General features: G+C 39.7%; 4 protein-coding genes across 18 annotated transcripts in view; 1 reads left to right on the plus strand and 3 right to left on the minus strand.

Moving 5' to 3' along the window:
- Positions 1-5,710, plus strand: part of LOC115694039 (chromo domain-containing protein LHP1) — a 6,374-nt gene extending 664 nt beyond the window's left edge. For both annotated transcript variants that reach the window (XM_056317867.1, XM_030621164.2), the window contains exons 3-7: positions 204-229; positions 361-447; positions 734-1,504; positions 5,248-5,308; positions 5,387-5,710. In XM_056317867.1, coding sequence (XP_056173842.1) covers positions 204-229; positions 361-447; positions 734-1,504; positions 5,248-5,308; positions 5,387-5,434 — 993 coding nt within the window. In that variant the 3' untranslated portion in view covers positions 5,435-5,710. The remainder of the gene's footprint in view (positions 1-203; positions 230-360; positions 448-733; positions 1,505-5,247; positions 5,309-5,386) is intronic.
- A 3,295-nt stretch (positions 5,711-9,005) lies between these two features.
- LOC115694029 (protein AGENET DOMAIN (AGD)-CONTAINING P1-like) lies at positions 9,006-10,882 on the minus strand. The gene is made up of 2 exons (XM_030621133.2): positions 10,283-10,882; positions 9,006-9,623 (listed from the first exon to the last, which is right to left on the minus strand). Exons 1-2 carry the CDS (start codon positions 10,826-10,828, stop codon positions 9,150-9,152), a joined length of 1,020 nt encoding a protein of 339 aa, XP_030476993.2. The 5' UTR covers positions 10,829-10,882; the 3' UTR covers positions 9,006-9,149.
- A 3,256-nt stretch (positions 10,883-14,138) lies between these two features.
- Positions 14,139-28,541, minus strand: LOC130134393 (3-hydroxyisobutyryl-CoA hydrolase 1-like). Of its 6 annotated transcripts, none has more exons than XM_056317572.1 (14): positions 28,363-28,541; positions 27,952-28,032; positions 27,330-27,398; positions 26,417-26,480; positions 26,026-26,105; positions 25,813-25,896; positions 24,396-24,480; positions 17,849-17,934; positions 16,552-16,673; positions 16,063-16,123; positions 15,814-15,912; positions 15,049-15,114; positions 14,891-14,932; positions 14,139-14,788 (listed from the first exon to the last, which is right to left on the minus strand). In XM_056317572.1, the coding sequence occupies exons 1-14, from the start codon at positions 28,399-28,401 to the stop codon at positions 14,651-14,653; spliced, it is 1,116 nt and encodes a 371-aa protein (XP_056173547.1). In that variant the 5' UTR covers positions 28,402-28,541; the 3' UTR covers positions 14,139-14,650. The 6 variants fall into 6 exon arrangements, with proteins under 6 accessions (XP_056173547.1, XP_030477014.1, XP_056173551.1 ...); XM_030621154.2 differs by having other exon boundaries at positions 15,013-15,114; positions 28,363-28,539; XM_056317576.1 differs by lacking the exon at positions 15,814-15,912.
- A 1,392-nt stretch (positions 28,542-29,933) lies between these two features.
- Positions 29,934-56,990, minus strand: LOC115694036 (3-hydroxyisobutyryl-CoA hydrolase 1-like). Of its 9 annotated transcripts, none has more exons than XM_056317567.1 (15): positions 56,759-56,990; positions 56,579-56,673; positions 38,460-38,540; positions 37,509-37,577; positions 36,677-36,740; positions 36,303-36,382; positions 36,099-36,182; positions 34,685-34,769; positions 33,309-33,394; positions 32,122-32,243; positions 31,681-31,741; positions 31,419-31,517; positions 30,627-30,728; positions 30,505-30,546; positions 29,934-30,402 (listed from the first exon to the last, which is right to left on the minus strand). In XM_056317567.1, the coding sequence occupies exons 2-15, from the start codon at positions 56,615-56,617 to the stop codon at positions 30,265-30,267; spliced, it is 1,152 nt and encodes a 383-aa protein (XP_056173542.1). In that variant the 5' UTR covers positions 56,618-56,673; positions 56,759-56,990; the 3' UTR covers positions 29,934-30,264. The 9 variants fall into 9 exon arrangements, with proteins under 9 accessions (XP_056173542.1, XP_056173546.1, XP_056173544.1 ...); XM_056317571.1 differs by having other exon boundaries at positions 29,934-30,427; XM_056317569.1 differs by having other exon boundaries at positions 56,837-56,986.
- Between the last annotated feature and the right edge of the window lie 3,958 nt (positions 56,991-60,948).

Genomic DNA, 60,948 nt, shown 5'->3' on the forward strand with positions numbered 1-60,948 from the left:
TACTGTCTTGTCGGTTCTTGGGTCATGGTAAAAGATCAATCTTTACGAGTAATGGCGGTGGGTTTTTCTTTGCAAAGTCGTGAATGGGGCTGTTTGGATTTCTTTTGCCCAAGTGTTTTGTTTAATCGTGTTTTCGTGACACTGATTGTGCTGGTTTTTATGGGACTGATGCTCATTACGATGGATATGTCGCGGACGGGCAGGGGCAAGTTCAGTATCTCATCAAATGGTCAGTGCGCTCGGCTTTGGCTTAGTTACATTATGATTGTACTGCCCGGCAGACTCTTTTTTGTGCTGATTATGTACTCGGTTGCTGAGATCTCATGCCTGATGACTCTGTTGACGTCTTTTGCTTAATAGGCGTGGCTGGCCAGAGACAGCCAATACCTGGGAACCCGTAGAGAATCTCATGTCATGTTCTGATGTTATTGAAGCATTTGAAGAGAGGTAGTCTTCTTGTTTTTTCGCCGAAATATTCATGCTTATTTAAGAAGCTGCTCCAATTGGCACTAATGGCTTTTGAAAGAAAGGATATTCGTATGTGGTATATGATCGTTTCTTTTCATTCTCAATTTATGAAGATGATGAATTTGGAGGAAAGGTTGCATATCTTGCTATCTTTTATCTAGCTACTGAATACCTAAACTTAAATTAAGAAAAACCAATTTTGCATGGATTCCTATATGCCCTTATATTCATAGATATGCTGTGCCTTATGTTTTGGTTTTTGTAGTTTGAGGTCCGGAAAGCAGAGATCTTCTCGTAAGCGCAAACGCAAGTATGGGGCTCCTCATGCCCAAGCCAAAAAAAAGCCACAGAGTCAGCAGCACCGAGCCCCTTCTGCAGCTTATAGTTCGGGGGGTGCTGAGACTAGCTCTATTGATGAGCCTCTTACTTCTTCTGCCCCTAAAATCTTAAGCTTTGCAGATCTTTCTAACCCTACCCAAGCCGTGGGCTCTGGATGTAATGGAGAGATTAACTTGGATATGAATGGATTTGAAACAGACCAGCAAGCGGCTCAAAATGGACTGGCACATGGTCTTCAGCAACCTGTCCAAGGAGAAGAAGAACCTGAGTATGATCCCAAGCTTAGTGAACTTAGGGCGACAGCGTGTTCCAATGGTGTTGATAAGGATAATCTTGCAGTAAATTTCCGAGAATCCAAGGGTTTTGGAAGTACTGGCCCCACAATTGGGGTGCACAAAAGTGATTCACTTGATCCAGGCCAAAGCAATCGCAATACAGGAGCTAAGAGACGAAAATCTGGTTCTGTGAAGAGGTTTAAGCAAGAACCGGCCTCAGGTGGTTCAGCTGCAGAAAATGCCATTTGTAGCTCTGAACAACAGGGTTTTGGAAATCCTGACTTCTCAAGAAATGAATCTAGTCTAATTAAGAGCAGTTCCAACAGTGCTCCTGTTATAACCAAGATTATAAAGCCCATAGGCTTTTCAGCTTCTGTGTCAAACAACATTCAGGATGTGTCAGTAACCTTCATGGTGATGAGGTTTGTACTGAAACTTTCATCTCTCTCTCAGTCCAGTTTACTGTGTAGTGTGGCACTCCCTTGATAGTCGAAGACATTATTTTAGTTGAGTACAAGTATCTGCTTAGTTAAATTAGTTATAAAAAGCAATCTGAAGGATGGTTAGGTTCTATAAACTGATTAAAGATCTGTGTTTGTGATGTTACAAACAATCGTTTTATCATATTTGGTCCATCGTTTAGGCAATTTCTTTTTGCTACTTGAGTGCGGTGCTGACTAGTGTAGGAGTTCTGATGCCTTAAATAGCGGGTCGTACGGTAGAGAATAATGATTCATTTGTTGATTTGAGTCATTCTTCATTAGAATTGATGCTGATGACTTTTTATGTTTCTACACCTGCATCAATGGTGGGATGATGTTATATAGTGCAGATGTTAGCTGCAGGCTTTAAAATTTTATGATAAAAGAGTAGATTTCTATGTTTTGGCTCTGCTTGCAATACCTGAGGATGTTTTAATATTAGCTTCTAAAATTGACTCAAGCATGTTTCATTGGGCTTGTCTCACATTTTATTGTCACCATTCTGTCTTCACAATTCCTGTTTCACTATTTATGTCCTCAGCATGGTACTCAAGTTCGTTTAACCATGCCTCCCATCATGTACTTTTGGTCTTGAGGAGCACATACACATATATGTATTTTAAGTCATTCTCTATAATAGGGAGGGGAATGTCAAACCTCAAATTAGTTGAGTAGGATCCTCAGCATTTGCTTCATCGGCTTTTACCAATTTTTCGCAGCTCTTTGTATTCTTAGTGTTAGTTTTATAGAATTTGTCTCTTATAGTTGGCACTCTACTGCGGCAGTCTCGAATATTATGGACTTGAACGTGCCCAACCTAACAGAGACTTTTACACCTAACTCTTTATTTTAATCATCTTTAATATACGGGTTTGACACTTTGACTTAATACATCTTTGTGCGCCCCCCTGCAGTGTATGCTTGTATCTAATTCCATGTCAGTGTGCTCTGTACGTATTCCCGAAAGTTAGTCTTGGATTTATAAAGGTACCTGTATATCAGAAAATTATAGCAGAATCCTATTAATTAAATATGATAATTAGAGAGACCAGTCACTATACTTAGTGGACATGAGGCACCGAGTCGCCTTAACCAGGTCTTTCCCAAATTGTCTCAGAAATTTAGTTTCATTGAATTTTGTCTATATTATCATCCTAAACCATCCATATGAAGAATTAAACTAGATGGCGTAAACAGGATTTATATAGCCGACTATACTTAGTGGGATAAGGCTTAGTTTGTTGTCTGTCTGTTTGATTGTTGCATCCTTCATCATAATTATCTTTAGACAATTAAAATACCTGAAGAAATTGAACCTGCAATATCTCCTCCTCTTCGACCTTTCTTTTTATGAACATCTGTCCTCTGTGGGAGAAGAGATTACTATCTTCTCGCGACTAGTTCTGTCCACGGAGTCCTTTGACTAGATATTTCTGTTGTCCATGATGAGGTGACATGCCGTTCCAATTTGCATCTTTCAAGGAGAAAACCTCTTCGATAAGTCCAAACCTTGTGTTGGGCCCAACTGATGGAGGAAGTAACTTGTCGCTGTGATTTATTTATTTATTTTTCCTGTGTAGCTTGTCACTGTGATTACTTATGTGTGACGAGCCGAACATCTTTGACTTGGTGCTTCTCCTTTGCTTAGTAAAATGCAAGGTTCATTAGTAGGCCAATGCTGACAAGAAGAGGAAAGTGAGGGCATATTAATAATTAACAAGGTAGTTCTTTTTGCTTGTAAAGTTGATAAGCTGATACAAATGGAGATAGTACGCTGAAACAATTTCATAGTCTTGTCACACCAATCAAACATCTGACTATTTGTAGATTTCAAAACTCTAGTCTTGGATTCTGAAGTGGTTTCACATTATGTAACGCTTGTATATATTCTCGCATGTCAAGGATTTGTTTCTGCTTTTCAACCAGGTTTCTTGGAAAACTTTGTTTTTTCAAATTCTATGCTGAAGTAGATAAAAATGGATGTTCCCGATTCTTGTTCGGTTATAAGAAATATTATGGTGTTGCTGAGAGTAGGTTATGCTAATCTTGTGTTTGCTTGTGTGGGTGTGGATGTGTATGTCTGCGTTTGGGAAGATCTTTGCAATGCCCTTTGGACCTCTATGTGTATGGTGAGATTTAAAGCTGCTACAATTGGATTTTTATTTACTATATCACTAAGAGGTCGTTGTTTTGGGGGCATAAATCTGTGCATGCACGAGAATGTGGGAAAGTTTGGGTGCACGTGCATTTGCGTGCATGTCCATGTGTATGTGCATGTTTGTAATTGCATGTGTTTCATTGTTGGTGCATAGAGGGGTGCTTTTCCATTATATGTGGTTGAGTGTGTGCTGGCACGCTCTCATGTTGTATGCACTAATTAAGTAACAAAAAGATCTATTTGTCACAAGAGGATTATCTATGGACTATTTATCAGAGAGAAAACAAGCAAAGTCTATCTAATGTGAACCAAATGACTAAATGTCCGCCTCTCTTGAGGATTTATACATGAGGTCCTATATATCTGCTGATAATTGTTGGCCACTGATTTTTCTGCTGTTTGTTTATGGCTTAAAACTCCATAAGTGATTCTTTGCATTTTTATAATGTGAAGGACCTATTAAGCTGTTTTGAAAAGTTTTGATCTAGTTCATCTCCATGACTAATTCAAGCCTCAATCTATGGCGATTTAATGGCCTTTCGATGTATAAGTAATTCACTTTTGATTTGCTCCTTTATACTGGAATGTCCTCTTTACTGGCTACTTCCTCTGAATCTTGGACCCATTAGTTATCCTTACTTCCTACTTAATTTTTCAATTATGAGGTTCCGTTACAACCACTCAGCCCAGCCGACTACTGGTATGTGAGAAACTGCAATTTCTATTTTGTCTTCTGCAATGGGAAAATAGTTTGCTTTGCCATTTTACTGGTGTTGCCACCCATTAGTTATTCTTGCTGCCCTTCGATTTATATTTAGTTTTTCATTAAAGGAAGCCTGTGATTCTTCTCTGCATTCTGCTTTTGTTATCTTTTAGACAAGACTGCTGTTTCTTATTGGATTAACTTGTATATATGTCTTCTTATCTCCTGCCACTGGACAGTGTTGAGGAGACTGGTATTGCTTGTTTGCGTAGAAAGAGGGCCATATTTTCCTTCATTCTTGATTGAAGAAACTTCATTCAATCAGTCTTCTAATGGGTGTGTTACAAGTATGGACATCACCTATATTTATTTCCAGTTAAATTTGTGTGTGGGTGACTGCATCTATAACTACAATTCGAAGCTCTGGTTGGAGGAAGTTTCCTAAAGCTGGGAATGGAGGAAAACATAGCCATAAAAAATCTAAAGAGGGTAAACATGGGGATCATTAAGTTTGTGATGTTGGCCATTGTGAGGATATATTGTTGGGTCGAAAGTTGTTTTTCTTGTTCGTCATTGCTTAGTGTTTCAGTTAATGAGCTTATTACACCCTTTGCCCCCAGATGTTAGTTTAAAAACCATTGGCCTGACGAGGTGAAATGAGAGTTCAATTTTGTTGAACTGGAGATTTGTATGTTGTATTTGTGATGTTACATTTGCCTCTTTGTCCGTAAAGGACTAATGCGTTGCTTGCTTCGCATTCATGTTTGGTTTTCTTTACCCTCAACACTCTAATTAATTGAACTTGTTCATTTTACCGTGTAGGTCCGATGGGAAAGAAGTGATGGTCGATAACCGGTTTTTGAAGGAGAATTGCCCTCTTCTGGTATTGCCACTTACTGCATTTGAGTATTACTTCATTTGCTCTCCTGGTGATTGATGATTTCAATGCTTTTGTTTGCAGCTGATCGACTTCTATGAGCAACATCTTCGCTACAGTCCGACGTCATGATTGAGTAGAGCTGTATATGGTGAGTTTTAAGCTATTCAGGCGATGTACATGCGAGGCACTGTGGTGCAGGACAGGCAAAGGTATTTGTAATGAGAAAGACTATTTGCTGTGGAAATTCGACTTGAGTTTGTTGTGAACTTATTTTGTTAGATCCTACTATGTCTCTCTTATTGTCGTTAGCAGAACTGATTGCACTCTGACCATCTCTGTATCATAATCTATAGGAGTCTCAGGATTTAGATGATCTAGTGTCTTAATGACTTGAGCTTTTTACCATTTCGGCTTTGCGATTTCATTTACCCTCTTTCTCTCTCTCTCTCCCTTGTGTCGAGTGCATGCGCATGGTCTGCTGCTGCTACATGGTTGGCCATAGTTGTGCACGTTCATCTGTTTTGATCAACCTTCTATTATTCTATCCTTTCTATTCAGAAGCAACAGTAAACAAATGAACTAAACAAATGCGTGCAAGGATTTGATTCTTCATGGTGTTGAGAATGTGATGCATGCATGTCTCTTAAACAAATCGAACTGCAAAAAACAAACACAATCCTGATCCGGGAGGCGTTGGAATAGGCCAACCAACTTGGTACTTTTCAGAATATGCCCTCCCCGGTTTGCAGTAGGCTTTTTAACTTGCCAATGTTAAAACGCATCTTGTTCAGAGAGAGAGAGAGATCGAGAGAGAGAGAGAGAGAGAGAGAGAGATGAACAATGGAGGGCCATCACCTCTGGTGCCTTCTTTGCTGGTGGGTGCATTTGGGCTGTACCATCAAGGGTCTACCGTGGTTTCCTACCTGAGGCTCGCGGTGGACATCCTGGAGCAGCTGTTCGGAGAGGGCGAGGAAGAAGAAGAAGAAGATGGCGGCGGCGGCGACGACGGTCCGGCTCCTCTGAAAACGATGTTCCTCGCTCTCTTGCTGATTGTCCTCGCGCTCGCGCTGTTAGTGCTCATGCAAGTGGTTGTCATCATCTACAGGCAGTCGCATGCTGCGATTCGGCGGATTGGCAGCCCCAGCCATGTCGTGGAAGGCTTCGGGTGGGGAACTCTGCTTCTTGTCATCCTGTTCATCGCGTTGTGTAATTTGTTGGGAGGCGAGTAGATTTGGAACCTTAAAAGCAATGCCATTATATGTGGTGATGTGTATGAACTTTCGTCTAAAATAGAATTTTCACTTCCTCTCAAACCAGACTTCGAAGAAGAACGATAATTTTTCCAACTTATGTCAAATGTTCCAAGAAATAACCTATTTATTCTCATAATCCCCAGAGAACAACAACAAAGTTTCTTGCTTGCTTCATCTTTTTCTTGCAGCAGAGTTTTATATGTAGATTTTGTTAGGAGTATCACCTCCGCGAAAATGTCTGATGGCACATCGTATAACAACACAGATATGTAAGAGGACAAAAATTCATCAAACAAGAAATTACACATTCACGTTGTGTCGAAACAGGCTCTACTCATGTATGATTAGTCCTCCTTTGAGAACACTTTGACATCTTGTCGTATGATGTTGCTGATATTTCGAGATGACACAAATTAAAATTACCGGCGAATTATTATTGGGTTCACTTCTGGAGTAAATAAAATATTTACACCTTCGTGACTATGGAATAATCTCATTTTCTAAAGTCTTGAAAGCTAGGGTTGAACTACTACTTAAATACTGGTAATTTACATTTGAAAGCTGCAGTAGCTCAAAATTAGGTGAGGCAACTTCCGAAAAGTAGTTGTAATCTTTTAGGTGTAACAATTGATGAGATGTTTGCCAAATTAACCGGTCCCTAAAAATGTTTCATCAAATTGGCACATGCCTTTCTCATGAAGTAATTGTGCACTCTAGTACATCAAATTGTGGTGATTGTAACATCCAAGGGCCAACCTCGATCTCTCCTTGTTCTCCGACGAGTTGAAAGAAACGAATTGGATGCCGAGGTGCACTCAAGTGCTTGGATCAAGTGCCGGCGAGTTGAGATCCGAGGCTCATGCTTGATCTGAGCCCCGAGTCCGGGGCACGGTGAGGACAAGGGATGGAACTTGGAGGAGAGCGGGACGGCGCGAGAGGCCCAGTCGGCAGAGGCAGTGGCTGACAGCGGGGACGGTGGGTGGTGGATTTGGGTTGAGAGTTTGAGCGTGTGGGTTAGGTGAGGCTAGAATTTTCAGGCTTTTACCCAAATTGAAGGATAAATTAGGTCATTTTAGTGACATCGAAACACGTATCTTGTGTTGAAAAAAGAGGCTTTGCTTTCTATCGTGGCCTGAAAAATCAGGCATGTTTTTTGATTTCCTTAATTAAGTAAAAAAAAGATTAATCGCCTCCCAATCACATAAATAAAAAAATCATCTCCAAGGCTTATACAGGTCGTTAGACGTTAGTTCTTGTCGTCGCTGCAACGGAAATCGTAATTTGAAAATCACAAAAAAAATTAGTAAAATCAAGCAACTGCGGAATATGGAATATGGTAACAATTGCCTAATGATGAAAAACCATTCTATAAGAATTTAGAAATCGATAACAATCACTAATGTCACGAGTCGTGAGAATTTGTCATCTATTGAAAACCAAAATATACCTTCAAAATCATACTAACAAATGGTCTGAAAAGGAATTCACACGTCTTCTTTTAATCGGGTATTTCTCTCTTGTAATGTTTCCATCACTTGTCAATCTTATAAAGTGGAAAAAATTAAGAACTTTTACAAATCGCAATAGTGTAAGTTTACATATTGTAATTGACCTTAGGAAAAAAGAAATACATGTAAACTCCATTTCACTACAGATTACCTGCTAATTAGTCTTTCCACTAACCATATTCCCGTGAATGATTAAGGCGGATTAAAATCACTATCAACCCTTGATTCACATAATCTCATTATCATAGTTTTCTTTACTTAATTGGTCTCTAAAACACTTTATGAAACAATTCCACAATATATAAGTCAACATCAGTAGCATCAAACATGCTAGTAATGGAAATATTTAAAAAGTCGAGCAGTATCAGCAAATCGTGCTAAAACAACATTTGAACCGATCAACAGGTGCTGTTTCAGTGGATCTTGTTCAGTGCATTTACATGTTACAGTGCATCAGACACCCGATGATAGAGCAGGTTACTCACCATCCTATACAGTAGCAGCAACACAGTTGCAGGCCGTAATAGTGTAATGCTCAATCACGCCTTCTGAAAATCATAACTCTCTATTAAAATGTTTCACGCATGACCCGAAGAATATGATCAAGAGCTCCTCCTCTTCATTTTGTAAGACACTTACTATTTTCCTAAGTACCGAGAAATTTCAAGAACTGCATACGGTCGGTAGTCTCTTAAATCCCAGACCATGACTTTCACAAGCGGCATACACATTTTCTCCTATCTAAGCATTTAAAGTGACTGTATCTGCCAAAAGCGCAAAGAATGCGAATGAGACTGAATATAGCTTTGATGTGCAGGAGTGTGGCCAGTAAGACTGATGCATATATAGCAGTAACGATATACCTACCTGCAATGCAAGCATTAATCTTCAGTCGAATCGTGGCCATGATAGCCTCATCAAATTGCACTGCAGTAAAGAAACCAAAAAAAGAGGACGTGCTCCAAAACCTTCTTCACAGCATTTATCTACACCTCAGCTCAAGATCCCAAGAGCAAGAGCATAGCCTTAACACATTAGGAGTTTGAAGACCAAGTACATTATATGCAACGACACAAACTGGTCCTACGAGAATCGAGAAGGCATCACCCACTTTCCATCGATCCAATCCTGATGAGGACGAAGCTCCGAGTGGTGAAACTCCATCCTATCTTCAGTGCCCTCAAAATAAACCCGATACCGCATCCCGTCGAGAACCCTCTCAACGATGCCCTCCCACCACCCTTCATTGTACAAGGCATTGACTCTTGCCTTCCGTTCGTAAGGGTCGACCACGAAGGTCTCCGGCGGGTACGGCCTCAGGTGACTCGTGGCGACCTGCTCCCTCAAGTACTCCGAATTATTATCCTCCGCTCTGAGGGTTTGGTACTCGATAAGGAACTGATTTCTCGCTGCCTTGTTGATTATAGTGGCTGCGAACCAAGCACCTTGGAGTCCATCTTCGTCACTTCTCACCTCGACCAGCATTCCCTTGGTGAACACTCCCTTCGCTGTTCGGCAGAAGTCGCCAGATTTCTCTTCCATTGTCGAGGTCACTTCCTGCAATATCCAATAACTGAGATAAGCATGTGAAGTTCTTGGAGACTTCGTCATTTCCGTGCAAACAAGACCATACACAGATTGCAAAGCATGTTACCTATCATCTACAGCATAAAGTCTACGAAATTGCATCTTATATACAATCAACTACGAGAATGGGAAAACATCGCCATTGCGTCGACGTAGGCATTCTTTGCTAATACCTATTCTTCCTCTCTCAATAAATTGAGGATCCACTAATCTCAAGTGGATTGTATGTCTGCACTTCACCGAACAAAAGGATCGCCACTCGCCACTCGCCACTACCTTTCAATTGACATAACAGTGTCACAAGGCATTCGAATTACACAAAGGAATGAGAAAGCCTAAATAGTATATTGAATTAGGCCTTCACAGTCACTAATATATAAATACTTTGAAATCAATCAGAACTTTCAGGGACCATAAGAAACCACAGCAAAGCTAACAAAGTAAGGGGCTTTAGGAAATAAGGGAGAAAAAGCATTCCAATTCATTCGAATTCTGGCAAGAATTTACCGAGATTATCATCTCAAATCTTCATACGCTAATCACGACTAGACAAAGAATTCACTCCCAGTAGCGAGGCTTTCAAGAAACGTAAATTGAAACCGAACTAGAAAACCTAACCGACAACCTACCTCATCGTCGTCGCCATCACCATCTTCCCCCTCGGCTTCGAACGGCGGGACCCAATTCCCGTTGACCCACTCGCGGTGGAGCCGCAGCTCCGCCGCGTCGAACCGGTACTCCTGCTTCACGCACCGGAAGTACACCATGTACCGCGCGCTCTTCAGTTCCTTGGTGATCACGCCCTCCCACCAACCCCCGTTCAAGAACGCGTCCACGACGTCGCCGAGGCGGAGGCACCGGCGGCCGGTTCCGGCGGGCGGCGGGCTCGGCCTCAGGAGGCCGACGGAGACCTCCTCGCGGTAGGGCCTGGAGGAGGGGCGGCGGCCACCGGCGTCGCCGCCGCCGCCGCCGCCGCTGCTCTGGGCGACTAGGGTTTTGTACTCGACCAGGAAGGCGTGGGGGTTGCGGGACGACGGGGCGACGACCCGTCCGGGGAAGAGGGTCCCCCGGAGGCGGTGGATGGGGCTCGTGATCTCCACCTCCGCTCCGGGGCGGAAGCGTGGATGCGCCATGATCTCCCGGGAGGAGCGACGCTTCACGTCCCGCTCATACATACCATGAAAGCAACGTAGAAAGAGAGAGAGAGAGAGAGAGTGACGTAGGGTTTGGTACTGCGATGCCAAGAATGGTATTTTTTTTATGGTATTATTAATAAGGAAACTTGATCTTAAAAAGGAAACGATTTCACATTTCATCCGTGAAGCTTTTACACACGTTAATAAACAGGTGTAACGACGCGTATTGTTATGAACTTTAGTTTAATGTACAATTTGATTTCCGAACTTTTAATTTGTTCAATATAATCCCTGAACTTTAGTCAAATGTACAGTGTGATCCCTGGACTTTTGGCACATGTTCAATTTAGTCCCTGAACTATATGAAAATGTTCAATATTGTCCTAAAGTTCATGGACTAAATTGAATATGTACCAAAAGTTCAGGAACCACACTACACATTTGACTAAAGTTCAGGGATCATATTGAACAAATTGAAAGTTTAGGGACCACATTGCATATTAAGTCGAAGTTCATGAACCATTCGTATAATTTTCCCTAATAAATATATAATATGATTTTAATGAAATTTTTAGGTTTTAACTTAATCCTACAAGATTAAACATGTAGAGGGAGCGATCAGTGAGTACAAAATTAGGGGTTGTGTGAGTGCAAGTTCGTTTGCAATTTGAGCTTTTTCATGATAGGTTAATTCTAAAAGAATAGGGGTTGTGTATAGTGTTGAAAATTATTCTAATGATTGTAGGAGGGAGGTAAAGTAGAGGAGGATGATGACCAGGCAGCTTTCAGGCATGATGTGGCAATAATTTAGGAAATAATTTTGACAGAGATCTATTTTGGGAATTACCCTTCTAAATTTATCCATTTTGGAAAAAAAAGTAAAAAAAAATCGAGATAGTCATGTCTTTTTAGATAGCATAAAATGTCAAAAAATCCTTTTCTAATTGATTAATCAAATTTACTATACCAACATTTAACATGATAATCTAATTGCCATAATCTCTAGGGTTTACCCAAATATTTTTCTGGCGTTTTCTTTCTTTCTTTCTTTCATTTTTCGTTAAAGGGTGTAGTAGTAAAGTAACATTCAAACCCTTTTGATATGATAACAAACGTGCTAACCCACAGAGATTGCCTTAAAAATAATAGAGTACCTTACAACGTCCATGCCAGGAACTTGCCATGTCCATTTGCAAGAAGGTCTCATAAGGTTGCCTCTATGTCCAAACCCCGACCACGAAAGTAGCCAGCACAAGTAGGAGTACTCCCGGCCGTGTCTGGACCGGGCTCGATGAGTTCAATCAGATCAAAGGAGATGCATCTAGGCGAAGAGCTCGGTCTCTGGCGAGATCGGCAAAAAACCCTAGCTTCTCCGACAGGAGTTTGATCGTTGGGGAAGACGGTCTTGCCAACGAACCCGTCCCTGGTGTTCAAAAATGCACTGAGGGTGTAAAGATTAGAGAATGACAAGCACTCTCACATTCTGGTGAATCATGCCCTTTTCCCCTCCCAAACAGTTTGATGCGTTGGAAATAATGTTCAATCCAACCCTGTCTTATGTACGAACTCGACTCCTCTCAATCAATTAGGTTTATCAACTGTCTAATAAATCTATAAAGTTGTCAATCCACTTATTTGAAAGATTACAATGAGATTGAAAATCGAAAAAAAAGAGGGAAAAGCATGTATCCAATTTTATACAGAACTTTCTTTTCTTTAGGTAGCTTGACCTCCTACTTCAAAAAGAGAAAATTAGAGAAGTCTGGTTTGGAAAATAGCTTCGAAAGAGATTTATTTTGGAAAAAAGATCGACTATTTCTCCAAAAAAGCAGAGTTTTTCGCTTAAGAATATAAGTACTGTTGAACACATAATATCTTGTTTTTGCGGATAAGAAGCATCACACTTGGTCCCGTTATATTTCACTTGCATCACGATTCTCCTCTTTACACATGCCCTGGTAACTTGTCAAGAGGTACTTCTCGACATTCCCCGACATAGGTGTGGCCTGGTTCCTGCTAAGACCGGATCCAAGGCGGTTCTAGTGGACTCCGGGTGGGCTGTAATGTCGGCTTTGCATTGGACTCGGGTTGCTCCTACACTGATGGACTCGCCTATGGTTAGAGGTAAGTGTCATCATCACCCAATTTCTCCCATACCCATGTAGGTTGTTCTCGGCCAGGAAGCTTTCGACTTGTGACATAAGGATGTTAATCGATTATGGGATGGTGCGTGATCTGAGAGCACGTTTCCTTATCTTTCTTTCCCGAGGATTGTGAGGTTCATAACGAGGTGAAGAACGATATACTGTGAAGCTCTTTGGGCGAGAATTGAAGAGGACAGGGAGCCAATTATTTTAAATTTTTTTGTCAAAATTGCATTCTTTTGTTTTGCTTTTGTTACACATTTCTTCTTGTACGATTCAAAGATCTTCACAAGATATTAGATGTTGATGTCCAGTTTGTGAGCCATTGAAAACACATCCTACATACCGATCAATTTAGACTTTTCTCCCACGCAACTACTAGCGACATTTTTCACCTCATAATATGATATGCTCTTAATGAGAAATAAGATACTTCATTAATCGATGTAATAACTAACAATTTAATAGATCATTATTAAGTTAATATGATCACCGGAGTAAACCGAGCAACGATACATCATCAAAATCAATTGGACCAAAGAGTAAAACGTGATGCTGTGCAATGTTGGACGTGCAACTTCAACCCATATGAGAATCTGAACAGAAATTGAAGAAGATGCAGGCTTTGCTCATAGGCCAAATTTTGATCTAAATTCCAGCAGACCAAGCCCAGAAAATGCAAATCATGGACCACCGGACTTGAGCCTAGTAACAAATGAAGGGATTAAGGAAATTTGACATAGGAGGGGGTGACCGGAATCTAATTCCGTTGGTGTTATTGATCCCTGAACTATCGCTACTTATCGATCTCGTCATGATTTTGATAGGACTGACTTGAAAGAAAGAAAGGGTATGTAATTGAAGGACCTAATTGTCCAAGAAAAAGAAAGTTGATGGATCAAATTGATTAATTTGCCATAGTTTACGGATCTCATTGCTTTTACCCCCACACGTGAACAAACAGAAAAGCAAATAACCGGGTCTCTATTGGGAAATGGGCTTTGCGAAGATATGATTTGCCCTAAGTAGAGTTAAAGCTGATGCTAAATTGCATCTTTTTACAGCAATGGTAAGTCCAAAGTGATGTGGCCCTCATCAAAACATTCATCTCAAACGATGATCAAGCTAGCTGAGAACGCGATGGCGTCGTCTTAGATGGTTACTTATCCTAATATGAAAGAGGACTTCTATCGGCCAACGGACGGTAAGAAAGTCAATCGAATTCATTTATAAATTACTACAAACTCGCGCAGAAGCATGTATCTGCGAAGCACGCAGTATGCATAATCTCTACTAAGACTCAAAAGTAGAAGGACCAATCTGTGCAGGCATACCCGATGTTTTACATCCAATTTGGTTAGAAGAAACAATCTGTTCAGGCATATCTGATCCTCTACATCTAATTTGCTGACTATGTGGTTTCATTATGTGGTTCTCTTTCTGTCAAGTAGCTAGGACTTCCACTTGTTTCAGGGAGACATTCACTCATTGATGAGAGCAATTGCTCTATTAGATGTACAACCCAACTATCGTCAAGATTTCACGTGTCCATCTCCGACCATTGACCTCATATCATTATGTGTCTAAAGTTCATTGGAGTGATAGCCTTTTCCATAACCCACAAGGACTTATCTTGATTTCTATCTTGCATAGTGCGGCTTAGTCCTTATTGCACCACCTAATTTATTGATAGCGAAAATATCTGCCATACCGAGAATTACAGCTTTGCGATAGCAGATGCAGGCAAATTTGATCTGGCAGGAAGCTTTAGATCCTCCCAGTCTTCATCATCCACCTTCGAGAAATACTTGTCTACCATCTTTTCACTGACAAGCTCCAATCTAGGAGGCTCCCACTACAAATGAGAAGGATGAAAATCATAGTAAAGAAACTCATGACAAGGAAATTAGGAGAATTGACACAATACCGGAAAATGGAAAAAGGACGCATGCTAAACCTTTGGATTCTTATCCTTGTCCAAGAGTAAGGCTCTGCAACCCTGCATTACACGGACAAGTGTCACTTTATCACCTAAATTCAAATGAAACTATACAACAATCATCTAATTAATCACAGAACCTCAACAAAGTCCTTGCTGACTTCGCCTTGCATTACATGGCAAACCATTCTGTATTCTCGTACAAGGCACTGGCCAATTCCTTGTAGTCGACCTTCTCTTATCTGCAATTGCCGGACCAATTCTTAGAAGTTTGACCATTTCACAATTTTTAAACAGGTCACTTGTCTAAGCTAAATTCCCACTCATCTCTACTATCAATGAAGGGAACTGTGCAACTTAATTAACATTAGCAATTAAATGCTCTTTTAGAACAAATTACGTGATTGTACATAATCAAGGCACTTAGACCTTTATAAAACGATAGCAAATGGAATTCTACAATTGCACACTGACTCAAGTTGTCAGTGAGCAGATACTGCACACTGACCTTACTTCTCAGCCCTACTATAAATATTTGCTATAACTTTGTTCATCCATGCTATCACAGGTCTTTAAGTGAATTTGTAAATGACTTCTCTACGTTTTAATCAATACTGGTGGCCATTATCCAGGTCAGAGACACTAATGCACAAGTGTCGTTATAGTCATATGCCTGCACCTCTAAATTTAAATCAAGCACACAGTTGTCATGATATCTATCCCAGTAGGTGATCTGAGGCATAAAGAGAAGAAAAGCAAATCTCGGTTTTCCAGTAGAATAATGATGCCGTTCCCTTTAGCTGACATTCCAACAAGAAGTTGGTTGGCACATCTTAGATGGAAATTATTCGAACATATTTACAATTCACATAATCTATAAATTATCAGTTGTGTCAAAAAATGCACTGCTGATATTTCATCAAAAGATTCAGCAACCTCACCGATCTAAGAGAAATTTTAAGGCTTGTTGGTGATGCTTTCTTCAGTGACTGAAGTGAGGCATGGATCCAATCATCTACCTTATTCGTGGCTTCTCGCTCCTGCAAAAGGGAGATCGAGGAAATGTTGAATCAAAATAATGTGCACAGATCATCACTGACTAATTACCCCATGCATGTACACATGCAGAGGCCCCTTCTCATGAATACAATAAGGACTCCAAATGGAGTACAAAATCACCAACAGCTTACAAGAGCAGATAGAATGTCTTCCACTGTTCTTCGCGAGAAGCACCTATTGATGACATCCGACCTGTCAAAAACAGAACTTAGAAATGATAAATATGACGTTGATTGAGAGAGTGAGTCAGCCGGATTTACCGCTAGCCACTCGAGCTGTCAACATTGCAGGACTTTATACCCTATTTTATCTACTGGTAACATGTGTGTAAAATAGGTGGAAGTCTACACACATGTTATCAGTAGATAAAATAGGGTATAAAGTCCTGCTATGTTGACACATCCTTGGTTCAGAAAAAATGCAATTTTTTCACTTGATTTTCTTTCTTTCTTTCATGTTGTTTTGTTTTCTATATAACCAATTCATCATCTTTCCAAATAAGAAAGTTTTGGAGGTTTCTTGGTATTTTCTAGGATAAGAACATTTGCGCGTGGACTGCTAGACAAAACTACACAGAGAACTCAACAAGAAAATAGAGGAAATGGTAGGTCAAAACTAACCGACGATATGCACTTTGCTCTTTCAACATAGGCAGCTCAGAGTATTGACCAATGACTGCTGAAATTATGGCTTTATCACTAGAATCTACTGTGTGTAGAGCTGCTTCTAGGGATGGCAATTTCTGAACAATGTCAAGAATATACAAAGAGAAATTAGATAACCTTAGGAAATGAGAGCGAAGATGAACATCTGTTGTCCGCACAAGAAACACAAGTCACTCTCATAAATTTAGCATTGGCTTAGCATTCCCAAATTAGCAACAACAATATGACAAAGCGTTTTCACTTCTATCTGAGGTTAATTTCCATGAGCATTCCTTCTTACATATTTCATCTAAGAAACATGAGCAGGCCATCGTTCGACAGGTCTAAACCATCTTAGGTTGAATTTCCCTGGTCTTACCGCTAACAGGTATATACTTGAAGCTTTCTTGAATGTGCATTCACTCCTAACTCTTTCGTTTGGACACATCCACCAAGCAAGCAGTTCTCTCAGCTACACTGTCTAATTACCACATCTAATCTTTTATCAAGCAATATTCACTGATATTCTATGTCACTATAGCTATCGGTATCAATGTGGTCCTGTATTTCCAGCCAACATTAAAGACCAAGACTCCAAGTGCACCTCACCATTAAACAGAGAACCACCGCATCTCAATCCCCTCCCCTTTCTCTGAGGGAAAAAATAAAGGACTTGAAAGCAAAGGAATTCATTTTGTTGTTGTAAAACAATATGAAGAAATAATCCATCTTTCAGCACATCTCATTCCATCTATATGACAAGCTTCATAAACACCTCACCTAAAGAAACAAAAGTAATGTATGTCCCCTTCTATAAGCATAGTTGAAAACTATTCTGTGAGTCCATCAGTCAATAAATATTTATGCTTGTATGAGAGATCAACCATAAGCTATCCATTTTGCACTCCCCAAGACAATCTGCAGTGGTCCAAATTGATTCTTCTCTTGATCTCTATCTCCAACCTTGCCATTTCCCATAAAACATTATTATATGGAGTGATGTCAAGTTCAAGCTCATGTAGTGATGAAAGCTTTCTTTCTACTTTTATTCCACCTTTTCTATAACACTCTTCCGGTAAGCAATCTGACATTTCCCTAGCTCTGAGTAATTAAATGAATCAAAGGGCAAGGCAAGATAGATGCTTTCCCTAATAACCGCTTCTTGTAAAGGTTCTATTGGTCTTCCAAGGTTCGTCTTTTTCCTTTTCTCCCCCTGTAGCTTGTACATCCATCAAGCAATAATCACAGAACTGAAGTAAAAGCAGATGGATACCGCTGAGGGAACAAAGTGAGTTGCAAGGCCACATGCAAGCATCTCGGCTCCATCCACTCTAGCACCAGTAAGACCAAGATACTCCCCTGGCACAGATAACAAAGAAGCATGGTAGAGTTTAATATTTAGACAAGACAATGGGGTAACAAGTGCAACAGAATACCCATAACATGAATACATGTAACTTCCCCAAGAAAGTACGAGAATGTATGAGCTGAAATCTAGTGCGAGACATTTATCTTTATTATTGCAAGATATATGAGCTGAAATTTAGTCCGCAGGAAAAATGCTTCTTGCATGTCAAGATCAGATTCAGTTGCAAACCAGGTGAATCTATTATTTTGATAAAAGGATAAAAGATCAGCGTAATCGACAAAAAATATCAGATTAAAGATGTGCATATTAGATTCTTCTCTCTTCTCAAAACTATATTCAATAACATAGAATCTTAGATCCAAATCTATCAAAATCAACAACGGGGATCTCTTCAATAAGTTCTATTGTACAATTTCTAAATGCTATTAACAATTCAAGTCAATCCATCAACGGTATAATTTATGATTTATAACATCCCGATCCCAAAGCCACAAATGGAGTGGAAGCAGAAGCTCAAAACATCTGAACACCGTCCCACTTGTGTGATTCATCTTTCAGCTTTAAATGGAAAAAAAGAGAAAAAGAATCAATGTGTATCTTCCAGGTGGGAAATTATCCATCTTCTATAAAGAGGGACTGAAATCAAGGTTTTTCCCAAAACACCAGAAAGAATGTTGTTTTCTTCTCATCACCATACAGGTTATAATCAAAGTGTAAAATATGGATGGTCACTGAAGTATGTCAACCCTGCATTTCATTAAGTAGCATCAACTAGCCATATAATCACTATTCTGTATCATTTGTTGCCTCCATCGATCGCAATGTTTGTCATCTCAACACGGTAGCAAATCTGCTACATCTGCAGAATATAAGATGGAAGCCCACCAGCTTATGATATGGTGATTCAAGAACTCAAATGTTTTGGTTGTGTTGGGTTTGTTACTTTAGAGTATTAGCAAGTTGGGGATATTTGTGTAAATGTATTAGGCTTAATCCTAAGCTTATAAATACTCTTTGTTATCTCTGAAATAAACAAGTTACTCTTTTATCATTAACATGGTATCAGAGCCTAAATTAAAAATCTAAACCCAACCCTTCTCACAGTAAACCCTAGCCGCCACCACTGTAGATCTCGCCGGCGACCTACTGTAGCTCCCTCCGGCGACCTCCGACCGGCGTCGCCCAAGGCCGACGACCCTCCGTCCGGCGTCGCCCAGGGCCGGCGACCTTAGATCCGGCGAGATCTAGGTCCAGCGACCTCAGATCCGGCGAGATCTAGGTCCGGCGACCTCAGTCCGGCGTCGCCCAGGGCCGGCGACCCTCCGTCCGTGGTCGCCGACCTCCGGCGACCTCAATCCAGGGTCGCTCAGCTCCGGCGAATCCAAGAATAAGGCTACTGGAACTCATCTAGCTCAGAAATCAGTGTTGTCTGACCATGGTATAACTCGTCTCAGATCTCTCATGTGTTTTGATGTATTGAAACCCAGAAATCGATGTTATCAGGGGAGTTTCTGAGGCCGAGGATTGTGTGGAAGTGATTTGTGGAGTTGAATTTGCTGTTTTTCATTGTGGTTTGTGAAGATGGAGCATTGAATTTGGTGGTACTGGTTCTTTTGGCTGAATGTGATGTTTTGAAGCATCAGTTCTCTGAATTTTGTGTTATGTAGTTGGAGTGACATGTGGGGTTACTGAGATTTGCGGATACTTGCAGAAGTTATATAATAAGTGGGGTGTGTTATTTATTACATACGCGGGTCAAGTTTACAGTGACTAGTGGTTTGTGAGGATGTCTACTGGTTCATCTAATTCACCGTCTATTACTTCGGGGTTGGGCTCCTCTAGTGCTTCTTTGAGTTCAGTACCTTTTGGTTCATATTATAGTATGACTAATCTGCACAATACCTTGGTCAAGTTGGACGGTACCAATTACCCTTCTTGGTCGATGGCTCTTTCGACTTTTATTTATTCTAATCGCCAGTCTAGATGGCTTGAAGAAGAACCACCTGCAGATTCAGCTAGTCTAGATGAATGGAAGTACGTAGATGCTACTTTGCGTACACTTTTATGGGGAAGTATGGCTGAATCTATTCGTCATCTTTTCATGGATTGCACTACAGCTCGTGAGGTATGGACAAAGTGTGCTTTACTGTATTCTGGACAGAATAACATGAGTCGAGTTTGTGACATGTGGGAGGCTTTATTTGAAGCCAAAATTGGTGATGCTAGTTTGGCAGAACATTATGCTCGTTTTGCATCTTTGTATCAGCGCCTCAAGTCTTATTTTCCACCTGCTACCACAGTTACTCAGATGCAGCAACGAGAAGCGGACATGATAACCGTGCTCTTTCTTCGTAGCCTTGGTCCAGATCATAGTGCTCTTCGTCAACAGATTACCTCTCGGAGCACTCTTCCTTCCATTGAAGAAGTGTATTCTCGAGCTGCTCGTTACACTTCCAGTTCCAAGACTTCAGTAATTTCAGATAGTAGTGCTATGGTGGCTCGTGGAGGTCAAGGGACTCGTGGTCGTATTAACGGCCGTGGACAATGGAATTCTGATAGTTCTTACCGTGGTCGTGGTCGTGGTTTTCAAGGCCGAGGTGCCATTCGTGGTGGTGGTAGTAATACTTCTAGAGGAGCACGTGGTGGTGGTCGAGCGAACCGTTTTTGTACTCATTGCCAGCTTTCTGGGCATACTGTTGATTATTGTTATGACCTCCATCCTGAACTGCGGGGTCTACATGCTTCTATTGATACTGAACCTTGGGCTCCTTCCCTTGGATCTTCTTCTGGACAGGGTACAATACAGTTGACTCGTGCAGAATATGATGAGTTGGTCAGAGCACGACAGAGTGAGAGTGGTGCTGTCTCTGGTCCTACTGCTACTTTAGCACAGCGTAATGATCCTACATGTCTATTGTCCAGTACAACTCCTCCTCGTTCTTGGGTTATTGATTCGGGTGCCACTCATCATATGACTGGTGATCCTCGTCTTCTCACATCCACCTCATCTGTTCCTTCTATGTCAGTCACCTTAGCAGATGGTTCTCAATCCAAAGTTACTGGTACAGGTTGTGTATCATTGAGTTCCTCGGTCTCCTTACCTTTTGTTTACCATATTCCACACTTTCCTTACAATCTATTGTCAGTCAGTTCTATTACTCGTGATCTTGATTGCGATATTATCTTTTCTTCGTCTTCGTGTGTTCTTCAGGATCGGAAGACTGGACGCCGAATAGGTGGTGGGAGTGAAGCTGGTGGGTTGTACATCCTGGAACCTGAGATTATAGCTGCTGCTACAACAGTTCAGAATAAAGCCGTGGATGATCCTTATCGATTACATTGTCGTCTTGGTCATCCATCAGCAGACGTACTCCGACGGTTTCCTTTCGTGTCTAGTTCAGGTCTTCAGTTTAATTGTGAAACGTGTCAGTTAGGTAAACACCATCGTGAGTCTTTCTCTCCTCGTATTTTGAGTCGTGCGTCTCATCCATTCGAGTTAATTCACTCCGATGTGTGGGGTCCTAGTCGAGAGTCTTCATTTGGTTTTCGGTATTTTGTCACTTTCATTGATGATTGTACTCGTACAACTTGGTTATATTTAATAAAAGATCGTACTGAAGTTTTTCATTCTTTCCGCCAGTTTTATAATGAAGTACGTACGCAGTATGATTGTTCTATTAAGTGTTTGCGTACTGACAATGCTCGTGAGTACTTTTCTTCATCTACCTTTATTCCGTTTCTCAAATCTCATGGTATTTTACATCAGAGTTCTTGCGCTCACACTCCGCAACAAAATGGAGTTGCTGAACGTAAGAACCGTCATTTGTTGGACGTTGCTCGTTGTCTTCTTCTTCACACTCATATACCTAAATCATTCTGGAGCTATGCTCTACTTACAGCGTGTCATCTTATTAATCGTCTTCCGTCCTCCGTGCTGAAATGAGCTATTCCTTATGCTCTTCTTCATCCTGATCGTCCTTTATGGTCTGTTCGCCCTCGTATCTTTGGATGTGTCTGTTTTGTTCATTCTTTGTCTCTTGGATTAAACAAATTATCACCTCGTGCTGAAAAATGTATATTCGTTGGTTACTCTCGTACTCAAAAGGGATATGTTTGTTATAATCCTACTCGTCGTCGGGAGTATGTTTCTGCTGATGTGACTTTCTTTGAGGATAAAGCATTCTTTGGCGATGATCGTCCTCAAGCACCATTAACCCTGGACCTTCTGCCACCCTCTGCACCTACATCTCAGCCGGAGCCACCGTTTGTTACTTCTGGTGCTGCTCCACCGGATCCAGGCTCACCAGCACCGAACCCTCTTCAGGTCTATACACGTGGTCCTCGTTCTGTTTGGGGTAATACATCTTCACCAGCAAGTATTCCACCACCACCACCAACTTCGGTCCGGGCTTCCGATCCTCTTCCACTGTCTCCTAACAGTTCTCCTATTGCACACCGTACTCGATCTCGGTATTCTCTTTCTAATTTTGTGTCTTATCATAACTTAAGCCCTCAGATGTCTGCCTTTGTGTCATCTCTTGCTTCTGTGTCTGTGCCTAGTAGTGTCCAGGAGGCTTTGGCCCATCCAGGGTGGGCTCGCGCTATGGAGGAGGAGATGGCTGCTTTACATCATAATAAGACTTGGGAGCTCGTTCCCTTGCCGGCTCATAAACAATTGGTAGGTTGTCGCTGGGTCTTTGTTGTCAAACACCATCCAGATGGTACAGTTGAGCGCTTAAAGGCGCGTCTTGTGGCCAAGGGCTATACTCAAACTTATGGTATTGACTATGATGAAACTTTTTCTCCGGTAGCCAAAATTCCTTCTGTTCGTATCATTATTTCCTTGGCTGCTCGGTCTCAGTGGACTCTTCATCAGCTTGATGTAAAAAATGCCTTCCTTCATGGTGATCTTCACGAGGAAGTATATATGGAGCAACCACCTGGGTTTGTTGCTCAGGGGGAGAAGGTGTGCCGATTGCGAAAAGCTCTTTATGGGCTTAAGCAATCTCCTCGTGCTTGGTTTGGCCGGTTCAGTGATGCGGTTATTACTTTTGGCATGCATCGGTGTAGTGTGGATCACTCAGTATTTAGTATGTCATCTTCAAAAGGATGTGTTATTCTTGTTGTTTATGTTGATGATATCATTGTCACAGGCAGCGATGTTGAAGGCATACGACGACTTAAGCAGTTTCTTCAAAAGGAGTTTAACACTAAAGACCTAGGTCGTCTGCGATATTTTCTTGGCATTGAAGTTGCCTATGCCAATGGTAGCATTGCTCTCTCCCAGCGAAAGTATGCTCTTGACATTCTTAAGGAGGTTGGCTTACATGATTCTAAACCTGGTGACACACCTATGGATCCTGGAGTGAGGCTTGACAATGAACAGGGAGAACTTCTTCATGATCCAGAGAAGTATCGTCGGTTAGTAGGCAAGTTAAATTATCTTACCATTACCCGTCCGGATATTTCATTTGCTGTTAGTGTGGTGAGTCAGTTTATGAGCTCTCCTCGTACTAATCATTGGCAAGCTGCTTTACAAATTGTTCGATATTTGAAGAGAGCACCAGGTCAAGGACTTGTGTTCCATAATCAAGGTCATCTTCGTATAGCTGGTTATTCCAACCCTGAATCTTTGGAGGTGACAGGATATTCTGATGCAGATTGGGCTGGTTGCCCTATGGATCGCCGGTCTACTTCGGGATACTGTGTATTTCTTGGTAGTAATCTTGTGTTGTGGAAAAGTAAGAAACAGTCTGTCATTTCCCGATCTAGTGCAGAGGCCGAGTATCGTGCTATGGCTAATATTACCAGTGAACTTCAATGGGTTCGTATGTTGTTAGCTGAGATTGGACTACCTATGACCGGATCATCTATTCTGTGCTGTGATAATCAATCTGCTATTCATATTGCTAGCAATCCAGTGTTTCATGAGCGAACGAAGCATATAGAGGTGGATTGTCATTTTGTTCGAGAATAGGTGAACTGCGAAGACATATGGTTGGTACACACACGTTCTGAAGAGCAACTAGCAGACATTTTCACAAAGCCTCTTCGACGTGGACGAGTTTCATATATTTGTCATAAGTTAGGACTTTTTGATATGTACGCTCCAACTTGAGGGGGAGTGTTGGGTTTATTACTTTAGAGTATTAGCAAGTCGGGGATATTTGTGTAAATGTATTAGGCTTAATCCTAAGCCTATAAATACTCTTTGTTATCTCTGAAATAAACAAGTTACTCTTTTATCATTAACAGGTTGTTGCCTAGGTTTTTCAAGTCATCCTTAGTACAGACTAGCACTAGCAGTAGAATGCTCCTGTTAACAACCACACCTCTAACTAATAAGGATTATAACATACTTCCAGAAGTTAGAAACTTTTAATCTTCAATGAATATTGATTGGTAAAACAGATATGACAATAAAGGGCCATTGTCTATTGTTGGCCATTACCAAAATGTCCCGGGAGCCTTGACAGGAAATATGAGGCACCTGTGTCTGGAAAGAGACCCAGAGCTGTTTCAGGCATAGCAAAAACCTGCAATGGGATTAAGCAAGCAATGCTGATAAAAAACTGCTGGAAATCCTGCTAAGAATGATGTTTAAGGAACAAGAAGCTGGACAATCAACAACCACAATAGCACCCACCAATTGCTTGCTTACATGAAGCACTCAAATTAACACATATCTGCAGTATTGGTTAGATACTCCAGGTTATGTAACCAATTGCATAAAAAGTGGTAAAAGGTACTGGGAAAATAACTCTTTTATGCGTTTTAAGAAATGCCAATAGACATATGCCGTGTCTTATCCATTAAGCAAGCGAAAATTTCATTCTCGTTAAGTGGAGTCAACTGAATGGATCCTTTCAAGTCACTGTTTCAGATAACATATCGGTACATATAAGTGCATGCACAGTAAATTTATGCTAGTCTTGTATTGACTTCTGTGGAATCTTGCCCACCTATATATGTATATCATCCTTGTTTAAAGCCAGGGAAACATTCTCTATTCTGATACGTGCTCTTTATGGACTAAGCATGTTCATGAAATTCCAGACGTTGCCCAATAGTAGAAAATGGCAAGCTATGCTCCATTGTACATTCTCCCCAAGAACCCCTAACCTTCAATGACGCTAAAGTTTATCATTCATGGTATAAAATTAGGGTCTATGCTTGAAGAGTGCCGAACAATGTAAGGATAACCACTTAACTATGTATTTTCCTTCATGTTCAGTAATTACTCTTTTGAGCACCCAAACTCTCATATTCTTCTGCTGTTACCATATATGTGTACCTCCTATCATCCTCCTGCTTGAAACACATGCTGACAACAGTAGGAATGACTGATTTATTTCGGTCTCCGACTCTGCGTGCTTCACTGAATCTTATTCACCTCACTTCTAGTGATAATAATCCTAAATTCTTTTATTTGCTAAACCAAACCCCCCATGATTGGGCAAACGATCATATTATTTCAAAATACATCATGATGATCTTTTCTCAACCAGAATATACAACGAGGAACAAAAGTTCTATTCTATGGGAGCTGTCAGTTAATAAAAAGAAATGCACCAGCATTTTTGGTAAATAATTAAGCTGCAGATCAGCCAGAACTAGTGAAACGGAAAGCGACATAATGACATCAGCAAAGCACCTAACGCCAAAGAGATTCTTTTTTCAAGGAATGCACTCTCTAATTGGACAAGCTGAGAAGTAACCTGTGCGCTACCACTCACCATTGACTGCCACAATACAACAATCCCAACTTTTTTTTTTTTTGGTTGAGCAACAACAATCCCATCTTGACCATAACAAAAGGTTTTCTAACAAATAAAAAAGTAATGTAAGCCAACATACGGAGGGAATACCGAATTTTCTGTTGCCACGCGTAAACTACCATGTATGGAACAACCAGCCCCTCCTCCCATGACAATGCCATTCAATATTGAAACCTTCATTAAAACCAGCATGTGAAAAGTAAGACTGAACATGTAAGTTCAAATGAAGATTCCCTAGATATACCGACATCGATGTCGCTATTATGAACTCCCAAACAGATACGCATGACAATATCAGATTACCTGAGGTTTACTGTATGTGGCCATCAGATAATTTAAAGTAAACACTTTCCAAGAGACAATTGCACATGACTTCCAATTTCCTAGCACATTAATAAAAACCAAAATTATCATCGACATACGTTTTCCAAGTCTGAATGAGCACCATATAAATTGCATATAACAGAGATCAAGCCTGGTCTGAAACTGATGGACGGCATGATCTTTTTCAAAGGTTAACGAAGGATGGATTGACAAGGTTGACGTTATAGACAAGTGAAACTTCACCTTGAGACAAGGGAGAACTGGATGCTTAAGTGCATCTACTTATAGCGGGATATAAGTACAGTTTGGCCCTATTTCTGATTCACAGTCAGTATGAGATGAAACATAAAACAACTAAAATGATATGTACCATTGTTGATATCATGCACAAGAGCTGCAACATCACCACCGGCACAAAAAGCTCTCCCCTTGCCCTACAGAAACAAGAACACCAACAAAACAGTCAACACCGAGCTAAGAAAATATGTAGGATTTCCAAATTGAGAAAACAAATTATGAAAAGAGAAATTGTAACAGTAGCTAATGGCCACAAGATCTAACAATGTCAAGCTATTATTAAGGTCTTACAATCTAAATGAGCCAACAATTGTCTCCTCAATGACAATGAATGCCAACAAGACCAATCTGACAGGCGATGTTAAACATGAGAAAAGTATGGCTGGGTAGCATAAATAGATGGAACTCTTCATTGTAGCTGACATGAAGTACTTCAATCACAGACTTCGTTGTAGCTAACGTGAATTACTTCAACGACAGACATCTTTAGGTTGTTGACCTTTCCAAAAGAAACAACAATGCACAATTTCTAAACAGCCAACAATAATGTCGAAGCTAAAGTCCACCCCCTGCAACTCAGAACCAGACATTGGAAAGGCCATCAAACTCCAAAAAGCTCCAGAAATCTATATGTTTTTTTTTTTCATTTTGCATACCACTAGTCCCCATGTTTATGATGTGTTACCCAAAAAATAGGTCTTCAACAAAGTCAAAGAAGGTAACAAAGTTACAAAACATAATATACCTTGCTGCTCAAGCATGTTAATAAACTGACTATACATTTTTTAAAACACACACAAATGAGCACACAACCCTAAAGGGTACACCAGCAAGAGAAATTTCACCAAAATACCAATCTTCTAGCAACCAAAAAAATCTATCAAACTCCCAAAAGACTATGAAGGCTGATAATTCTCATGTTTCTATTAGTGCAAATTCAACAGCTCTTAACAGTCATAAAAAATGCTTTCTAGGAAGCAATGTACCTTTAAGATTACCAACTTCACGTTAGAATCCTTCTCATAAACAAGGAAAAGTTCCAATAACCGAGATATCTGCGAATAAAAGCAACAAACAGTTATACAATAGCCACGTTAGCAAACAAAGCTTAATTAACGACGTGAACTATTGAGGTTTGACACAAGAAAGAGAAGTCACCTACATGTACTTAAATTATTTGAAATGACAACAGAACCCAACTGCCAACAGGGTGACTATCACAATAAAAACAAAAAGGCATAGAACAATAAACAATGGTACTACTGCATGACAATTCCCCAGAAATATTTTGGCGGATGCAAGAAAAAGAAGCTATATAGGCTGAACTTGCTTCAAAGAGACTCACATAACTTATGCAGGATTTACAACATCCTTGACATGTATCTGGGCATTGCCTGATTTGGGTCTTGATCTCATAGTCCTTTCATTCCCTATGACCTTTTGTCATGCGTGCTTCCAAGTTTGCATAAAAGTGCACATTCCTTTTTGATTAGGGAAAGAATAAAAACCCAAAAAAATAACCCCATGCAACACCTCCAACCAAGCAGTAAGAGTGAAGGAAGACCCAACAACTGCACAGAGTATCCGGCAGCCAGATAAGAGACACACCATATAACGTGAAGCAGAATTCAGTTGCTTGGGTCTGTTTAGTATCAGTGTTCTCACAAACGACTTCTCCTCCACCAAAACCTACAAAAGAAAGCCAAAGTAAATCGAATCCCCAACATAAGTTCTTGAAGGACTAGAATACCCAGTTGCTATAATCATCCAGAGAATGGTATTCCGACGCTCTAGAGCACAAAACGGCAGTGCCCCAATCAGCAGAACAACACCCCCAAGCTTCACCCCTCAGCAATTCCAAGCTAAAACCAGATTTTATCAGACACCCAACATTATTTGGACCATGATCGTGTCCCCAAGATTGAAACCCACCCGCAATTCAAAGCAGCAAGGACAGTCAAAACTCAGCAGCATGGCATAGTCGCATTCTTCTGCTAAAGTAATGGAGCTCGGTGGTACCTCATCTTCCTGGCCACTGCCGGAGGAGAAGGAAGCCATGGAACTCGTGCTTGTCGGTCGAGCGCGGCGGCGGAGTGCCTCCTCCTCCTCTGCTCCGTCTCCTCAGCGGCGGCGGCCGACGACTCGATCACGCCCATCTTAACTACCGAACGGTCCGATGCCGTGGGGCGCACAAACAAACCGTTTGTTTCGCACAAATTCAATAATTTTAAAAAATATATTATCCTAAAACAATTAATAAATGAAAAGTATTTTTCATTTATTTTTATAAGTAAAATGAGCGATAATTTTTTTTCTTTCAAAATATCCATTTTTCTCTATACAAATGGAGCATTAATTCGTCGGGTTTATTAACCGTAACATAGATTTATATTTTTATATACATCCGATTTAAGCTCGCTCCCCCTATTTTTATCGGCCTTATTGATAGAAATAAATTCGATCATATTTAATCGTATATTTTTAGCATCACCCAAGGTGGAGACAAAAGTCGATGTTAAAGTGCATATTTTTACGGTAGAGACAAGTTCAAAGTTTAATATGCATCACGCTTTTAAGATGCTTGCTATTAAAATGACACATACGGGTCGCTCCAACGAGAGAGTGATTCACGCAATTCAAGACTTGTTTGAGAATTGAGATAATACTTTGTTTAGCATATCACCATCTAAATTGACCAACCCCATGGGTTAAACCCTCAACATGTGTTCAAAGCCTGCTTACACTTTCAAGAGAAAAGGAAACCAGAAAAATTAGTGATGAATGCAAATGGATTTCTGTTTCCAATCAAAGACACTTCCAAACTATTGCACCCTGCTTGACTCACCCTATTAGTTTGGGGTTCCCGGTCCGATACCGATCCCACCCTAGAAATCGGGAATCGGATCGGGAGGACTGATTTCCAGGGAGCCGGACAGTTCGTTTAATGAAATTAGTGACTATAACTTTCTTTTCTCAAACAAAAGTACAATACGAAGCAAAAGAAATCTAGATTAGAGAAGCACTGCTATGCAAAAAGCAAATGCTAATAATTGCAAAGCTTAACACCGTGGACGACACGGTGAGATGAGAGAGAGGAAGAATAAAGATTACTCAGGTTAGAGTTTACTTGATATTATTCTTTAAGAAATTATAAAATATAAAAAAAATGTAACCGGTCTAGTTCCCACCTTGAAACCGAGAACCAGATAAGTGACCTTTGGTCCGGTTTGAGCGGTTCCCAGTTCGGGCAGTTCCCGTTGCTGACTCCTAGTACAACACGACATGAGCAACCGGGGAAAGGGACAGTATAAATAACATTCCTCTCAGACGACGGTCCAGCTAGCCGAGAACAAACGCACGACATAGATGGTTACCGATCCTACTACGAAACAGGACTTTCTATTGGCCAATATACGGTAAGAAAGTCGATAGGATTCATGTATAAGTTACTACAAAAACGTGCAGAAGCATGTATCTGCGAAGCACGCGGAATGCATAATCTCTACTTACACGCAAAGATTTAGTTTTGAGTCGAAACAATCTGAACAGGAAGTTTCTCAAACAGATTACCACGGTTCTGCTTCGAGATATCCATAAAAGATAGATGATTCGATCAAAAAAAGATATGCCATGATTTTGGTTCCTTAGAAGGTTAAATTTACGAAGATCATACACGAGCTGAAATAAGATCAATGGGAGTCACTCGTATTGATGAATGGAGCAATTGCTCTAGATGCACAACACAAGGATTGTTCGACTTAACTCTTCGGCCGTCCATCTCCAGCCATTGACCTCATGTCGGACTGTGTCTAAAGTTCGATGTAGCGACAACCTTTTCCATAACTCATTATCTGGACAGTTATTCTGCGTCATGCAGGCACCGCTTAATTTATTGACAGCGAAAATCTGCCATACTGAGAGTTACAGCTTTGCGATAGCAGATGCAGGCAAGTTCGATCTGGGGGGTAGCTTTAGATCCTCCCAGTCTTCATCATCCACCTTGGAGAAGTACTTGTCGACCATCTTGTCACTGACAAGCTCCAATCTAGGAGGCTCCCACTGCAAAAGAGAAGGATGAAAATCTCTGCAAAGCAACTCATGACAAGGGAAGAAAAAGAATAGGAACGATGCCGAAAAATTGGTAAAGAACGCTCGTCAAACCTTTGGGTTCCTATCCTTATCCACTAGAATGGCTCTGCAGCCCTGCATTACATGGACGAGTGTCACTTTATCGACTGGATTCAAAGGAAACTATACAACAAACATCTGGTTAATTACAGAACCTCAACAAAGTCCTTGCTGACTTCGCCTTGCATTACGTGGCAAACCATTCTGTATTCTCGTACAAGGCACTGCCCAACTCCTTGTAGTCGACCTTCTCTTATCTGCAATTGCCAGATCGATGCTCATTAGTATGGCCATTTCACAATTTTTAAACAGGTCACCTGCCTAACCGAAATCCCCACTTATCTCTAATATCAACCAAGGCAATTGAACAACTTCACAAACTATTGCAGTAAAATGCTCTTTTAGAACAAATTGAGTGATTGTAGATACTCTGGGCACTCTGACCTTTATGAAAGGATAGGGAATCGAATTCTACTATTGCACACTGACTCGAGTAGTCTGTGAGCAAATACTGCCCAGCCCTACTATGAATTTTGGCCATCTATCACAGGTATTTAAGTTAATTCTTATTCTCTGCATTTTAATCAATACTGGTGGCCATTATCCAGGTCAGAGACACTAATGCACATGGTGTCGTTATAGGCATATGCCAGCACGTGTAAAAGTTAAATTGAGCATACAGTTGTCATGATATTCGTTCCAGTAGGCGATCCGCGGCAAAAAGAGAAGAAAAGGACATCTTGGTTTTCCAGTACAGTAATGATGTCATTCCCGTTAGCTGACATTACAAAAAGAAGTTGGTTGGCAATCTTAGATGGAGATCATTCGAACATATTCACATTACATTGTCTATAAGTTGTTAGTTTTTTCTGACCAAAAAAGAAAAGTTATTAGTTGTGTTGAAAATTGCACTGCTGATATCTCATCAAAAGATTCAGCAATCTCACCGATCTAAGAGAAATTTTAAGGCTTGTTGGTGATGCTTTCTTCAATGACTGAATTGAGGCGACGATCCAATCATCTACCTTATTTGTGGCTTCTCGCTCCTGCAAAAGAGAGATCGAGGAAGTGGTGAAATCAACATAATATGCACAGATCAGCATAGAGAAATTACCCCATAAAAGAGCTCATGCATGTACATATGCAGAGGCCCTTTCTCATGAACACAACGAGGACTGGAAATGGAGAACAAAATCACCAACAGCTTACAAGAGCAGATAAAATGTCTTCCACAGTTCTTCGCGAGAAGCACCTATTGATGACAGCCAACCTGTCAAAAACACAATTGGAAAATGATGAATGAGACATTGATTGCGAGAGTGAGTCAGCAGGATCTGCCACTAGCCACTCAAGCTTCATGATTAAAGTTGGAAGTCTACACACAGTTACCAGTACATCATAGAGGATATAAAGTTGTGCTATGTCTACACATCCTTGGTTTGGTAAAACTGCACGTTTTGTTCACTTAATTTCCTTTCTTTCTTTCATGTTGTTTTGTTTTGTCTATAACTAATTTATCCTCTTCCACATGAATAAGGTTTTAAGGTTTCTTGGTATTTTCTAGATAAGAACATTTGTGTATGGACTGCTAGACAAAACTATCCAGAGAACTCAACAAGAAAATACAGGAAATCGTAGGTCAAAACTAACCGGTGGTATGCACTTTGCTCTTTCAACATAGGCAGCTCAGAGTATTCACCAATGATTGCTGAAATTACAGCTTGATCGCTAGAATCTACCATGTGTAGAGCTGCTTCGAGTGACGGCAATTTCTGAACCACCATGAATATACAAAGACATCAGAAAACCATAGGAAATGAGAGCGAAAATCAACATGTGTTGTCCAGCACAACAACACAGGTAACTATTATAAATTTAGCATTGGCCTAGCATTCCCAAATTAGCAACAACAATATGACTAAGCATTTTCACTTCTATCTGAGTGTAATTTACATGAGCATTCCTTCTTACGTATCTTTCGAAGATTCCATCCCTTACAAAACCTCAAATGCCAGGATTTTCCCCCAAAACTTTGAACTTATGCATAGTTTATCCACAGATCCCAACATGGCACACTTCCAAACAGTCACATTTTATCCATGAAACATGAGGAGGCCATCTTAGGTTGAATTTCCCATGTCTTACCGACAGGAATATCCTTGAAGCTTTTTAGAATGAGCATTCAGTTCTAATTTTTTCATTTGTGCATATCGACCAAGCAAGTAGTTCTCTCAGCCACACTGTCTAATTTTCACATCTAATCTTTTATCGCATAATATTCAATGATATTCAGTGTCACTATATCTATCAGTACTAATGTGGTCCTATATGGTTTCCAACCAACATACTATACTCCTAATGCCCCCACCCCTCAACACGCCCCCCCCCCCCCCCCCCCAAAAAAAAAAGAGAGAGAGAGACCTTTCTCCCAACAAGACATAACTAAAAATAAAAAGAAATTGAAAGGAAATCATTTCCTGTTGGAAAACAATATAACGAAATAATCCAGCTTTCAGCACATCTCATTCCGTCAACATGACAACATTCTTCCAACAAACAACCAGACATTTCCCAGCTCTGAGTGTCTAAATGTATCGAAAAAAAGGCATGCTTTCTCTACTAAGCTCTAATTGTACAGGTTGTAACGGTCTTCTATACTTCCTTTTTTCTTTGCTCCTGACAACTTCTTCACCTTTCCTTTGGCAGAACTTCTCCAACAACCGCTAGTACAAAAGTTCATATTGGTCTTCGGTGCTTCGTCTATTCCCTTTTTCCCCCTGTAGCTTCTACATTCATCAAGCAATAATCATAAAACTGAAGTAAAAGCAGATGGATACCGCTGAGGGAACCAAGTGAGTTGCAAGGCCACATGCAAGCATCTCTGCTCCATCCAATCTAGCACCAGTAAGACCAAGATATTCCCCTGGCACAGATAATAAAGAAGCATGGTAGATTTCAATATTTAGACAAGACATTGGGGTTACAAGTGCAACAGAATACATACAATCTAAAACGAATATGTGTAACTTACCCAAGAAAATACAAGACTATATGAGCTGAAATCTAATGCATGATTGTTATCTTCAGTATTGCAAGATATATAAGCTGAATCTAGTCCACAGGGAAAATGGTTCTTGCATGTCAAGATCAGGTTTAGTTGCAAACTGAGAGAATCTCTAATTTTGATACAAGAGGATAAGAGATTAAGGGTAATAGAAAAAAAAAAACATCATTACGCAGGTTGATACAGAGAAATTAAAACTATAACCCTGGACTTCACGTTAGAGATGTGCATATCAGATTCTTCTCTTTTCTAAACACTAAATTGAATAACATAGAGTCTCAGATCCAAATCTATCAAAATCAAAATCCGAAATCTCTTCCACAAGTTCTCTCGTGCAATTTGTGACTGCTGTTAACAATTCAAGTCAAGGCACCAACGATATAATTTATGATTTTTAAGGTCAAGATCACAAAGCCACAAATGAAGTGCCAGCAGAAGCACAAAACAACTGAATGCAGTCACACTCACACTTGTGTGATTCATCTTTCAGCTTTAAACGGGAAGAAAAAGAAAAAGAATTAATGTGCATATTCCAGCTGGGATTTTTTTCCATCTTCCATAAAGGAGCGACCGAAACCAAGGTTTAACCCAAAACACCAAAAAGTACATTATTTCGTTCTCATCACCCTCCAGGTTATATTCAAAGTGTAAAAAGTGGATGGTCGCTAAAGTATGTCAACCCTGCATTGCATCAAGTAGCATCAACTAGCCATATAATCACTATTATTTATCATTTGTCGCCTTCATCGATTGCACTGTTTGTCCTCTTGACATATGAATTGAGGCAAATTTCCTTATCTCAAGTTATCTAATCTTCCGAAGAATATGCTTCCGAAATACCATATCAACACAGTAGCAAATCTGCTATATTTGCAGAATACAAGATGGAAGCCCACCAGTTTATGATATGTTGACTCAAGAACTCAAATGTTTTGGTTGTCACGTAAGTTTCTGAGTCAACCATAGTTAGGACTAGCACATCCACGAGCACTACCAGTAGAATGCTACTGACACAATTAACAACCAAACCTCTACTCAATAAGTATATCTACATACTTCCAGAAGTTAGAAACTTTTTATCTTCAATCAATATTGACTCGTAAAACTCGATGTGAAAATAAAGTACCCTTTTCTATTGTTGGCCATTACCAAAATGTCCCGGGAGCCTTGACAGGAAATATGAGGCACCTATGTCTGGAAAGAGACCCAGAGCTGTTTCAGGCATAGCAAAAACCTGCAACGAGGTTAACCAAACTATGCTGATAAAAGCTGCTGGAAATCTTGATAAGAATGCTGTTTAAGGAACAAGAAACTGGACAATCAACACCACAGTGGCACCCACCAAATGCTTGCTTACATGAGGCACTCAAATTAACACATATCTGCACTACCGGTTAGATACTCTAGGTTATGTAACCAATTGCATAACAAGTGGTAAAAGGTACTGACAAAATAATCATTGTATGTTATGTGGTAAAAGGTACTAAGAAAATAATCATTTTAGGTTCCACAAGCAAACATCTGTTTTAAAAATTGCCAATAGACATCTACCCTGCCTTACCCATTAAGCAAACAAGAATTTCAATCTCCTTAAGTGGGGTCAACTGATCTCAAGTCACTATTTCAGATAATATATAGGTGCATATAAGTGTATGCACAGTAAATCTATGAAAGTCTTGTATTAACTTCTGTGGAATCTTGCCCACCTGGATATGTATATTATCCATGCATTGAAGTTAGGGAAACATTCTACTATTCAAATATACATGCTCTTTAGGGAATAACAATATTCATGAAATCCCCATATGTAGCCCAAGAGGGGAAAATGGCAGGCTACGCTCCATTGTACATTCTCTGCAAGAACTCTAACATTCAATGACACTGTAAAGTTTTTCATTCATGGTGTAAAATGAGGGTCTATGCTTGAAGAGTCTAGGACAATTTAAGAATAAGCACTTAATTAGGTATCCGTCACACTCGGTAGTAACTGTTTTGGGCACCTGAGCTCTCATATTCTTCTGCTGTCACCTTATTTGTGTACCTCCTATCATCCTCCTGCTTCAAAAACATGCTGATGACAGTAGGAATAACTGATTTATCTGGGTCTGTGACTCTGTGTGCTTCACTGAATCTTGTTCAACCCCACTTCTAGTGATAATAATCATAAATTCTTTCATTTGCACTACCAGCCAACCATGATTGGGCGGACAATAATATTATATCAAAATGCATCATCATGATCTTTTTTCAACCAGAATTTGAAAAGGGAAAACATGTTCTATTCATGGGAGATGTCAGTTAATTATTCACCAGCATTTTTGGTAGATAATTAAGCTGTGGATCAGCCATAACTAATGAAATGGTAAGCAAGATTAATGCCATCAACAAAGTGCCTAAAGCAAAAAATATTCTTTTTTTTTCCTCTAAACCAGACAAGCTTAGAAGTAACCAGTGTGCTACAACACACCAGTGACTGCAACAATAGAACATTCCCAACCTAACTATAACAGTAGGTTTCCTAACAAATGAAAAAGAAATGCAAGCCAACATAAAGAGGCAATACCGAATTTTCTGTTGCCACACGAAAACTACCATGTACAGAACAGCCAGCCCCTCCTCCCATGACAATGCCATTCAAGATTGAAACCTTCATTAAAACCAGCACGTAAAAAGTAAGACTACACATATGGAACAACCAGCCCCTTCACTAACATTGATGTCACTATTATGAACTCTCAAAAAGATACGTATAATAATATCAGATCACCTGAGGTTTACTGTATGTTGCCATCAGATAATTTAAAGTGTACTCCTTCCGAAAGAAGATCGCACCCGACTTCCATTTTCCTAGCACATTTACAGAAACCAATATTATCAACAATCATGAGTTTTTAAAGTCCGAACAAATACTATATAAATTGCATATACGAGAGATCAAGCCTCGTCTGAAACTGATGGACAACGTGATCTTTTTGATAGGTTAATGAAGGAAGGATCAAGAGGATTGGCACCATTGGCACATGAAACTTCACCGTGAGACAAGGGAAAACTGCATGCTTAAGTGCATCTACTTATAACGAGATAAAAGTACAATTTCGCCCTATTTTTTACTTTACATGTAATAACTAAAATGATCTGTACCGTTGTTGATATCACGCACAACAGCTGCGACATCACCACCAGCACAAAAAGCTCTCCCTTTTCCCTACAGAAACAGAAACACAAACAAAACAGTCGATTCTGAGACGATAATGGCCACAAGATCTAAAAATGTCAAGCTATGATTAAGGTATTGCAATCTAAAGGAGCCAACGATCGTCTCCTCAATTTCAGCCAATGCCAACAAGACCAATCTGACAACTGTTCTTCAATGCAATATCGAATTTGAGAAGAAAAGCATGGCTGTGTAACCTATATAGATGAGCACTTGGTTGTGGCTGATATGAACTACTTCAATGACAGACATGTTTGGGTTGTTTACCCTTCCAAATGATTGACCAATGCAAATTTGTAAATAGCCAACAATAATTCGAAGCCATAGTACACCCTCTGCAACTCAGAACCAGACATTTGAAAGGCCATCCAACTCCCAAAAGCTCCAGAATTATTTCCCATATTGTATACCACTAGTCCCCATGTATATGATATGTGACCCAAAAAATAGGTATTTAAATGCAGTCAAAGACGTTAACAAAACATAATTTACCTTGCTGCTCAAGGATATCAATAAATTGACTATACATTTTGTAAAATATATAAAAATGAGCGCACAGCCCTAAATGGTACACCAGCAAAAGAAATTTTCACCAAACTAAATCCAATAAACTCTAAAAATCTTCACAGTGGGCCACAAAAGTCTATCAATCTCCCAAAAGACAATCTCAAGGCTAACGATTCTGATATTTCCACTTGTGCAAATTGGAGAGCTATTAACGGTCAAAAAAAAGAAAAAGCTTTGTAGGATGCAATGTACCTTTAAGATTACCAACTTCACATTAGAATCCTTCTCATAAAGAAGGAAAAGTTCCAATAACGGAGATATCTGCAAATAAAAGCAACAAATAGTTATACAATAACCACATAAGCAAACAAAGCTTAATTAAAAACGCGAGCTATTGAGGTTTGAGACGACCAAGAGAAGTCAAATATGTCTTGTACACATACTTTAATTATTTGAAATGACAACAGAACCCAACTGCCAACAAAGTGGCTACCACAATCAAAACAGGCATAAAAGGCATCCAAAAAGCTATAAACAACGGTACTACTGCATGACAATTCCGCAGATATATTTTGGTGGATGCAACAAAAAGAGGCTATTCAGGCTGAACTATGCTACAAAAGCAGGATTTACAGCATCCTTGACATGTACTGGGTGTTGCCAGATTTGGTTCTTGATCTTATAGAACAACTTTTTTCCCTGTGATCTTTCATAATGTGTGCTTCCAAAGTTTGTACAAAAGGTGCACATTCATTACTGCCTAGCAAAGGAATAAAAAACCCAAAAATTTAAGCAGAACACTTCTCCTGCTCTTAGCAAAACCCCATGCAGTCTCCAAGGTATTCATCAAATGCAAGACAAGAGCAGGAAAATGTACCAACTTCAAATAATAGAGTAGATAATGCTATCAGATATTTAGCTGATCCTGTGTGATAAACGCTGATGAATAGTTTTGCATTGTGGAAAGAGCTTTCTTGAGAGTGCCGGTTTTCAGGTGCTATATGATAGGAAAACTCAACATATAAATCACATGGCCATTTGATAAAAGCAAACACCCATGAATAGAGTGAAAAGCCTCGACAGAGAGACAGCAAAATGGCAACAACAGAACAAAAGAACCCCACGCAACACTCCCAACCAAACAGTAAGAATGACGGAAGACCCAACTGCACAGAGTATCCAGCAGCCAGAAAAGAGACATACCATATCGAATGAAAGAGCATTCAGTTGCTTGGGTCTGTTTAGTATCAGTGTTCTCACAAAGGACTTCTCCTCCACCAAAACCTACAAAAACACAACGTACACCGAATCTCCATCACAAGTTCTTAAAGGAGTACACAACTCGAGTTCTGTCGTGCTATAATCATCCAGAAAATAGTACTCCCGCGCTCCAGAGCACAAAAACGCAATGTTCTAATCAGCGGAACAACATCTCGCGCTTCATCAGCTAAAACAGGATCTTTTTAAGCACCCATCATCATTCGAACCATGATCGTGTCGCCAAAAGTTGATCCGCGGGCAATTCACGGCTCACCCATTACCGGGGGCAACAAAGACCACCCCTCTAGTATCGTTGCCTTCTACGTAAAGCAACAGAGCTCGGTACCTGATCTTCCTGGCCATTGCTGGAGGAGAAGGAAGCCATGGAGCTTGTTCTTCTTGGTCGAGCGTGGAGTGGTTACCCTTCTCTGACTCCTCGAGAAAATGGTAGGAGGCAGAGTCAAACACGACTCAACCGGGAACTCCTCCACGACGAAGCTCACGGAGAAACCACACGTGCGCAGCTCACCAAACGTCCGCTCAAGTACTCAATCGCTAAGGCACAGAAACAATCACGGTATTTTTGGTCCGATACGCACCGTCATCTTCAAATTTTTAATTTGGTTAACGTGATCTTTGAACTTTATTATAATACGTAACGTGATTCTTGAATTTTTAACTTATTCAATTTGATTCCTAAATTTTTTACACATATTTAATTTAGTCCCTAAGCTATAAAAAAAAATTCAAAGTTGTCATTCTAATTATTCAAGTTCAAGGACAAAATTGTACATATACCAAAAGTATGAGAACCAGATTCATTGCACATTATATCAAAGTTCAGGGATCATTTGTATCATTTTCCCTTCCGGAATAATTATGAAAAGAGGGATATGTAGGAATTATTTGTTAGTATATAAAAATAATAAATAAATGTATCATGACTAAATATTTGGGTTAATACCGCAAAAAATCCAAAACTGATACGCCGGTGACAATTTTACCCCAAACTAATTTTTTGACCACCAAAAACCCCAAACTGGTACACCTGTGATAAATTTACCCTCAATTTATTTTCATTAAATTTTATTATTAAATTACTTTGTTAAATGATACGCGGCAATTGACGGAAGTACTAAATTTATGTTTTACCCTCCGTTTATCACAGTCGTACCAGTTTATGATTTTTTGTGATATTAATTCAATTTAATAGAAACGAACGGAGGGTAAATTTGTCACAAATGTATTGGTTCGGCATTTTTTGTGATCAAAAAATTAGTTTTGGGTAAATTTGTTACACGTGTACCAGTTTGGGGTTTTTCGTGATAAAAAAATTAGTTTAGGATAAAATTGTCGCAGATGTACCAGTTTGGGGTTTTTCGTGATATTAACTCATATTTTTATGTATTTAAATAAATATAAAATAAGAATATGAGCGAAAAAGAATAATAAATTAATCCGAATTCCTCCATGTGTCGAGGGATGCGAAAGGATTTATAAGACATGAAATTAATCGCACTAATCGCTTCTAATCCTTTTTAATCATTTCCCTCCGTTCTTTCCCTCGTCCAAACAAACGTACCGTCAACAACGCGTCGGTGAAAATCAATCAGCCGCCAGAGCAAAACATGACGTTTTGCGATGTATGCACGTGTAATTTTCCGTGAATTCGGAAAAGGGCGACTTAAACGGTCGCGTCGGCAATTTTAGACCGTGATTCCGACAGAAGGGACCGGTCCGAATAAAAAAAAATGCATATAATGACCTAATTGTCAAAAAAATGAAAAAGTTGATCGGACAGAATGGGCCGGTCCGATAAATCGGATTAAAGTTCAAAAAAAAATGCATATTTTTTTGAAACCCCACGCTCACTCGCCGTCATCTTCCCCCCACCTTACCAAAAATTCCTGCCGTGAATAGCAAAAAAAGAAAAAATTGACGGACCAAATTGGTTAGTTTGCAATGATTTAAGGGTTTTTGGTAGTTTTTGCCCGGACGACGGAAACAAACCAGAAAAGCAAAATAAGTGGATGTCTTAATTGGAAAATGGGCTTGGTGAATAGAGTTAAAATTGATGTGTGTCATGGACTTTAGGCCTATCAAGCTTAAATCGTCCTCGTTGCTGCTAAACTCGACGAAGATTAATCTGTTTCGGCTAATTTTTCTCCTAACTTTAATTAAAATGAGATTTTCCAGGCAAATTTTTTTTTTAAAAAAAAATAAAGAGGCAGAAGAGTCGAAAAGAAAAGAAAGAAGAAAAGCATGTTATGCTAGAGGGGGCTTAAGGTTAAGGGGGCGGGCCGGGCGGCCCCACGGCCCCCTGCTTCGCCGTTGAGTGTCGCCGGCCGAATACCCCTCCAGCCCAATCCTCGAATCCCGATCTGCACTTTTATTTCTATTTTGGCCTCTCCATTTGAATCCTCTTTCTTTTTAATTCTATATCCTTTTTTATTTATTTGTTTTATTTTATTTTTTGAACTTTTTTTTGAACATTTCGAGCTTTTTTTGGATGCGGCGCCAATCTGACGCCCCATGCTTTCAAAAAAGAAAAAAGAAAATGCCACGTCACTAAATTCTATAATATTTAAATTGGACGAAATTAATGGAAGGACTCGATTGCACCAATTTGGTAAGTTTTAAAAATTGATTGCAATTTCGCGATAAGTTCTAGGATTTTAATTGCGCTTATCCCCGAAATGTACAAACCGATGTTAGAATATATTACAGGTAAAGCTTATGCTAAAGTGTAGTATTTTTAGCAGTGACTAGTTCATAATATAGTATACTAATGGAAAGGTTTGATTATATCAATTTATTTAGTTTTAGGACTTCATTACACTTTCACAAAAAAGTTTAAGGATTTCGAATACGCTTATCCCCAAAATCTAAAAACCGACGTTAGAATATTATAATTTGCCCAAAGTGAAGGTAAAATCTTATCCGAAGTGTAGTATTTTAGCAACGACAAGTTTAAAGTATAGCATGCGTCACACTATAAGATATGTTTTATTAAAATAAAACATATGGGTCGCTCCAATTAGAGTGATTCGTGCCTTGCAAATCATTACTCTTTCAAGGATTAAGATAGTATTTAGTTTGCATATAACCAATGAGATGAAATTCCAGATATTTGATTTCTAATTAACCAACCATGAGTTAAACTCAAATATATTTTTCGGAGCCTGTTTCATTATCAAAAGAAATTGTGAAAATTCTCAGTGATAAATTGCAAACGGGTCTCCGTTTCCTATCAAAGACACTTCCACAAACTCTTCTCCACTTCGCTTAACCCACTGAGACCCCGTTTGGTTTAGCATTTGGAATGCTCATTTGGGCTCTAAAGTCCCTTAGCCAAATGCAAATGGTGTTTGACAAATTTTTTTACTCATTTTGGAGAGATGCAATTGCATTTGGAATGATTTCTAAGGGACTTTTGGCCAATGTAAGGGTGAAGGTGCTTTGAGAAGTTGCATTTTCGGAATGCAACTTGCATTGTTCATCGTGACTGTTCATCTTTCCCAGACCGAGGTCCAGTGGCTGGCGACCGCCGCTTGGGGGGCGCGCGATCCCGGTGGCCGCCGCCTAGGGTCGCCGGACCTCGGGCTCACCTGGGTCGCCCGACCCAAGCGACGCCCAAGGTCCGTCCGATGGCCCCAGGCGACGGTTGCCGGGGTCGCGCGACCCCAGGCGGCGGTGGCCGGTGGTTAAGCTCCATCGGAGCTTTTGTTTTTTTATAAAAAATATTAGCAAAAGTCCTTTAACCCAAGTTGATTTTAAAAAACACTTACCAAATACTACTTGCATTTCGGAAAACCACTTTAGCCCAAAGGTATTTGCATTCCCCCAAATGCATTCCCCCAAAGTCGAACCAAACGGGCCCTGAACTGGTCTTGGTTCAACACAAACATGAGCAAAAGCAGCAAAAGGGACAGTGGCCCTCTGTGAACACATTCATCTCAAGCGATGGTCGAGCTAGCTGAGAACGTTATGCACCTTAGATGATTACCGATCTGTTGAGAGTACTTGGCTAATAGGGGCATATTTGTCTATTTCCTTTATTGTTTTATATATTGCAGCAATAAGGGTAATATTGTAATTTTGACCTTTTTGGCTTTATTATAAATAGATAGCTTGGGGTCACATAGACCTAACCAAGCATTCATTTATGTTTTTCCTCTCAACATGATATCAGAGTCAGATCTGAACTGAAACCCTAACCCTAATATCTCCTATGCGCAACCTTTCTTTTTCCTTTCTTCACGCCTTCAGTCTCTCCCACCGCAGTTCTTTCTCATCTTCTCCTTTGCTCTCTTTCACAGTGTAGGGCAGCACTAATGAGGTGATTCTTCGAATCTAGTATTTGCCCTAAACTTCACCTCTATGACATAACTAAAACTTCTTTGCAGTCCGCGATAGGTGGTTCAACTTCTTCTACGATTTTTTGGATCTTCTTGTCTGGAATTGTTTCTGCCTTGCCGCTGGCGTACAGTTCTCTCGTGTGTGAAAACCAAAGCATTGCAGTTCGTGGACCACCATATTTTTTCAGATTCTTTGGGATAAATTAGAATTATCGATTTTTTTCAAGTTTTATAAATCTTGAAAAAATCGATTTTTTTCTTCCCTTGATCTAATCTTGCTGATTTTTTGGAGGATATTTTTAGCCTACTACCAGTGATACAATGTCTGACGGTTCAGTTGAGAACCCTCCACCTACAGGAGATGGCCGTACAAATTATATTACTTTCGCTACAATCTCTGTGAAGCTCGACGGCACAAATTATTTGATATGGTCTCGATTTGTATTCTTGACCATTGTAGGCCGTGGGCTTACAGGTCAGATTAACGGCACTTCTGTGAAGCCGGAAACATCAGGTGCTACTCAAGACAAGTGGATCTCGAATGACTCTTTGGTAATGTCTTTTTTGCTTAACTCGATGTAGCCACATATTGCAAAAGGATATTTGCTTCTTGATACTGCGGCACAAATTTGGTCAGCTGCTGGGGATACTTATGGTTAAATCGGGAATGATGCACAGGTGTATGAACTTCGAAAAAGGGTTCATAACACTTCTTAGAAGGAGATGACTATATCTCAATAATATGCTGAGCTTCGGAGTTTATGGCAAGAGCTAGATCATTATATCAATTATCAACCAACTAATACTACATACATTGCTGCCTACAAGAACCATGTGGACAAGATCAGAGTTTATGATTTCTTGGCAAGATTGAATGTTGAATATGATCAGATACGTGTTCAAATCCTTAGCCGGTCTCCATTCCCCACTCTGGAACAGTCCTATGCCCTAGTTCACTCAGAAGAAAGCCGTAGGACAACAATGCTCCACTCCTCTACTATTGATCGATCTGCTCTACAAATTAGTGCTGGCACTATTACTAAATCTGGTTCATTCTCTCGATTTAATGATACCCCTAAGGAAGTTGTGAAGTGTGAATATTGTCATAGGCCTTATCATACTAAGGCTATCTGCTGGAAGTTACATGGAAAACCTGCAGATTTTAAGGAAAAAAAGGCACAGAGAAAGACAAAAAACAAAGCAAACCATACTGAAACTGTTACTGCTACACCTACTACTGATATCGGTTTATCCCAGGAAGAACTTCAGGCATTTCAACGTCTACTGAAAGCTTTTACTCCTGCTGCTTCCTCCACAGTTGCCAATTCATCTTCCCATTTTGCTTTAAATCTAGCCACTTCAGGTATCTTCTTTGGGGGTTTAATACATCTGTTGTTTCCAGCCCATGGATCATTGATACAGGGGCTACAGATCATATGACGCGTTCTTCTAATCTCTTTCATCAATACACCCCTACTTCCGGTAGAGACAAAGTTCGTGTAGCTGATGGAACCCTCTCTTCCATCGCTGGAAAAGAGTCTATCAATTGTTTCTCCACTCTTCCATTGTCTTCTGTTTTACATATTCCATCATTCTCTACTAATCTCCTTTCTATTAGTAGTTTGACTCGAGACTTAAATTGTAAAGTAACTTTTTTCCTTTCTTACTGTATTTTCCAGGATCTGGTAACGGAAAAGGAGATTGGATATGGTAGATTGGATGGTAGTCTTTATCTGCTCGAGGGTAGTGGGGTTTCTACTTCTATGTCGTCTACTACACGTCATCAAGTTAATTCAGCATTGACAGATCTCCATCAGTGACACTGCAGATTAGGTCATCCCCCTTTAGGAACTTTAGAAAAAGTTTTCCCGAGTCTCGTTTCAGCTTGTAATAAAGATGAGTTTTTTGGTGAAGCTTGTGTCTTTGCTAAACAAACTCTTTCTACATATTCATCTTCAAATAATAAAAGCCGTTTCCCTTTTCATGTGATTCATACTGATGTATGGGGTCTTTCCCGACATACTTCTATTTCTGGTCATCGATGGTTTGTTACTTTTATCGATTGTCATTCTCGTGCAACTTGGGTTTATTTGTTGAAGCATAAGAGTGACGTTTTTCGTTATTTTCAAATGTTTCACAAAATGATTCAAACTCAATTCAACACCACTGTGAAAATTCTTCGCAGTGACAATGGCACTGAGTACACTGAAGGTCAGTTTCAACGGTATCTCTTTGATCATGGCATTATTCATCAGACCAGTTGTGTTGATACCCCAGCACAGAATAGTGTTGCCGAAAGAAAGAACTGACAATTGTTAGAGGTAGCCAGGTCTCTTATGTTTGCACGTCATGTCCCCTCTCAGTATTGGAGTGATGCTATTTTAACCGCTGCCTATTTAATCAATCGGATGCCGACTAGAATTCTTGATTTTCGCACACCTATTGATGTTTTACAAGGATCATCAACTTTTATTCTTCCTCCAAAATTTTTTGGTTGTGTTTGTTATGCTCGTAACACTACCTCTAAGAGTAAGTTGGAATCCCGCGGTCTCCGCTGCATATTTCTTGGGTATTCAACTGCATATTTCTAGGCGCAGTATTATATCTATGGATGTGATTTTTCATGAATCTACTTCTTATTATTCTGCTCCACCTCTTCAGGGGGAGTGTCCTAGTGTATAGGTGTTGCCAATTCTAAATGTTCCTGAGGATATTACTTACTCTCCTCCTCCTCCTCCTCCTCCTCCTCCTCCTCCTCCAATAGTCTCTAATCGTTCTCCTTCTCCTTCTCAAGAGGAGAACGATGCAACGCAAGTAGAGAATAATACAATACCTCAGGGGGAGATATCAGAGGTTTAGGGGGAGACCACACCTGTTAAGCAAAGTATTGATATCTTTCAAAGGTGAATTGATAATGGGGAAACATTGAAGACATATCGTCGTAGGAATTCCACTACCAACACGCAGGTTAAGACCACTGATACATTGCCTATTCAGTCATCATTTCCGGATCCGGATTCTACTACTCCTTCTGATGAGGTTTCTCCTTCTGATCTTCCCATCGCACTCCGAAAGGGTATTAGAACTTGTACTCAACACCCTATATCCAATATTGTTTCATATGACTCTTTGTCCAGCTCTTATCGTACTTTTGTATCTTCTCTATCTTTTGTTTCTATTCCACGAAATTAGCAAGAAGCTTTTGCAGATGAGAAGTGGAAGATAGCAATGGTGGAGGAAATGCATGCTTTGAAGAAAAATGACACGTGGGATCTTGTTGTTCTTCCTCCTGGGAAACAACTGGTAGGATGTAAGTGGGTGTTTGTAGTCAAACAGAAGATGGATGGTACTGTGGACAAATATAAAGCATGGTTGGTGGCGAAGGGATTTACTCAGACTTATAGGACTGACTATCAAGAAACCTTTGCTCCTGTTGCCAAGTTGAATACTGTTCGAGTGTTACTTTTGTGTGCTGTAAACCAGGGATGGGAGCTTCAGCAGTTAGATGCGAAGAATGCCTTTCTTCATGGAGAGTTAGAAGATGAGGTATATATGGAGATTCCTTCAAGTTTTTCTTGTGACAAAACTCAAGGTAAAGTGTGTAAGCTGAAACGTACACTTTATGGTTTAAAGCAATCACCTCAAGCTTGGTTTGGTAGGTTTCAGAAAGCTTTGATCTTTGTTGGGTATAAACAAAATAATGCTGATAATACTTTGTTTGTAAAATTCACTATTCTTATTGTCTATGTAGACGACATTATTGTCACAGGGAATGATACTGATGAGATAAGCTGGTTGAAGAATTTTCTTGGACAAGAATTCGAAATAAAGGATCTTGGAAAGCTCCAATATTTTCTTGGGATTGAAGTTGTCAGATCTTCAAAAGGTATCTTTCTATCCCAAAGGAAGTATGTCCTTGATCTTTTGACAGAAGTTGGGTTATTAGGATGTTGTCCCTCTGATACATCTATTGAGGTCAATACTCGTCTTCGAGAAAATGATGGTGATCTCGTAGATAAGGGTCGTTATCAACGGTTAGTGGGCAAGTTGATTTATTTATCACACACCAGACCTGATATTGCTTTTGCTGTGAGCCTAGTGAGTCAGTTTATACATGATCCATACTCTACTCACATGGATGCTGTTCTTCGAATCCTTCGATATTTGAAGTCTGCTCCCGGAAAAGGGATTTTTTTATCTCCTCATGATGGCTTGAAAGTTGAAGCCTATACATATGCTGATTGGGCTGGATCTCCTGACCAAAAGTCTATTTCTGGGTATTGTACTTTCTTAGGAGGGAATCTTGTGACTTGGCGCAGCAAAAAGCAGAACGCGATTGCTCGATCTAGTGCTAAAGCAGAATTTCGTGCAATGGCACATGGAGTTTGTGAACTGTTATGGCTTAAAGGATTACTTGAAGATCTTGGTGTATCTGTTCCTATTCCTATGATGCTATATTGTGATAATAAAGCCGCCATTAGTATTGCTCACAATCCTGTACAGCATTACCGTACAAAACATGTGGAGATTGACAAGCACTTTATCAAAGAGAAATTGGAGAGTGATTTAATTTGTATGCTCTTTGTTTAGTCCGGTGATCAACTAGCTAATGTGTTGACTAAAGGATTGGGGAGTAACTCGTTTCATCTTGTTTTGAGAGTTTTGAGAGTACTTGACTAAAGGCATGTGTGATATCTATGCTTCAACTTGAGGAGTTTTGAGAGTACTTGACTAATAAGGGCATATTTGTCTATTTCCTTTATTATTTTATATATTGCAGCAATAAGAGTAATATTATATTTTTGGCCTTTTTAGCTTTATTATAAATAAATAGCTTGCGGTCACATAGACCTAACCAAGCATTCAGTTCAGTTTTTCCTCTCAACGTGATCCTAACCCGAAGCGGGACTTCTATTGACTGACAGACGGTAAGAAATTCGATAGGATTCATCGATGAGTTACTATGAATCATGTAGCGACTGGAATGCTCGCCACAATTATAGTTCCTAAGCAGGTTAAATCCACCAAGATCCTACATGAGAGCTGATATAAGATTAATGATTAATGAGTCACCTGATGACTTGAGCAATTGCTCTAGATTTACAATGTAATTATTGTTCAACTTAATCTTCAATTGTCCATCTCCAACCTTTGACCTCATGTCTGATCGGGTCTAAAGTTCCCCGGAGTGACAGCCTTTTCCACAACCCACGAGTACTTATCTTGATAGCTATTCCGCATTGTGCAGCTTAGTCCTTGTTGCACCACCTAATTTATTGATAGCGAAGATATCTGCAATACCGAGAGTTACAGCTTTGCGATAGCAGATGCAGGCAAGTTCGATCTGGGGGGCAGCTTTAGATCTTCCCAGCCTTCATCATCCACCTTGGAGAAGTAACTGTCTACCATCTTATCACTGACAAGCTCCAATCTAGGAGGCTCCCACTACAAAAGAGAAGGATGAAAATCTTGGTAAAGCGACTCATGACAAGGAAAGACCCCGGAAAATGGAAAAAGAACACTTGTCAAACCTTTGGGTTCTTATCCTTATCCAGTAGTAAGGCTCTGCAGCCCTGCATTACATGGACAGGTGTCATTTTATCACCTGGATTCAAATGAAACTATACAACAATCATCAGATTGATTACAGAACCTCAACAAAGTCCTTGCTGACTTTGCCTCGCATTACATGGCAAACCATTCGGTATTCTCGAACAAGGCATTGGCCAACTCCTTGTAGTCGACCTTCTCTTATCTGCAATTAAGGGATCAACCCTTATAAGTATGACCATTTCACAATTTTTACACAGGTCACCTACCTAAGATAAATCCCCACTTATCTCTAATATTAACTAAGGCAATTGTGCAACTTAATTAATTATAGCAGATAAAATGCTCTTTGAGAACAAGTTGAGTGGTTGTACATACTCTAGGCACTTTGACCTTTATAAAAGGATAGGTAATCGAATTCCACTATTGCACACTGACTCGAGTTGTCAGTGAGCAAATACTGCACACTGACCTCACTTCTCAGCCCTACTACGAATTTTAGCTATTACTTTGATCATCTATCCATCACAGGTCTTTAAGTTGATTCTTATTCTCTATGTTTTACTCGTTACTGGGGGCCATTATCCAAATCAGAAACACTGACGCACAAGGTGGTGTCACAGGCATATGCCTGCACCTCTAAAATTTAAATCAAGGAAACAGTTGTCATGATATTCGTTCCAGTAGGTGATCCAAGGCAAAAAGAGAAAAAGAAATCTTGGTTTCCAAGTAGAGTAATGATGCCGTTCCCTTCAGCTGACATTACAACAAGAAGTTGGTTGGCACATCTTAGATGGAAATCATTCGACCATATTCATTATACACATTATCTATAAGTTGTGTCAATAAATGCACTGCTGATATCTCATCAAAAGATTCAGCAATCTCACCGATCTAAGAGAAATTTTAAGGCTTGTTGGTGATGCTTTCTTCAGTGACTGAATTGAGGCAAGGATCCAATCATCTACCTTATTTGTGGCTTCTTGCTCCTGCAAAAGAGAGATCGAGGAAATGTTGAAATCAACATTATGTGCACAGATCAGCATTGAGAAATTGCCCCATAAAAAGGCTCATGCATGTTCACATGCAGATGTCCTTTCTCATGATCACAACAAGGACTTGAAATGGAGAACAAAATCACCAACAGCTTACGAGAGCAGATAGAATGTCTTCCACTGTTCTTCGCGAGAAGCACCTATTGATGACATTCAACCTGTCAAAAACAGAACTTGAAAATGATGTATGAGACATGGATTGAAAGAGTGAGTCAGCAGGATCCGCCGCTAGCCACTCAAGCTTCTTGAGTAAAGTTGGAAGTCTACACACATATTATATAAAAGAGGATATAAAGTCGTGCTATGTTGAGACTCACACATCCTTGTTTGGTAATTTCACTTGATTTCCTTTATTTCTTTCATTTGTGTTGCTTTGTTTAATCCATAACCAATTTATCCTCTTCATACATGTATAAGTTATAGGGTTTCTTGGTATTTTCTAATTAAGAACATTTGTGCATGGATGGTTAAACAAAACCATACAGAAAACTCAACAAGAAGATAAAGAAAATGGTAGGTCAAAACTAACCGATGGTACGCACTTTGCTCTTTCAACATAGGCAGCTCAGAGAATTCATGAATGATTGCTGAAATTATGGCTTGATCAGTAGAATCTACCGTGTATAGAGCTGTTTCTAGCGACGGCAATTTCTGAACAATGTCATGAATATACAAAGATAAATCAGATAACCATAGGAAATGAGCGCGAAGATGAACATCTCTTGTCCAGCACAATAACACAGGTAACTATCATAAATTTAGCATTGGCCTAGCATTCCCAAATCAGCAACAACAATATGATTAAGCGTTTTTCAGTTCTATCTGATGTTAATTTCCATAAGCATTCCTTCTTACATATCTTTCTAAGATTTTACAAGACCCCAAATGCAAGAATTTCCCCAAAAGTTTGAACTCATGCATAGTCTCTATCCACAGATCTCAATGTGGCCCACTTCCAAACAGTCACATTTTATCCATGATACATCAGAAAGCCATTGTTTGACAGGTCTACTTAGGTTGAATTTCCCCGGTCTTACCGCAATCCTTGAAGCTTTGTTGGATGTGCATTCACTTCTAATTCTTTCATCTTTGCACATCCACCAAGCAAGCAGTTCTCTCAGCCACACTGTCTAATTTTCACATCTAATATTTTATCCCGCAATATTCAATGTCACTATATCTATCGGTATCAATGTTGTCCTATATGGTTTCCAGCCAACATACTAGACTCCAAATGCACCTCAAAAGGCAAGATAGATGCTTTCTCTAATAAGCACTAGTTGTTAAGGTTGTAATATGGTCTTATTTTCTTCCTTTTTCCTTTTTTCCCGACAACTACTTCACCTATTGCTTTGGCAGAACTTCTCTAACAACGCATTGGTCTTCTATGCTTCGTCTTTTCCCTATTTCCCCCCGGTAGCTTCCACATTCAAGCAATTATCGCAAAACTGAAGTAAAAGCAGAAGGATACCGCTGAGGGAACAAAGTGAGTTGCAAGGCCACATGCAAGCATCTCTGCTCCATCCAATCTAGCACCAGTAAGACCAAGATATTCCCCTGGCACAGATAAGAGAGAAGCATGGTAAATTTTAATTTTAAGACAAGAAAATGGGGTAACAAGTGTAACAGAATACAAATAATCTAACACGAATATGTGTAACTTCCCCAAGAATGTAATAGATTATATGAGCTCAAATCTAGAGCATGATTTAATCTTTAATTTTGCAAGATATATAAGCTGAAATCTAGTCCATAGGAAAATGGTTCTTGCATGTCAAGATCAGGTGTAGTCACAAACCAGGAGAATCCTTAATTTTGATATAAAAGGATAAAAATCATTATGCAGGTTGAAACAGAGAAATTAAAACCGTAACCCTAGACTTCAGGTTAAAGATGTGCATATCAAATTCTTCTCTTTTCTCAACACTAAATTGAATAACATGGAATCTTAGATCCCAATCTATCAAAATCAACATCAGGAATCCCTTCCATAAGTTCTCTTGTGCAATTTCTAACTACTATTAACAATTCAGGTCAAAGCACCAATAATATAATTTATTATTTTTAACATCAAGATCCCAAAGCCACAAATGAAATGCTAGCAGAACTCAAAACAAATGAATGCAGTCACACTTGTGTCATTCATATTTCAGCTTAAAATAGAAAAAATAAAGAAAAGGAAAAGAATCAATTTGCATATTCCAGCTGGAAATTTATCCAACTTCCAAACAGAAGCAACTGAAACCAAGGTTCAACCCAAAACACCAGAAAGAATGTTGTTTTCTTCTCATCACCCACCAGGTTATAATCAAAGTGTAAAAAGTGGATGGTCACTATTGTATGTCAACCCTACATTTCATTAAGTAGCATCATCTAGCAATATAATCACTATTATGTATCGTTTGTGGCTCCATCGATTGCACTGTCTGTCCTCTTGACATACAGTTCGAGGAAATTATTCCTTATCTCAAGTTTCCCAATCTTCTGAAGAATATGCTTCCTAAATCCCAAATTGACATGGTTGCGAATCTGCTATATTATATGAATATAAGATGGAAGCCCACCGGCTTATGATATGTTGATTCAAGAACTCAAACGTTTTGGTTGTCGCCTAAGTTTTCTAAGTCATTCATTGAACAGAGTAGCACTTCCACAGGCACTACCAGTAGAATGCTCCTGACAGAATTAACAACTGAACCTCTACCCAATAAGTATATCTACATACTTCCAGAAGTTAGTAACTTTTAATCTTCAATTAATATTGACTCATAAAACTAGATAGGAAGATAAAGTGCCCTTTCCTATCGTTGGCCATTACCAAAATGTCCTGGGAGCCTTGACAGGAAATATGAGGCACCTATGTCTGGAAAGAGACCCAGAGCTGTTTCAGGCATAGCAAAAACCTGCAACGAGATTAACCAAACTATGCTGATAAAAGCTGCTGGAAATCTTGATAAGAATGATGTTAACGGAACAAGAAGCTGGACAATCAACACCACAATAGCACCCACCAATTGCTTGCTTACATGCAGCACTCTAATTAACACATATCTGCAGTATTGGTTAGATACTCTAGGTTATGTAACAAATTGCATATCGAGTGGTAAAAGGTATTGAGAAAATAACCATTTTATGTTCCACAAGCAAACATCTGTTTTAAGAATTTGCCACTAGACATCTACTGTGCCTTATTCATTAAGCAAACAACAATTTCAATCTCGTTAAGTGGGGTCAACTGATCTCAAGTCACATATATCAGATAATATATAGGTACATAGAAGTGAATGCACAATAAATTTATGTAAGTCTTGTATTAACTTCTGTGGAACCTTGCCCACCTAGATATGTATATTATCCATGTATAAAGCTGGGGAAACATTCTTTATTCAAACATACGTGCTCTTTACGAACTAAACATATTTATGAAATCCCCAGAAGTAGCCCAAGAGGGGAAAATGGCAGGCTACACTCCATTGTACATTCTCTCCAAGAATTCTAACTTCAATGACACTTTAAGGTTTTTCATTCATGGTGTAAAATGAGGGTCTATGCTTGAAGAGTCTAGAACAATGTAAGAATATCCAACTTAATTAGCTATTTTCTTTCACGTTTGGTAGTTATTCTTTTGGGCCCTGAGCTCTCATATTCTTCTGTGGTTACCTTTACCTCCTATCATCCTCCTGCTTCAAACACATGTTGATGACAGTAGGAATAACTGATTTATTTGTGTCCGTGACTCTGCGTGCTTCACTGAATCTTGTTCAGTCCCACTTCTAGTGATAATAATCTTAAATTCATTTATTTCCTCTACCAACCACCCATGATTGGGTGGATGATAATATTATATCAAAATGCATCATCATGATCTTTCTTCAACCAGAATTTGAAACAAGGAACACATGCTCTATTCCATAGGAGATGTCAGTTAATTAAACAATTTCACCAGCATTTTCGGTAAATAATTAAGCTGCGGATCAGCCATTACTAGTGAAATGGTAAGCGAGATTAATGACATCAGCAAAGTGCCTAATGCAAAAATAAAAATTTCTTTCAAGGAATGCACTCTCTAAATCAGACGAGCTTAGAAGTAACCTGTGTGTTACAACTCACCACTGACTGCCACAAACAATAACAGTAGATTGCCTAACAAATAAAAAGGAAATGTAAGCCAACATAAAGAGGCAATACCGAATTTTCTGTTGCCACGCGAAAACAACCATGTATGGAACAACCAGCCCCACCTCCCATGACAATGCCATTCAAGATTGATACCTTCATTAAAACCAGCATGTAAAAAGTAAGACTACATGAATACATCCAAATGAAGACTCCTTAGATACACTAACATTGATGTCGCTATTATGAACTCCCAAAAAGATACCGATTATAATATCAGATCACCTGAGGTCTACTGTATGTTGCCATCAGATAATTTAAAGTGAACTCCTTCCGAAAGAAGATTGCACCCGACTTCCAATTTCCTAGCACATTTACAGAAAACAATGTTATCAACAATCATACACTTTCCTAGTCCGAACGAACAACATATGAATTGCATATAACAGAGATCAAGCCTTGTCAGAAACTGATGGACATCATGATGTTTTGATAGGTTAATGAAGGATTGATACTATTGGCATGTGAAACTTCACCTTGAGAAAAGGGAAATCTAGAAGCTTAAGTGCATCTACTCATAATGGGATATAAGTTCAGTTCGGCCCTATTTTTTACTTTACAGTCAGTATGAGATGAACCATGAAACCACTAAAATAATCTGTACCATTGTTGATATCACGCACAACAGCTGCGACATCACCACCGGCACATAAAGCTCTCCCTTTTCCCTACAGAAACAAAAACACAAACAAAACAGTGATCCCTGAGCTAAGAAAATATGTAGGATTTCCAAATTGGGATAGCAACGTATGAAAGGAGAACATTGTAATAGAAGATAAGGGCCACAAGATCTAACAATGTCAAGTAATCATTAAGGTCTTGCAATCTAAAGGAGCCAACAATCGTCTCCTCAATAACAATGACTGCCAACAAGGCCAATTTGACAACTGTTCTCTAATGTGATGTTGAACTTGAGAAAGCATGACTGTGAAGCCTAAATAGATGAGCACTTTGTTATAGATGAGATGTATTACTTCAACGACAGACATCTTTGGGTTGTTTACCTTTCCAAATGATTGACCAATGCAAAATTCATAAACAGCCAACAATAATTCGAAGCTAGAATGCACCCTCTGCAACTCATAATCAGACATTTGAAAGGCCATCCAATTCCCAAAAGCTCCAGAAATTTTTTATTTCTCATATAATACACCACTAGTCCCCATGTATATGATATGTCACCCAAAAAATAGGTCTTAAATCCAGTCAAAGAAGCAAACAAAACATAATTTACCTTGCTGCTCAAGCATATTAATAAATTGACAATTTTGTAAAACATATACATAAGTGAGCGCACAGCCCTAAATGGTACACCAGCAAGACAAAGTTCACCAAACTAAGTCCAATAAACTCTACCAATCTTTCAGTGGGCAGAAAGAATCTACCAATCTCCCAAAAGACAGTCTCAAGGCTCATGATCCTGATATTTCTACTTGTGCAATTTGGAGGGCTCTTAACAGTCATAAAAAAATGCTTTGTATGAAGCAACGTACCTTTAAGATTACCAACTTCACATTAGAATCCTTCTCGTAAACAAGGAAAAGTTCCAATAACCGAGATATCTGCGAATAATAGTAACAAATGGTTATACAATAGCCATGTAGCAAACAAAGCTTAATTAACGATGTGAGCTATTGAGGTTGAGACAACAAGTATGTCACCTATTTAAATTATCTGAAATGACAACAAAATTCCAATGCCAACAAGGTGACTATCACAAAAGGCATAAAAGGTAATAAAAAAGAAACAGAAAATGGTACTACTGCATGACAATTCCACAGATATATTTTGCTTGATGCAACAAAAAGAGGTTATTCAGGCTGAACTGTGCTACAAAGAGACTCACGTATTTTATGCAGGATCTAATAATATCCTTGACATGTATGTGGGCGTCGCTAGATTTGGTTATTGATCCCATATAATAACCTTCTTTCCCTATGACCTTTCGCAATGCGTGCTTCCAAAGTTCGCATAAAAATGGCACATTCATTTTTTCTTAGGAAAAAGAATACAAACCCAAAAAGTTAAGCAGAACACTAATACTGCTCTTAGCAAAGCCACATGCAGTCTCCAAGGAATTAATCAAATGCAAGACAAGAGCAGGAAAGTAAAAACCTTATAATGATAGACTAGATAATGCAATCAGATGTTAGTTTATCCTGTATGATGAAACTGACGAATAATTTTTGGATTGTGGAAAGAGCTTTCTCGAAAGTGAAGTATTTCAGGTGCTATATGATAGGAAAACTCAACAAATAAATTCCACGAACCATTTCGCAAAAAAGCAACACCCATGATTAGTTTGAAAAGCCTCAACGGAGAAACAGCAAATCGGCAACCAATATAACAAAGAACCCCATGCGACACTTCCAACCAAACAGTAAGAGTGAATGAAACTGCACAGAGTGTCCAGCAGCCAGATAAGAGACACACCATAGAATATGAAAGAGCATTCAGTTGCTTGGGTCTGTTGAGTATCAGTGTTCTCACAAATAACTTCTCCTCCACCAAAACCTACAGAAACAAAGTAAATCGAATCTCCATTACAAGTTCTTGAAGGAGTATAACACAGTTCTGTCGGGCTATAATCATCCAGAGAATAGTACTCCTGCGCTCTAGGGCACTAAAATGCAATGTTCCAATCAGCAGAACAACATCTCAAGCTTCATCCCTCGGTAATTCCAGCTAAAATAAGATTTTTATCAGACACCCATCATCATTCGAACCCCGATAGCGTCGCCAAAATTCAAATCCATCGGTAATTCAAAGCGCAGGGGCAATCAAACTCAGCAGCATAAGCAAAATCTAATCGAAGCCTCGACCCAATTCACTACTCACGCAACACTGGAAGAAACAAAGACCCCAGTGCCTCTCTGTACAGTATGGTTGCATTGCCTGTATGTAAAGTAACGGAGCTCAGTACCTGATCTTCCTGGCCATTACCGGAGGAGATCGAAGCCATGGAACTTCTTCTTCTTCTTCTTGATCGAGCGTGGAGTGCCAACCCTTCTCCGACCCCTAAGAGTCAGAGACAAGCACGACCCAAATCAGGAACTCTTCCACAAATGAAGCTCGCAGACAAACTACCCCACGCACAGCTTACCCAACGTCCGCTCAAGAACTCAGATAACTCGAATACAGAAGCAAATCAGCCGAAACCTCAACTGGTTCTTCCTCGTACCCAATCACGCGGACATGGAGACAGTGAATGCTCGGACAGAAACAGCCGAACTCGACCTTGGCCGCCGCCGTCGCCGTTTTTTTTCTTGCTTCTGTTCGGAAACGATGCTCGGGCTCAGATTTGGTGGGGGCGATTGGGTCGGAAAATGAAGAGTTTGGATAATCATGGTAAAAAAGCGGAGAAAATATATTTGTGGGGATTTGAGTTATAATAATATTGTTTAGATGTTAGTAAGAAAAAAAATGAATGAATAAAATAAGTGTAGTAGGGCATAAATATATATTTATATAATTATAAATAAATTTATATTAAGGATAAAAATAAAAAAAATAAGAATAAATTTGTTACGTGCGTCCAATAAGTTATAATCCTTTCCCCCTCTCTCTCTTTTCATCTAAATAAAGTGTCGAGCTCAACTCTATGTTGATATGGAAAATGAAGTGAGTCGAGTGTGTTTGTTTCGGAGAAATTTTAATGGTAAAGGAATATTACTTTTCGAGAAATAATTTTTCGGGAAAATATTTTCCCCTTTTCAGATTAGGAAATTTATTTTCTTAACTTAAAACATGTATATAATTTTATATTTGCTGTAAATGAATTTCCATTGACGAATTATTTTTAGCAAACTAAATAGATAAAAGTTCATAAACTAATATGCGGCGTAGTGTTTTTTTCTCAAATCTCAGCCATTGTTCCCTCATTCTTCTTTATCTTCTCTTTGACCCGTAGGTTGGTTGTAACGGGCTGGTACGTAATGCTTCATCTGATCAAGTTTCGGCTAGCCGGCACAATCCCAAACCTTGAGTCGAAAGAGCTTTTAAAATGAGGGAGAAAAATGCAAATGACATGAGCAGTACATCCGCCGAAGGGAAACTCTCGTGCAAGATTGCTTCCACAAGGTGGAGAGGTCACGTGACCTCGGCGAGGTGACGCCGGGGTCACGAGACCTCGGGTGAGGGTTGCAACCCCACCAACAAGCTTTGCGAGTGGCTTGCCCAAGTCACACAACCCTAGGGGGACTAACCGGAGCATGGTGACGGCGACGCTGCCGCCACTCGCCTCTCTTTCTTTGCGAACTTCTTGCAAATTGAAGAAGATGAAAATGGGGCAGAAATAATAAAAATTTCCTGACGGTTAAGTGAGGATAAAAAATGTTTATTAACCGAGGTAAGTTGTTCTTCTTAAAAAGTGCAAAGCCAAACCACAGGTTGCTCGTATTAGGTTTTGAGCGTTTATAAAGCAAAACTTTGGACCAAACACCAAATATTTTGGCACAAGGTCCTACTACGTAGCTTCTTCGCAAGGCATTCCCGGATGCACCCCTATGGCCGTATTAATGCCCAAATCCATCATTGAAACTCGCGAACCGGTCCCAATTTTTTTTTTGGACATAACAGAGACTTATTATTTTATTTAACAACCAACCCTCTAGAGTAAAGGGCAATAAAACACATGATCTTCCATAGAGAGGGTGGTGGGTAAGAAACCCAATAACGTGGAAGGGCCTTAAATTTTGAGGCCTTTACAACCCAATCTGCTAATTTATTTGAGTCTTGAGAGCAGTAGGCTAACTCAAGACTCTAAAAAAGGGCCATGAAGCCTAAACATTATGTGATAATGGGCTTAACATCCCAAGAGCAGAGAGATGAATCTTGTAGGAAGCTTATCAAGGTGGAGCTATCAGTTTCCAACACAAATTTTTGTCTAGATCGGCCAGCAAAGTGTCGAAGAGTGTAGAGACAAGCAAGGGTTTTAGAGTGAAGGGCGAAGGACCCTCGGATTGGTTGCACAGCTCTTTCGATCAATCTCCCTTCAGAATTGCGGCACACAAAAGCAAAAGCCCCTTTCGTAGACCTTGGGAGATGTGATCCATCGATGTTAATCTTCAACGTCCCTGGTTGTGGTGGTCTCCACCTCGAAGGTAAATCCTTCGATGCTCGCTCTCCGTCTTGTTGCCCTCGTGCCACTTCGCATAATTGTAGTGCATGGCAAAAGCTGAGTCTACTATGCTTCTGGGACTAGGAATCTAGTATTGGAAGACAAAGGAATTACGCGCTAACCAAATATTCCAGAGAGTGACTGGGATGATCTCAAAGGATAGGTTCTTTTGGGTCAAATCTTCATAGTTCAGCAACCACTCCTCCATTCTGGTCACTTGTTGGTGAGAGAACTGAAAATTGAATTATGGACTCGACCAAACCTGCTTTGTCCTATCACATAGGAGAAATAGATGTTCCACTCTTTTGGGTTCCTTGCGGCACATGGGGCAGTAAGGCTTAGGTAAAAGCTTCCTTTTATACAAGTTAATCTTGGTTGGTAGAGCATTTTGGCAAATGCTCCACATGAATAATCTGACTTTGGGGAGTGTTTTTAGTTTACAGATCTTGCTCCACAGAGAATTAGGCATTTGGTAGGAGGTTGAAGCCTGCCCATTGTCTTGTATGGTTTCAATCTTTCAAAGTTGATTGTAACCACTTTTAACCAATTATCACCTAGACTTATTTGCTGACCAAACTAGCTTATCCTTTGTCGAGATGATTGGCAATGGAGTTGCTTGGATTTCATTAACGACTTGCTCATCAAAGAAATTCCCCAATAGTTGTCCCTTCCATTGTTTTTCCGTTGAGTCAATCAATTCAGCAACCATATTGGGATCTTGTTGGTTATATGGCCCTCTCAATACACCCCTTTCTAACCATCCATCCTCTCTGATTCTGATTTGTTGGTCCTTACCCACTTTCCATCTCACCTTCTTTGAAATCGCTTCTCTACCTATTAGTAGGCTTTGCCAACCCCATGAAGGACGAGAACCCTTAGCAGCATGCAAGAAGTCACAATTTGGGAAATACCTTCCTTTAAGTACTTTATACCATAAAGCGTTTGGAGCTTATGCGACTCTCCAGGCTTGTTTTCCCAACATTGCTCTATTGAAAGTAAGAAGATCTCTAAAGCCCAAATCACCTTTGTCTTTCCTTTTCTTCAGCGTTTCCCATTTTTTCCAATGAAGGCTAGCTTTGGAGGCATGCGTTTTCCACCAGAACGAAGCTATCTTCCTTTCTATGGCTTTGCAAATAGATACTGGAATTTTAAAAGTAAACATCACATACTGTGGCAAAGCTTGTACCACCATTTTGATTAATATTTCTTTTCTCGCTTTGGAGATAAAATTCTCTTTCCAACCTTCCAACTTTATGTTTACTCTTGCTAGTATCCATGCTATGCCCAAATACTCTCTAGTTTTGTCGATCTCCGGAACACGCATCTCTTGCGCTATTTTCCTTCTCAGCTGAAATGGACACCCCGCACTAAAGAAAATACCCGATTTGTTGAGGTTGATTTCCGGACCCGATGCAAAGCAATATTAATGAAGGATAGATGCTAGGTTTTGGCATTCCCTGACCTTTCCATCCAAGAAGAAGATTGAGTCGTCTGCAAACAATAAATGGGATAGGCAGGGGCAGTTCCTGTTTAGTTTGATTCCTTTAAAACTCTCATCATCTACTACTTTTTTCATGAGAAAGGACAATAAATTTGCCACAATAATGAATAAATATGGGGACAAAGGGTCCCCTTGGCAAAGACCTCTCGAGGGCTTAAAGAAAGAGAGGGGTTCCCCATTAAACTTGATGCTAAGAGAAGCGCTGGAGACACATTCCATATTCCAAGAAACCCATCTCGTGCTGAAGCCCATCTTTATCATCCATGCTTTTAGGAAATCCCATTCAACTCCATCATTGGCTTTCTTCATGTCTAGCTTTAGAATTGCCTGAAATCTCTTTGTCCTCTTGCTGATTCTCAATTGGTGAAGGACTTCCTGTACCACAAAAATATTGTCTTGTATCTATCTGCCACTGACGAAGGTGCTTTGTTCCATTGCTATCAAATTAAGGAGCCAAGGTTTTAGGCGGTTTGCCAAGACCTTCGATATAATTTTATAGCTGAAGTTGCATAAACTAATGGGCCTGAACTGGTAAATCCTTTCTGAGTTGGGGTTTTTGGGAATAAGAACAATGTGGGTCTTATTCAGATTTGGGTCAAGAGAGCCGGTGTTGAAGAAAGATCTCACCATATTAAGCACATTGTGTTGGATTATTTTCCAATGATGTTGATAG

The sequence above is a fragment of the Syzygium oleosum genome, unplaced genomic scaffold (assembly GCF_021117445.2).
Source record: "Syzygium oleosum isolate NSW1041296 unplaced genomic scaffold, Sole_v2.1 Sole_v2.14, whole genome shotgun sequence".
NCBI classification, from domain to species: domain Eukaryota; kingdom Viridiplantae; phylum Streptophyta; class Magnoliopsida; order Myrtales; family Myrtaceae; genus Syzygium; species Syzygium oleosum.

What these genes read in the sequence shown, in the direction of transcription:
- LOC115694029 (XM_030621133.2), bottom strand. Translation starts at nt 10,828, where the DNA reads ATGTATGAGCGGGACGTGAAGCGTCGCTCCTCCCGGGAGATCATGGCG. An exon ending in GTGATGGCGACGACGATGAG is followed by an intron (nt 9,624 to 10,282) that starts GTAGGTTGTCGG and finishes TGGATATTGCAG; the next exon opens with GAAGTGACCTCGACAATGGA.
- LOC130134393 (XM_030621154.2), bottom strand. Translation starts at nt 28,401, where the DNA reads ATGGCTTCCTTCTCCTCCGGCAGTGGCCAGGAAGATGAG. An exon ending in TGAAGTTGGTAATCTTAAAG is followed by an intron (nt 26,481 to 27,329) that starts GTACATTGCTTC and finishes TTGTTTCTGTAG; the next exon opens with GGCAAGGGGAGAGCTTTTTG. An exon ending in CTCACTTTGTTCCCTCAGCG is followed by an intron (nt 16,674 to 17,848) that starts GTATCCATCTGC and finishes GACATTGTTCAG; the next exon opens with AAATTGCCATCCCTAGAAGC.
- LOC115694036 (XM_056317567.1), bottom strand. Translation starts at nt 56,617, where the DNA reads ATGGCTTCGATCTCCTCCGGTAATGGCCAGGAAGATCAG. An exon ending in AAGGCTCCCGGGACATTTTG is followed by an intron (nt 33,395 to 34,684) that starts GTAATGGCCAAC and finishes TATCTGTGCCAG; the next exon opens with GGGAATATCTTGGTCTTACT. An exon ending in TTAAAATTTCTCTTAGATCG is followed by an intron (nt 30,729 to 31,418) that starts GTGAGATTGCTG and finishes TGGCAATTGCAG; the next exon opens with ATAAGAGAAGGTCGACTACA.